The sequence below is a fragment of the Lepisma saccharinum genome, chromosome 16, assembly GCF_977018435.1.
Source record: "Lepisma saccharinum chromosome 16, izLepSacc3.1, whole genome shotgun sequence".
Classification (NCBI taxonomy): Eukaryota; Metazoa; Arthropoda; class Insecta; order Zygentoma; family Lepismatidae; genus Lepisma; species Lepisma saccharinum.
The window spans coordinates 44,188,601-44,260,689 of NC_139244.1; the positions used below are offsets into that span (position 1 = coordinate 44,188,601).

Here is a 72,089-nt window from a genome sequence, read left to right on the forward strand (position 1 = left end):
ATTGATTTTCTGCCATTCAAAAATACAGTTTATGTGCTTGATTTCCATCATTAGCTGATGTGAAATTGACGGTGTTTAAAAAGTATTTCAAATCATTTGTTCCAAACAAATGCTTTAGCACAGACTTCTATCCCCTCTTAGCGTAATTTACGAGGATAATAACGTCATTGATATTGTTAGTAGTAGTAGTAGTAGTAGTAATAATAATAATAATAATAATAATAATAAAGCCATTATTAATATTATTATTATTATTATTGGTACGTTTATCCTTGCCCCCCCTCCAGCGAGAAAGTTTTGGTTGCACCACTGGTATTATATTTTTCCCAAATTTTGTGTGGCAAAAAATAAATTGAGTAATTAATTCGGCATTAAAAGGGGGGATGTTTTACCTTTTGGGGGAGTGCGTCATGGGCCTTGGGGGGGCACCCCTGCTGCTGGTATGGGCTTATTGCAAATATCCATTGTCCCAAAATATTAGCACAGGCTAGAGGCAAGGTTTTAAATGTGGCTAGAAGTCAAGAATCGCACATCATCATAATATGAATATTGCGTATGTACTACGTACGTAATGCATTGTATGTACTACAATATTACTTTACATTTTACTGTACTGTATAGCGTATTTCGGCCTATGCCCTGTTAAACTTCCTTCTTTTGTTCTGTTGCATCATGGGAAGTCGTGAGTCACATTGTAGTCGTTCGTTTGAGAGGATCCTGTTTCTCGCATCCTTTTTTGTGCATTTTTATATTTTTGATTTTCATACTACTTTGAATGTCCAGTTCCCATTAGTTTATCTGAATACAAAATGGCCCTAAAACAGGCCCTTGCAATTGTCCTAATGTGAATGTTACATGACGTGCGCGCGCGCGGGCACACACACACACACACTAGTAGGGCTGTGGTAACATGGGTAAAAATCTAGACGTTATACGAGGGAGAGCCAAGAAAAAACCTTAAATGTGAGATATAAATTATACGACAGACTGTATGCAGGCCACATTTACATCAGATATTAACTGTTATTTACAAAACGACCTCATTTTTAAAGATGTCGCCTCCTTCACACACTTGCACGAATGAAGAGCTGTACTTTGTTGCCCTCTGGAAGCCTAAAACTTATACATTCTCTGTCAAATGAAAATTCAGTATCTCTATGCATGATTGCCACGTCAGCAAGTTTACGAATGTAGGGAGAAATACGATAATGGCTTCAGTTCACAAGTAGATGGGTGTAAAGCAGGGTTGTTAAAGGTCCAGGAATTTTAAGTAAATTCAATTCCGGTCCAGGAGAGAAAATCAGCAAGCGTAACGTGAATGGGCTCTGGACCGTGAAGAACCTTTTTAGCTGCAAAGTATTCGGTCCAGGAACCTTTTTCCCGATCAATTTAAATAAGGTCCAGGAACCTTTTTTCTGAATCTGTTTAAATAGGGTCCAAGTTCCGTATTGAAATGAAACAATACGCAACTTGGATCGAAGCGGACCTGACGATAAACAATTATCCACTTGTGAGCATGAAAGAATAATCCAGGTGCTGTATGTCCCCAGAATCTAAGGTACAAGGTAGAAATGGGCAAAACGCAAACGCTGCAGTCACGTTACCACTCTCCATGTAGCCCCATTCTCTCGCGGGCGTTCCTTCACTTGATAGTAGCAGCACTGACCGTCCCTGTTGTGATATCTGCTTGGGAGCACAGCCGCCTCACGTTACCATCGACGGCTTCTATTGGCTGCGGTTGCTGGATCGGATGCCAGAGCAACACGTGACGGGTTTGTTTGAACTCAATGGGAAGCCATACAGTCCATTGCGTTGTGTATAGTAACTCTTCGACAAGGGAGTTTTTGAACCTGGCCCACGAGAGAACAACAGCGTTTTGATTTATTCCCTGCGCTACGTTTTCTACAACCGCAGTGTGACATTCCAATGTAAAACGTACTCGCGGACATTTTTAGAATTCAACTTTTAATGGGTCACCCCTGGCCCAGGAATTGTAAATAAATTCTATCCCAGACTGGGAGAGAAAATCAGCAAACGTAAATGAGTTCTAGACAGTGTAGAACCTTTTCATATTTAAATCATTTCAGTTCGGTCCAGGAACCTTTTTTTCTCGATCAATTTAAATACGGTCCAGGAACCTTTTTTCAATGTAACAATACGCAACTTGGACCGAATTTAAATTGTGCGAGAAAAAAGGTTCCGGTCTGCAGCGGAACCCAATAGAACCCATTAAAATTTATGTGTTCCTGGACCTTTAACAACCGTGGTGGAAAGACCTCCGCAATGGGTCACAGTTGACTGTGCGTGGATCCCAAAGGTTCTTCTTCCTGAGACATACAGGCACTAACTCAAGACTTGTACTTGTGCATCAGCAATGGATACTCTACATAATAAAATGCAGCAAGCTTGTGCAACTGTACATACAGAAATCTACTGGATAAAAAACGAAAACAAATTAAGGCTTTCATTTGACGGTACCTCGTATCTCCAGTATTACGATGTGTTGCTATCATATGCTTACAGCACAACTAGTCCCCCTCCCAGCAAGAAATTCTGTATCGGCTTATGGTTGATATATACTGAATTCAATACAAAACGACATTAGTTTGGAAATGTACGTGATAGCATCCCCTGTTGTTATTCCCGCACTATTTTTTTTTTTCACGGAAAGATTGCCTGTTTCCTTTAGTTGAGTTCGTTTATATGAATTAAATTTTCTTCATCCTGAAAAATGACACATAGGGATCCTCATTTTTTCAAAATGCTGTAATGATCACCCAAAATGAAAGTTCAGTTTAGCAACGGTAGCTCAGTCGTTAGGACGTCTGACTACCATGAGAGGAACCCGGATTCGATCCCCGGTGGGGATTATTCCCCACCTGTTGAAGAGGATCCGGCGCCAACACATCGTCGAATAAAGTGGGTACCTTGAGGAAACTCTGGGAGTTAAAGTCAACCAGGGGCGTGGTGCTGATCACATCATCCCCACTTTCGGCCGTGAATAAAATGTGGTGCCCTAACTCCGCTTCCACTCAGGGGAGCACTTGTTACTTTTTACTGTGTGTAGCAAGATAGTGGACCGAAAAATATTTCTGTGAGAAAATGAATATGGTTTTATGCTATTTTCCCTGTAGTTATTGTAAATAATAATGCCTAATTATCTAAAATAAAAACAAATGCAAATACAAGGGGCATTCAATATATAACCAGAATTTTGCAATAAAATCTCCTGTAATAGATCCTTCTTCTTCTTCTTCTTCTTATGGTGCTACAGTCCACTGATGAACCTTGGCCTCCTCTGTGATTTGTCTCCATCTATCTCTACCTTTTGCCACAACTTTCCAATTTCTATTCTGGAGCTTCCGAACATCCTCATCCACTCCATCCACCCATCTTAATTTAGGCCTTCCCCGCTTCCTTTGTCCACCTGGGCTATCCAACATCACTCTCTTTGCAGGGTCACTGTCACTCATGCGCATCACATGACCTGCCCATCTTAATCTAGCCGCCTTTATTACACCAATAACTGTTGGTTCTTGATATAAGTGGTAGAGCTCCTTATTAAATCGCTTTCTCCATTTTCCATTCTCACATACTGGTCCCAATATTCTTCGTAATATCTTTCTTTCAAAGGTCTCTACCAGCTGTTCATCTTTCCTTGAACTGGTCCAAGTTTCCGCAGCATAGGTCAATACAGGTCTTATCAGTGTCTTGTAAAGTGTCAACTTAGTTGCTCTGGACAATATGGTGCTCTTAAAATGTCTCTGTAGTCCATAATAGGCCCTATTCGCTGCTATAAGTCGTGCCTTTACTTCCTCCTGTGAATCATTTTCATATGTCACAACAGAACCCAGGTAGATAAAGGCAACCACTCTATCAAAGGTATAATTAGCCATTGTTATGGTCGGTGATGGATTATATCCGTGTGCTTTGGCTGCTGCCATGTACTTAGTCTTCCCTTCATTCACCACCAATCCCATCTTCTTTCCTTCCCTTTCTATGGCCAGAAATGCTACGTCTACTGCATGTAGAGATCTTCCTACTATGTCCACATCATCTGCATATGCAAGTATCTGGATTGACTTATAATATATGGTACCCCTAATTTGCACCCGAGCTTCCCGTATAACCTTCTCTAAGGCAATGTTAAACAACAAACAGGACAGCACATCGCCTTGTCTTAGTCCATTTTCTATTTCAACAGGTTCTGAGAGTTGTCCTCCTACTCTTATCTTACTATTGGATCCCTCCATAGTTATCCTCACCATTCTTATTAATCCTATTGGAATTCCGAGATCTTTCATTGCCAGATATAGTTGGGTCCTGTTTATACTATCGTATGCAGATTTAAAATCAAGAAATAGATGGTGCGTTCCTATCCCAAACTCCAGAGTTTTCTCCAGTGTTTGCCTTAAGGTGAATATTTGGTTAATTGTAGATTTTCCTGGCCTGAACCCACATTGATATGGTCCAATGCACTTTTCTACATATGGTAGTAGTCTTTTATATATAATTCTTGCAAATACTTTATATGCAACGTTCAACAATGTAATTCCACGATAGTTTGCACACTCCATCATGTCCCCTTTCTTGTGGATAGGTACTATGATACCCGTCCTCCATTCACTTGGCATCTGTCCCTTTTTCCAGATTATGTTTATTATTTCCTTCAAGCCAATAGATCCACAATCATGAAACTTCATACGCTTATTTTAGGAAGTACCCTTGTAGCACGTGACGCAAAATCCCTGCGTTAACCGCGGAAGCCTCGTAGATTGGCATCATGGCGCCCGTCACAGAGCGGAGATGAGATGAGTGATACGTTTTGTGCATTTTGAGAATGTAAACTCAGTTGAAATTTATAGATGAATGACTATAATTTACGGTGATAAGTGTTTGGCTAAATGCCAAGTGTACGAGTGGGTGAATAAGTTCAAAAGCGGTGTGACAACTGTGGAAGACAAACCACGTGTTGGCCGATCGGTCACGGTTACGACTGAAGGCGCGCGGAACGTCGTCCACATACTGCTGCTACGACTGTTCAAACCATTGAGGACATACGTAAGGAAGTTATAGCACATCCCCCTTATTCACCGGACTTTGCACCCAGCGATTATTTTGCTCTTTGTACCTCTCAAGGAGGCTCTTTCCGGGAAAACACTTCGCATCTGTTCAAGAAGTTCAAAGGGCGACACAACCAAAAATTTTTTTTTTGCAGGTACATTAACTCGCTGATGGGTCGTTGGCAGAAGTGCATGGATACAGAAGAGTACTACTTCGAAAAATAGCATGAATATAGCAACTCTGCTATTCTCCACAAAAGCACAGTTTAAATTCGTATAATGATCATTTCTATAACTTTTTCCGTATGTTCAATTTTGTGACCAATAGCCCTTTCATTTTGACATAGTCAACACAGGACAACAAGCGCAGTGGTAGCGTCGTTGACCTTGTAATCAAGGGGTCTCGGGCTCGATACCCGGTGGAGGCGCACAGTGGTTCGGATCCCACTTTATCCGGGCAAGCTATTTTTTGTAACGTGTCCAGGCAAGTAGTGTCTGTTGGACACTGTATTGTTTTAAATGGATCTTGCCCTTCTAATGCGAGAGTTTTATGTTTTATCGCTGTGGAAACAAGCTAGTAGCATGATATTTAACCTAATCATCATTGTTATGACCAAAGTTCTTGTATTCATCATCATCATCATCATCATCATCGTAATTGCATTTTTTGCAGCATAGTATATGAAACATTTTAGGCCGGAAGGTAGTGTGACGAAATTGATTTTTTTTCCTCATATATTCTTCATTTTTTCTATTTTAGCGTTAATAATATATTTATGTGGTCTTATTAATTATTTATTTTTTATTAAACATTTGTTAATACTTATTCAAGTAATATTACAACTTTTGTTTGTACACTATGTCCAACAGACACTGCTTTCCCGTTTACGTAAGTGAAAAGGTAAATATTTTTTTACGCCTGGCCTTCTTTATGAAACATAGTCAAATATTGTGAAATGAGGAAAAAGAGATAAACAAACAAAGTCAAAAAATATCAAGTTCGCAGGAAGTATCGTTTGGAGTATGTGACAAAAAATAGAGGCAACAGTGTCATATAGACGCTGGTTACCCGGTTAAAGGTTAAACTGTAGGTTCAATTCCGATTAGCCTTACTGTGTATAAAGTGGACTTCAAACACCAAATCAATCAACAGGATAACAAGCATATAACATTACATTGTTGTAGCCTAATTGTGACATTTTTCATGTCACGAAATACAAATTTACTTACCTGTTTTCTTACACGCATCTTTGTTCTCTCCATTGTTTATATTTGAAACCATACTGATTCGAATTTAAAGGCATTGTTGCATTTTGATCAATCATTGCACATGCATTGTTACTTACAGTGCTGTACTCTCAAAAGTTTCACAGGGTGTAATTTTCGTGAAGCGTTAAGCAGACACCATGTTTTCATTAAGTATGGAGTATGTTTCTATTACATATGGATGAAATTGTTTGACTTCTACAAAAAAAAGTCATTGATGGTAGTTTATGGATAATGATGATATTGGCCTTAATAGTCCGCCGCCAATTATTGTAGGAAAGAAAAACCTTTCTCTCTCTTCTCTCTCTTAATCGTTCAGTCTCTCTCTTTTCTCTCTTTGTTGCTTTTTCTCTCTCTATCTTTCTTTCTGTCTCCCTTTATTCCCTATCCTCTCTCTCCCTCTTTCTCTCTATTCTCTCTCGAATATGATATCTCTCCCTTCCTTCCTTCCTTCCTTCCCTCCCTCTTCTCTCTCTTCTCTCTTTTTCTCACTCACTCTCACTCTCTCTCTCTCTCTCTCTCTCTCTCTAATATTTCTTTCTTCCTCTCTCTCTTTTCCCTCTCCTCTCTTTTTCTACTCTTTCCTTTCCTCTCTCTTTCTCACTCTCTCTCTCTCTCTCTCACTCTCCAGGGCGCCGCGAAATGTTCCAATATTTTCACTGAAATTATATGATTGTTTCATATATGTGCTTATTTAGTAGTATTTGCACATAAAATGTTTCTGAATTTGAAATACGTGTTTTATTTTTAACCTAACCACAATAACTGATCGTTGCAATCTTGAAACGCTAAGGGCGCCGTGAAACGAGAAAGCTTGAAAACCATTCTTTTATTCGATACTTTATTCTCTCTCTTCTCTCTCTTAATCGTTCAGTCTCTCTCTTTTCTCTCTTTGTTGCTTTTTCTCTCTCTATCTTTCTTTCTGTCTCCCTTTATTCCCTATCCTCTCTCTCCCTCTTTCTCTCTATTCTCTCTCGAATATGATATCTCTCCCTTCCTTCCTTCCTTCCTTCCCTCCCTCTTCTCTCTCTTCTCTCTTTTTCTCACTCACTCTCACTCTCTCTCTCTCTCTCTCTCTCTCTAATATTTCTTTCTTCCTCTCTCTCTTTTCCCTCTCCTCTCTTTTTCTACTCTTTCCTTTCCTCTCTCTTTCTCACTCTCTCTCTCTCTCTCTCACTCTCCAGGGCGCCGCGAAATGTTCCAATATTTTCACTGAAATTATATGATTGTTTCATATATGTGCTTATTTAGTAGTATTTGCACATAAAATGTTTCTGAATTTGAAATACGTGTTTTATTTTTAACCTAACCACAATAACTGATCGTTGCAATCTTGAAACGCTAAGGGCGCCGTGAAACGAGAAAGCTTGAAAACCATTCTTTTATTCGATACTTCGAAATCTTAAGTTACGTTAAGTCAAACGTCTGCATTGGTTCTGATAACAAGACAGATCACATATTACTCAAGACCTCCAAGAAGATTGATTGATTGATTTGGTGTTTTAAGTCCACTTTATGCACAGTAACGCTAATTGGGACTGGACCTACAGTTTAAAGTGGGATCCGAACCACTATGTGCCTCCACCGGGTATCGAACCCGGGACCCCTTGATTACAAGGCAACGACGCTACCACTGCGCCATCGGGAAGGCCCACCTCCAAAAAGAGACATACCTACCTAATAGAGATAAAGTTTGATAATAATATGTCAAAATTTGTTCGTCAAAGCCAAAATTTGTTTTCAGACCACTGTATGCTCAGATAGGCTAATCAGGGCTGAAACTACAGTTTAAAGTGCAATGCATACGACTATGCAATGTGTCTCAGTTGATAATTTAATACGAAGTGTCTAAATTACAAGGCAATAGTATTACTACTCTGGAATCAGGAGGTCCAGAATGAGCAAAAATTATTAAGAGATGCTTGTTTTCTTGTTTCTATTTCCTGTAACAGCTTATCAGCATCTTGCAGACACGCTTATAACAAAGGTAAAATTCCCCGTGCATATTGCACTGTTCCATGAAGACACCTTTAGGGGATGCTGGGTATCATACATTCTCGATCTCGGGTCACTTTGGAGGTGATATGGTCAGCACAACACTCCGGTCACCTTTACCCCTCAGGGTTGCCCCGGATATCTATTGGTTTGAGGATGGGCGAGCCCCAGAGACGCTTTGTGCAGTGACAAGGCCAAAAAATCCCGATCTTTGATCACCCATCCAGGAAATCGAACCCAGGTCTCCCACGTGATAGTTAGACGCCCTACCGACGAGACCACCGTGGCTCCTTACCCACTTATAATGCATTTTTTGTATATTCAATTTTTCTAGTAGCATTCCCTAAATTAACTTGTAAACTTGATGTACAGAGATTTCCTATTTCCATAAGGAACCTATTGCTATGAAATGAGGGTTGTGAATGAATGTATGGTTATTTATTACAAAAGTGCTCCACTTATGAGAGGTAAATATGGTTGAGCACCTTAAATGGGAGACTGCTCTTGGCTACTGTTCTTTTTCTGGTTTCCGGATTGAACTTTCTACTGAGTGGTCCTTCGCTTGGGCCCCTCAGTTTCTGGTGGCTCTGCAGTGGACATGGTTCCTCTGTGTTCTGACCACACGTGCACTCCCATGAACTCCTTTCTGGGATAGGGTTGCTTGTCCATAGTTGCTAAAGGTCCAGGTATTCATAAAGTCGAATGGCTTCCATAACAGGACCAGAACTTCGAACAATTTAAATTCGGTCCAAGTCACGTGTTGTTTCATTTCAATACCGAACTTGCACCGTATTTAAATTGGTCCAGAGAAAAAGTTCCGGGACCGAATTGATACACTTTAAAGATAAAAAGGTTATTTCCGGCCCAGAACCCATTTACACTTTCTGATTTTCTCTCCCAGACCAGAATTGAATGTATTTGTAATTCCTGGATCTTTAGCAATCCCATGCTTGGCAACTTGGCAATGACCAGGATTGGTTGTGGGTAAGGAATGGTAATAGTTAGAGCTCGGAAGTTGAGGAAAAATCCTTTTTTTCCCTAGTGTCCGAAGACGAGGCCCAACATAATATATGTTCATTTTAGGTCATTGTAGGCCAGAAAAAGGTGGGTTTTATTTCTTCTTTTTTGCCTTTTTCGACTTTTTTGTCTTATTGCTCCTTTTTTAGGTCTTAACGGCTATTTTTTGCAACTTCACCTTCTTTCGACTACGTTTTAACTGCCCATTCTCAATTCGAATCATCATCAGTTCATCACCTCGTAAACATCCTTTCTGTAGTAAAGAAATTTAAAAGAAAAGAAATAAATAAATATATTTGAACCAACCCTGAAACGAGAGAAAAAACATTTTTGACTAAAAGAAGATGTATTTCATTCATATAGTTTTTTCGAACTGTGTGTTCCATACCACCAGAATTTTGTATTTTTTTATTCATTAAATATGTAATTAAAACTGAAGTTATTAATTAATTTGGATCACATTTATACGTCCTTTTTCCGTTTTTAGGTTCTTTTTTATATATTTGTAGGTATTTTTATAGGTCTTTTTTTGGCAATTTATAGGTCTTCAACTTCCGAGCACTAGTAATAGTGTATTAATTTCAAAGACTCACTGCCTTCCAGGACCTACGAAATGAATAGAAGGGCTCAAGTGTAAAACATGGTAAGTGACATTTTCGTCATTTTTGAGTTACAAAGTAAAATGTGTGCCATCCTCCAATTTTCGAGTGAAATTGCCATGTTATAAAATTTGCATTGGACTCTGTGAAGCCTTCTGAAATTGGTAAACACAACACGAAAACAATTTATCTACAGAATAGCTTCTAATGACCTTCTTTCTTAATGAACTCAGAAATGACGAAAATGTCAGTTACCATGCTATACACCCGAGCCCTTCTATAGATTCTTTGAGAGTAGCACAGAAATTACTTCGACCTGATATTCCAACCATGTTTATAGCACTTCTTCAAAAAGTACATTGTTCAGATAAGAAAATTGGTGTACAAAGAGCAGGTACTAATTTGTTTCTATCATTCATTGCAGGTGGGCAGGCCATGTGGCATGAATGGGGGAGGAAAGAGGAGTTTGCAGGATTCTTGTTGGGAAACCTGATGGTAAGAGACCTGTAGGAAGGCCAAGACGAAGATGGACGGACAACGTTGAGATAGACCTAAAGGAAGGCCTGTGTTGCTGCAGCCATGAAACTTCGAGTTTAAGAAGGCTAGAGAGTTAGTTCATTCATTGCAGGAATTGGTGGCACGAGATTCATCTCATTTGAAGATCGCCACTGGCATAATGACTGCTTCATCTGTGCCATGTGCAAGACCTCTCTGGTGGGAAGAGGTTTCATCACCGATAGTGCTGACATCATTTGCCCAGAATGTGCCAAGCAGAAGTTGATGTGAACATGAAATGGTTAAAAGAAAAGAGAAATTTTCCATTTTTTTCTTGTAAATTCAATAACAAATTATAAAAGCATTATTGAAACTGTGGACACTATCATTGGGTTTTAGATAATACAACAAGCCTCGTGGAATACACTTCCACCTGTTGTAGCTAATAATGTTGCATACCGGTAGTTCTTGTAATTATAACTTATGACTAATTGCAAATTTGAAAAAAAAACAACGACGGGCAAATGCATCGAAGCAAAGCTTGAAGCAATGCCAGAGTGGAGTGGTGGTTTGGGTGAATGATTGGTATTCCAGAGGTCCAAGGATCGATCCCAGCAGGAAGTGGAAGGAATTTTCAAGTGCATGGTAGAATTCTTTTATTTTCATTTCCATGCTGACGGTTGGAAGCGTAAAAATAGACATCGTGGTGCAGTGGTTGAGCACTTGTTCCATGCACGAGAGGTCCAAATATCGATCCCGTCGGATTCCAACCCATTCTCAACTCCTTATTTCAATTTCTAGATTTCTGCCGTACTTGCTTCCTTATTATTTTTTCTTTCATTGGCTTTTCCAGGGACTTGACGATCACAGTAGTCTGATGATTAAAGCAGTCGAATCTCAAGGATGATGGCAGGTCACTGAAAAATTCTCGCCGCTTGGTGAATTCGATTCTTGGACCTCTCGAATATGGAGCACGTGCGCTAACCACTACGACACGCTGCATTTTACTTTGAAGTTGCTCTTCTTTTTCTTTGAGGAAGATAGGAGTCAGCAATGTAGCAATAATAGAGGTCGGCGGCATCATTTAGGCTACACGGAATGACAATTCAATGGTAATCGCTGCAATTCTTGTATTACTGCGCGTTAAAATAATAACGTAGGTTTCGTGTGCGTTGATATTTATTAACATCCACTTTCTCTCTGAACTCGTGCCATTTTGTTCTGGAAAATGTTAAATAGACAGAGCAAACGTCCCTCAGTCACGAGAATATTTCGTATATTGTTTGGTATTCAGAGAAAGATGTTCCAAATTCTCCATGAAGTGAAGCATAGGATAATTTTATTTCGCTTTTACGGAACTGGTTGTGAAGCCCAGGCTCGTCAGCATGTTGTTTACGTAGATTGTACGTGCATTGGGTACTAGCTTGCCATGTTTCTTCTTGCGTTATTTGCTAAACATAATAGTTCACCTTCTCGTCAAGAGATGGCGCTAGTGTACATGACACACACCTATTGTGTGCTTATGATCTCCTGATACTAAATTCACGTTGAAAATGAGCAGAAAATGGAGTTTGAGTCTAAAATGACATTTGCTAAACATAATAGTTCACCTTCTAGTCAAGAGATGGCGTTAGTGTACATGAAACATACCTCTTATGTGCTTATGATATCCGGATTCCGAATTCACCCAGATTTTATTTATGTCTTGCATTTCAGAGTCTCCAATTTAACCTGCCAAGAAATGAAGAAGAAGTATCTACACCCTATTTAATCTCCACCAAAGCAACTTTTATGGTTATTTTGGGGGTACATTTACCTGTAAACACCATGAAAGAATACTTCACACATGAAAAATTATGGATAGACTGGATCTCTATGCACAAATTAATACCCATCCAATGGTCATGGTTTGATCCATGGTGGGGCATATCGCACAGTGGTTTAAATTTCTCTTTGAACTGTAGGTTCGGTCTCAAACATAACGTCGACTTTAAAAATACACAAAAATCATGTCAAAGAATATAAATCAAGCTTTATTTTCTTTAATTTTATACAAAAATGCTTCTTGCACTTTTACTTATATAATAATATATATAAAGGTTTTCATCAAAATTTAAATTGCTGAGTCTTCCTTTGTGAAATATCATTGGTAGTTGCATGGAGTGTGTCAGTCTTTGCTAAAATGTACAATGGCGGTTGTCCCTCTGGCGGAGAGTTCGTTTCTAGGCGTCCTCATGCTTGATGACGATGTCCTTGAAGAACATGTTGGGAGTGAAGAAATCATCGTAGTGGTCGATCTGTCTGTCGAAGGGGTAGCCCATGGCCTGGGTGTCCGGATACTTGTGGTTGAGGGCGCCACAGTAGCTGACAGAACCTCCGTAATCGTAGTCGAACGGGACGTTGTTCACCTGAAATTTCGCAGAGAACCTTTAGTTGTCTTTACAAAGAAAACTGACAGAGCTGGCTTGTTTTAAGAGCATCTTTGCGTCATTTCATCATATCATAACTCATCCTCATCTTCGCAATTAGCTAAAAGTGGCAGAAAAGCGAAGTAATATAAACAAATTCAATCAGATCCGAAGATAAGAGCTGAAATGTATACTCTGTTAGTTCCAAAATATGATATGGAAACATGTCATATTGTTATGGACATGCTATTATTGCAAACTAAGGCATAGAAATCTCTCGTTTTTTTTGTTCCAAAATATATTTTACACCTGTTATATGTTCCAAACTAATTCAACTGCAAAGATAATAGTAAGGAAATTGAATGAAGTAAAATTGTTGGGTTCGTATGTCATTTTGCACCCTTCAGAAAATAGACTCTTATCTAAAATTATTTCCTAAGAGTTAAAAAGTGTAAAGTTATAAAGGGACGTGCACAGCATAAACAGAGTAGAAAGGTAAGAATATACTACAAACTTCGTCAGACCAGTTATTCTCAAAAAGTTAAGTCTCTTTGTAATCACTTTTTTCATTCTTCTTTTCTTCATTTTACATCCTGTGTTGTTTTAAGGAATGGATAGGAAACATTATGACATTGACCTTTTTATTGTAATTCTTTAACAGTCACGTCCGTACAGTAGACACACCTTTCAGTACTTTACATAATAGCACAGTTGTAAGCCAACCCTCCGCGCATGCGCATTGATCATGTGAGTTCAACTCTATTCTACACCATATTTTGGAACGGCAGAAGTTTTTAGTTCATTCTTCGATGTAAACAAAATTTTAATAAATATAATTCAAAGCAAGTTGCTTTAGCACAGTCATCAACAATCGAATAGAAAAAATCGAAAAAATATTTAAGTTACTTTTTTCGTAGTTCTATTGCATTTGTTACACGTTACCACGCTTTAACTATGCCTATAAACTGTTTCTATTGCATTTGTATCTAATGTTTATATACACACTCTATTTTGCCATTAATTGATTTTATATGTTCTGTATGTGTCAACAAGCAACTTTGAATAACTGTAAGTAAATATGATAAAATAACTGAGGACATCTATTGAGATAAAACATGCTTAACGATAAATAAGTGAAGTGTGAAACCTTACGTTGGGAGTAAGTCCAGCACACTCACAGTTCAGCCGCATGCGCAGAAGGCAACGATGCGTCTGTGCGCACCATTATGCGCAGTAAACGAAGGTGAGATTTCCATGGCCGCCATGTTGGTAACATACCTTAATAAGTTTTCCCATTTTCTATGTCCTGCAGAAAATCTTTCATTCATGTTAACCACGTTTGTTTTAAAAGGGTGTTTCCGAATTTACGGATCACGAAAACCATGCCTCCAGTAGCATGAGGATTGTTGAAATTATGCATGCCAACGCATTTCTCGTGAAATTGTGGCCCATTTTGATATATAACATGAGCACTTTCTTCATTTCAGAAGTTGATTTCAAGATGGCATATTTAAAGATGGCTACCGTATCTTACATCAAGACGAAAGTTTCCGCCAGTTATGGAGCATCATGTATATGATCCATCTATAAACAGTAAGGTACATAGATACGCTGAATATGCAGCATATGGTAGTGTTTTGAGTTATATTTTAGATACGGTAAGGGGCTGGACCCCGTATCATGTGACGGGTTCAAAATAGCCTAAGTGCTGACGCACCCAAAATTTAAAAATCCAATCCATCAATCAATCCATAAGGGAGAGCGTCTAAAATTAAGTTACCACCTTCAAAGACGTAACAACGTCGACTATCCCCACAAGAATATTTTATACAAGTTTATTTGCAGTACCTTCTCCTTGTCCCAGTCGGTGACCATGACGAAGAGCGTGAAGGGCATTCCCTCCTTCTTCCCCTTAGGCAACAGGAGTCGGTCAGGGAAGCCGCAGTGGCGCATATCCTGCAAAGAAATAGAAGACTTATACTAACGCAGTAACTTTTCTTTTCGAGTAATAGTAACTGCAGTGTAGCTACATTTCCAAAGTGGTAACTGTAAGTGAGTAACATTTCCAAGAGACTAACTGAGTAATTTTTCGAAGAGAGTAACTGTAGCTCAACTATGTTTCAAAAAGAATAACTCTAACTGAGTTACATTTCCAAAAGAGTAACTGTAACTGCGTAACATTTCCAAGAGACTAACTTTAACTGAGTAATATTTCGAAGAGAGTAACTGTAGCTCAAGTATGTTTCAAAAAGACTAACTCTAACTGAGTTACATTTCCAAGAGATTAACTTTAACTGAGTAACATTTCGAAGAGATTAACTGTAGCTCAAGTATATTTCAAAAAGACTAACTGAGTTACATTTGCAAAAGAGTAACTGTAATACTGAGTTACATTTCCAAGAGACTAACTTTAACTGAGTAACATTTCGAAGAGAGTAACTGTAGCTCAACTATATTTCAAAAAGACTAACTCTGAGTTTCTTTTACAAGAGAGTAACTGTAAGTTGTACAATTCCAAAAGAGTAGCATTAACTGAGTTGCATTTCCAAGACAGTAATTGTAACTGGGTTACCTTTTCAGAAGACAAACTAACTGAGTTACATTTCCAAAAGAGTAAATGTAAATGAAAAAGTATCTGTAACTGAGTTTTATTTCCAAGAGATTAACTGTAGCAGTAACTTTCTAAAGACTGGCTTTACAATTATGATTCTGCACGTCGATGAATCCCATTTTGCCATTTCTTTCTCTTTAACTAATACGAATGGAAGATACAGTTTCAACGCTTTCATTGATTGTGTTGTTCTAAGTCCACTTTACGCGCAGAAATGCAAATCGGGACTGGACCTGCTGTTTAAAGTGGGATCCGAACCACTATGCCAAACGCCTTTACCGGGTATCGAACCCGGGACCCCTTGATTACAAGGCAACGACGTATCATTACGCCATCCGGGAGGCCCTCAACGGTTTCAATGGTTATGAAACTAAAGTTATCAAGTATTACAGATTTCTGAAGCCTGCCTCTGCACACAAACGATCCAATCATTTATACAGGACAAAATCGGAATTCTTGCTAAATCTGAAAAATTGTTGTTATTTTTTGTAAGTTTGTATAGGTTCACATTAAATATTTAATAGTTCTTCTAGTGGAGGGTAATAGCTCCCATGCCCCCCGCTTGGGTACGGGCCTGCCCCACTCTATTTAGAACTCTTGGTTATAGTAAGTTTTTGTCCAGTTTTCCTGGTAAATATTAGCAGTGACTACGGAAGAGAGAAGGGAGAAGATCATAATCCGTTGGTGAGGATATGACGTCACTCACTGAGCCCTTCACAGTATTCTGGTTGTTATAAATTATAAATTATAAATCCTATTATGTAGAGTCGGCAATATAAGGCCATGGATGTTCCCAAGGTAAAATATTCCGGAGGTAAAATAGTCCCGGGTGGGGACTACTTTGGGAGGTCCCTGGACTAAGGATGAGATCTACGTTAGGAATAAGGATATTAAATTAGGCACCTGGAATGTTCTGAGCCTTTACCGGCCTGGGGCATTTCAGTGTACAGTTAGTGAGATAGTTAAGTATAAATTAGATGTAGTAGCTGTCCAGGAAGTTAGGTGGCCAGGAGAAGGGAATTGTAAAACTAAAAATTATACTTTTTTCTGTGGTGGTACTGAAAATCATAATTTTGGAACAGGCTTTTTCATAAATAATAGAATTATCTCGGCTCTTAAAACAGTAGAATTTATTAATGATATGATATCATATGCAGTTTTACAGGGTAGGTGGTGTAAAATTATTTTAATAAACATACATGCACCAACGGAAGATAAAGATGATAATACTAAAGATGATTTTTATCCAGAGTTAGAACAGGTCTTTGATAAATTTTCTCAGTATGATATGAAAATTCTGTTAGGTGACTGTAATGCACAGATTGGCAAAGAAGAGACATTTAAACCCACGACTGGTAAATAAAGTCTTCATGAATTAAGTAATGATAATGGTATAAGATTGATTACTTTTGCAACCTCAAAGAATTTAATTGTGAAAAGTACCACTTTTAAACATAAAGATATCCATAAATGTACCTGGTCTTCTCCAGATGGTAAAACTCATAATCAGATAGATCAAATTCTCATTGATAAGAGAAGGCATACTAGTATAATTGACGTTCGTACACATAGAAGTGCTGACTGTGCCAGTGACCATTATTTAGTAATTGCTAAATTAAGAGAAAGACTCGCAGTGATAAATCATAAGCAACAAAATCTAAAAGTTCTAAAATTTGATACAGGAAAGTTTCCTAATGAAAGAATTAAGAAAGATTACCAAATTAAACTGTCAAATAGATTTGATGTTTTGCAAGATTTAAATTATTATGAAAATATAAATGAAACAGACGTAAATAAGAATTGGGAGCACATACGTAATGCAATAGAATCAGCAGCTAAAGAAAGTATAGGATACCATAAACCGAGAAAAAGTAAGCCATGGTTTGGTAATGAATGTCATAATCTAATAGAAATAAGAAATCAGGCTAGACTTAGGTGGCTAAATAACTCTGACGATACAAATCTAAACAATTATAATAGAATAAAGAGAGAAGTTAACCGCACGTTTAGAAGTAAAAAAAGAGATTACTTGAAAAGCAAAATTAACGAAATTGAAACAAACAGCAAAAATAAAAATATCAGAGATTTATATAAAGGTGTAAATGAGTTTAGAAAGGGGTGGCAACCTAAAGTAAACTTGATAAAAGATAAAGACGGTGATTTTCTAGCTGACCCAAGCGATATTCTAAATAGATGGAAGAACTACTTTAATGACCTTTTAAATGTCCATGTAGGAGATAAATCAGAAGTAAATGAAGTCCACACTTTAGTTCCAGAACCTAACTTGACTGAAGTTAAAGATGCTATTAAAAGGCTAAAGATTAACAAAATACCTGGCATTGATTTAATACCAGCTTAGTTAATTAAATATGGTGGAAATTCATTAATATGTCAAATTCATAAATTAATTTGTTTAATATGGAATAAAGAAGAAATCCATCAACAGTGGAAGGAATCCATAATTGTCCCTGTGTTTAAAAAAGGTGATAAAATGAACTGCAATAATTACCGTGGAATTTCTCTACTCTCAACAACATATAAAATATTATCTAACATTCTTTTAACAAGACTAACCCCATATGCTAATGAAATTATAGGTGATTATCAATGTGGATTTAAACGTAACAGATCAACTACAGATCAAATTTTTCACATCAGACAGACACTTGAAAAAAAGTGGGAATATAATCAAAACGTCCATCAGCTATTCATTGATTTCAAAAAAGCATATAATTCGGTCAAAACAGATAAATTATATAATATATTAGTAGAGTTTGGAATACCTAAGAAACTTGTTAGTATGATAAAAATATGCACCAGTGAAACAGAAAGTAAAATTCGTGTGGGTATTAATATGTCTGACAAATTTACAATTCATGATAGGTTAAAACAAGGAGATGCATTATCTCCATTGCTCTTTAATTTGGCCTTAGAATATGCTGTTAGGAAGGTAAAAGAAACTAAAGAAGGACTAAAATTAAATGGTGTGACTCAGTTGTTAGCATATGCAGATGATGTAGACTTACTGGGGGATGATGTGAATACAATTAAGAATAATGCTAAAATATTTTTCAAAACTGCTAAAGAGATAGGTTTGGAAGTTAACAAAGGGACAACTAAATATATGCTTACAGTCCGAAACCAAGTGTTAGGTAATAATCAAAATCTAATTATTGATAACAACTCGTTTGAAGCAGTTTCCAAATTCAAATACTTAGGAGTAATTTTAACAAATGAAAATTATATTAAAGAGGAAATAAAAAACAGGCTTAATTCAGGAAATGCATGTTACTTCTCTCTTCATAAACTTTTGTCTTCTCGTTTAATATCTAAGAAACTAAAAGTTAAAATATACAAAACCGTAATTTTGCCTGTAGCATTATATGGATGTGAAACTTGGTCCCTTGCATTGAAAGAGGAACATAAATTGAGAGTATTTGAAAATAAGATCCTTAGGAAAATATTTGGACCTAAAAGGGATGAGGAGACAGGTGAGTGGAGAAGGTTACATAATTTAGAACTACATAATTTGTATTCATGTCCAGATATTATTAGAATAATTAAGTCAAGAAGACTTAGGTGGGCAGGCCATGCGGCACGAATGGGAGAGGAAAGAGGAGTTTACAGGATTCTTGTTGGGAAACCTGATGGTAAGAGACCTGTAGGAAGGCCAAGACGAAGATGGAGGGATAATGTTGAGATGGACCTAAAGGAAATCGGTTGGGATGGAAAAGAGTGCATAGATCTTGCTCAAGATAGGGACGGATGGAAGGCCTGTGTTGCTGCAGCCATGAACCTTCAGGTTTAAGAAGGATAGAGAGTTAGTTAGTTGGTTATTATGTAAAGTCGAATTACTTTCGGAACATCTCCAGCGGACTGCGCGAGTCTGTCTAGCGAGCCTAGTGGGCGTGTAGAACCTGAGCAAGGGGCTTAGCGATAGGTTGTGGGTTGAAATGACGTCAGCGGCTCGTTTGGTTAATTGGCTGCTTCGAGAGTTGTGACTCGTTCCGAAGCTTCAAATGCATAACTGCTAAAGATGTTACGGAAATAACCTCCCTCTATCTCACGTTGCCAATAGATGACGCTATGATAGTAACATCTAAAAATCTTACCTTATTCACGTTCAAGGTAGCCTTGTCCTCAAGAGCGTCATTCACTTTCTGGACCAAAACTTTGGTGGTTTCTCTGTCGGGGATGGTAACACTGGATTCGCTTGATTTCCTCTGAATTGGTGTGCTGCCCGAGTTCACTATTGGGGAAGTAGAATGCGAACGTTACTATAGCGATGATACTAACCACTTATCCAATATAATATCATAGCATTGTTGGTTAAATTTAACGAAACATTTTTTTTTAAATAAAAAAACCCAGCATATAGACACTGCTGTTCAGCCCATTGCTGCTGCAGGAAAAAAATCAATCTAATTTTCTTTCTTCCTGATAAGGAAAAACACAACGATAAGACTTTCTCAGTATAAACATGAATGATGGTAGTTAAAAATATCGGAAAATGAAGAAGAATTGATTGGGGTGTTTTGAGCTATTCAAACTTCAGATTTGAACATTTGAACAGATTTTTTAAAAAAAAATTAATAAGGTCCAATGTACGTATGATCACCTCATAGTATGCTGTGATCTTTCCTCTTTACGGCTAGCTCAAGTATGCTTCTCTATCTTCATTCATTCCCAAGAAAATTGCATATTTGTGAGAAATTAGTTTTTGAACAACCCTCATATAATATTTCAGCAAAATCCTTTCACAAGTGTCTGTTTTTGAAAATCGGTGACTTTGAAAGTAAACACCTTCCTGTTGGAATGACCCATAGACACTTGTCCCCCCACCCCAAATTTTCAGGTTCATTGCTTTTAACTTCCTTGTACCTGAGGAACAAAGTACTAAAAAGTAATATTTGTGATTTTGCAAATTTTGCTTAGCAAATATTCCTGGACGCTATTTCTATGAAATGGAAAACTTTTCGAATCCCCCCTCCCTCCAGAGTTAAGCCCCAAGTTCGATTCTGCCACCACAAAATTAGGCCCCCAAGTTACGCCAATGGAATGACCAATGTATCTATCTATATCTGTGTGTCTGTGTGAGGATTCTTTCTAATTCGAACTTCGATAATTCGATTTATTCGGTAATTCGAACATATGTTTATTCCCCTTAAAATCATCTTTAACGAAACATGTTTTTGTTATTTCGAATTTTGGATAATTCGATTTATTTTTTCGTGTCTCCTTTGGAGTTCGAATTAAAAAGAGTCCCTGTATATATGTAATTTATTAAACCATCTTCGTCTGAAGAAGACTCTGTTAGAGGGTGGAAACGTTACGTCTTTAGTGTATATTTTTATACAATAAGTTTTGCCTTGATCAGCATTGTAATGTTTTATTTACATGGAAACATGGCTTGAAGCATCAAAAGAATTTACTAGACATTTTTTTATATACAACACTACCTCCTTCGACTACGCCATACATTCGGACTTGAACGGGTCAGTGGCAGCTGCGGATTCGGACAGTACCGTGACAATGAAGATTTTGACACAGCTTTAGTTCAAGATTTGGATCCACAGATTTAAACTTCAGTTAGAAGGTCTTGTAGTAGGAAATCTAGTTTGAGAAAACGGTCTTACCTTTCGTCACGAACTTGTCCAGCTCGATCATGTACAGCCTCTTCTTGTCCAACGGAATCTCCTGCCCGAACCAGTCGTACTTGGGTCCCAGGAAGACTCTGACGATGACTGTTGCCTCTTTGTTGCTGTTCACGTTCACCTTGTATGTGAAGGGTCTGTGGTTGAGGCGGCGCACGCGAGCCATGATGTTTACGTCTGCCAGCTCCACCGTGTCGTCTAGCGCGTTGAGTAGGTCTATGTCGAAGTCCTCGAAGTACGTCACTAAGTCATCGATCTCAACACCCTCTATCTGCACCCCGTGGAAGTCCAGCTGCGATAGAGGTAAACATGGTTTAAGCACACACACACACATATAATCATACTGTCCCTATTACATGGCTGTGCAAAAGTGTGGAATTACCCCCCCCCCCCATAGAACACAAACGAGCCCAGACACTCCCATCGAATGTCCCGAATTATGATGTGGGTGAGGTGGAAAACCATCTAGGCCGCCATTTTGAAAGCAGCCATCTTGAAGTAAACTTGATTTTCTTAAATGAAAAGATTGCTTTTCTATCTCTTGTGATAATCGCGACAATGGTGATGAAATGAGAGAAGATCCTTCCTTTTAAGTCCTAATTATAATATTTTGTTGTCTTAACTGCAAAATTGCAGTTGCATAATTGAACAACGTACCATGTCAGAGAACTTGCAGAAAGCAACCAATTACGTGGGAATGATTAAAGTTAAGTTAAAACTGAACACAGAATAGTGTTTGATGGTATCTATTTTTGCAATCAGTTATTTTGTTTTCCTTTTCCAGTAAATTGACTGTAAAAGCAAAACTTGTATGTGATAAGTAAATCATTAAGCAGTCATTAATTTGAAAACTTCCGTTTCTGTTTTGGCTGCTACTTAAGAAGTTCGTTGGAATATTTTTATGTTGAAACGATATGCTTGACATAGAAGACATCTTTTATAAGAGAGCTTACCTCTTCTTTAGTGTACTCAGGAAGATGGTCCTTGTGCTCCTTGAAAAGATTGTCAATGTATTTGTGAAGACGGAAGAAGGCGGGATCTCTGGTGGCGGTCTCGAAATGCTCCATGACTCCTGGTGGCATCTGTTGGCAAAAAATGGAAATCTTTTGTAAATACTCATCCCGTTAATTTTCGATTTTCTTGCTTGTGCTGAATTCGTTATGGAAATTACGTTTTTTTTTTTTTCGTTTCAACCGCAGGAACTCTAGAGAAACGGTATTTTGTATTGTGTAGAGTGCAACCATGCGACACACATTCAAGGTTACCACTGACATTCATTTTTTTCTGTCGCGAAACCACAATTTTTTTTGCACGATGCAGACAGACTGTGGGAGTTACCAAGGCAATGGACAACCTGTGGAGTGTGAAAATCTCTAGACGAAACGCATGGAACCCTTATTTAATGCAAGATAGGTCATAGTGATACATGCATGATTTAAATGAGTGAGGGTTCAACCCATCGAATTTACCCCACTGGTGTGTGTGTGTTGGCATGATGTTTCCGTAGTATATGATTGCTTTCAATATCTTAACCCATAGGCGTAACTGGGAGAGGCCACGAGGGGCACTCCCCACAATTTTCATGTTTATTAAAATTTACAATTTAAAAATACTTTTGTTAACCTCCTTGAACCTGAGAAGCAAAGTGATGAGCAATTTTTATGATTTCGCAAATGTAGCAGTTATTTAGCAATATAAGCCTTGGACGTTATTTTTATGGGATAGAAAACTTTTATATTTTGCCCCCAAGTTACGCTCCAAGTTTGATTCCGCCCCTACTCTAAAAAGAAATCAAGTTTCGTCCACGTGTTATCCGACGCATAGTGTAGGTGCCAACATGGATGGTTGCATACATAAAGGATAGAAATGCTGTCTTTCGAGTTCTTGCATCGTCGAAACGTGACATCTCCTTCCCCCCCTTTTTGCCAATTTTGCTCCAGAACTATGCTAAACCTTAACTATTAAATGACAATAAACTTTTCTTGCCCCCCCCCCCCATTTTTGGAACCCAATCGCCGCCACTGCTTACACCAGTTCGTCTTATGTAATTACAGGCCGTGAGATTTAAAACTTGATTCGCGGCTTGGAAAATATAAGGGAGCGTCAAACGAAAACCTTCGTTTGTAGAGGAAAGTCACCAAAATTGACACAGGGCCCCTAAACCGACACACCACTATTTCACAGCCATGAAGTCCTGCCACACTGCGGTAACAGGGTAAATCTATTCTTTAGGCTTCTAAGATAATGTGCGACCAGTGAAACGAGCGCTGCTGGCGGTTTTCCTTTTCTAGAGAGAGATTTTTGTTTTTGGGTGATTTCAATTCTTTTCTTTGTCTGTGCATAACACTATATTATTCATACTGGGAGGATGAGTAAAGTTTTACAGTTTTATCAGGTCATTGTAGATAGAATAACGATTCCGAACATGTATTTCCTTCAGTTGTAAAGATGTTGTGTTTGCAATTTTTTTAGGTTATTGTTATTGATGGCGTCGTTCCCTAAACCGACAAACGTCAATAATTGGTTTCCCTAAACAGTTTCGCGAGATGAAGATACTCTAGATGCTGAATGTATTTTGGTGAAGGACTTTATTCTGAAGATGCCAGTGCTGAAAATGGATAATGTGTATCATGTGCAATCTTTGGGCTCATGTTTAATGTGCAGGTGTAGAACATGACCTATACGTCTGCGTTTTCTGTAAATGACATGCCATTGAGAGCTAAATGGTCCCAAAAAAATTGCATTTTGTTCATGATGATTAAAGGAATTGCTTTAATCTCAAATAGAAACAATTTACATATATTTGTTTGTGTTCCTTTGTAATTGAATTCCTTACTTAAACAGGTATGTTGGTTTAGGAACCCATTTTCTCAGATGGTATAATTGTACCTTTTTGAGAACTATTTTGTGGAACAAAATGTTGTTGTAATCTCCATTGTTACACAGCTTATAATTGGGCATGCAATTGATGTACACATTGATGTATTCCACGTCGGAAAATTCCTTCCCTACTCCGAGTTAACAGTAAAAATGAAATTGGTATGTCGGTTTTGGTGACATTCCTCTATTTGCTTCTTAGCAAGAATATTTCTGTGTGTAGGGTTGCATACGTTTGCTGCATTTTTAGCACAAACCTATTGCTGGTCTACATATATTTTCAAGTTTGAGTTAGTGCCTGTATACTTTAAGAAGAATAAGTCTTTGGGGTCCACGTGCAGTCACTTATGAGCCACTGCGAAGGCCTTTCCACCCATCTGCCTGCGAACTGAGGCTATTGTTGAACTTTATCTTCCATTAGTAAACTTGCTGGCGTGGTAAGCATGCACAAACATATTAAATTTTTATTTGCCGGTAAATTTCTGTAAGTTTTAGTGTGACAGAGGGCAAGAAACCACTCCTCTTCACTTGTGCAAGTGTGTACATGAGGCGCCATCTTTAAAATTACAAAAAATGGCGCTTTGATGCTCACTTGTTGCAGCCTTGAGGCAGTTCTGTAAATAACAGTTGATACCTCATGTATACAGTCTGTCCTACAATTGGTTTTGGACTTTTAATGTTTACTTTCATTTGACTCTTGTGGATAATATTGAAGACCACTTACGTTGAATTTTCCCTTGGGGTCTGTAATGCTTCCCAAGAGAATGTGGCCATAGTTGTGCATGGCGCCGTAATATTCCCTGTGCTTGGAGAAGACCGACGGTTCGACGAGCTCCCCAAGGGTGTTGATGCCCCGGGTATCGTTGATGGAATACTCCTCTCCGGTTTTCTGTAAAGAAGAAACAACAATAAACAGATTTTATGACTTCCATAAAAACTCAAACGCTAACAATTTACTACCTCAAGTTATCAACCAGACATTTAGTACAACCCAAGTGGCAGGCGTACAGCTATTTCAATAATTAAATCCATTTTTGCTGTTATTATTTTTTACATATTTTGCATCGTTTAGTTCAGTCGGTTGGGCTTTTGACTGTAAGGCGGGAGACCCAGGTTCGATTCCCGGGATGGGCGATCTCGGGTGGGTAATTTTTCTAGCAATGTTCCTGAATGTAGTGACTCTGGGGTTCACCCAGATGCCTATAAGAGGCAACCCTTTGGGGTTAAGGAGGTCAGAGCGTGATGCTGTTCACATCACCTGTGTTGTGTGCAATGCAACGTGCCACCTCTCGTAACTCCAGGGTATGGAGATCTGAATTGGCAACACACCGCTCCTTGCTCCGGCTGGTCAGTTGGGAGCACCAGTTCTCACCCAGGGATCGGGATTAAGACGATCCACCCTTCCTCCAGGAAGGAAACCACCGAATTGCGACACGTGACAGTAAATAAAATTCCAAATACTTTATAATTAAAATGAACAAAATCTTTAATCACGAATCGCGCGCGTACATACTGATTCGCACAAGTTAAAAGTTATAATTTGTTGGGTCATGCACGCTCGCAGGCAGTGACAAGCAACTTATTTAGCACCGCCTTCACAGTTAATAGCAAGACCTCAACTGCCTACCTCAAGCGGGAGGCGCAGCATAACAGATTGTTCTAACTTACAATACAAACTCATAACATAAAATAACACAAGATAAACTGATAATTTATATAACACATCAATGTTAATTAGCGATAGTAAGCTAAAGTTAGGGTTGGCATCAATTAAAAATGCCAACGTGGAAGTTTTTACATCGCCAAGAACACGAAGCGTGCTTCCCCCACTCCTAACATAAACAGCCAATAGGAATACGATATTTTATTGAAAACGAGGGAAAATACTTTGCTATAATATTACAATATTAAACTATATAAAAATAACTAAACTGATTTTATCAAATAAATCATATTTGCCCTTGCACATAAAAAAATGATTAAATAACGATTTAGTTTATAACGAAGACAAATTACTTCAATCTTGTACATTGTTGAACAAAAATCGATATTAAGAAGAGATGTATTTAACTTGAGCTTAAACAATGAAAACGTTGCATATAATATTTGGGATAATTATTAGCCTATGAATTCTGAATAAATGTTGCAAAAATACGCGAATAATATTATAACATAAGATAAAACGTAAATATATACATGAATTATAAAAACAATTAAGTATAAATAATTTAATCCAAGTTCTTAACTTGAAAGTATACGAATAAGATAAATGCCAATATACGACTGAAATCTGCCCAACATGGCGGTCGTTACATGTGTTCCTTCATCAATTTAATTTTATCACAATTCAAACTCATCTTGATTAGTCAACAGTGTTATGGAGACTCTAACTCTCTAGCATTCTTAAACCCGCAGGTTTATGGCTGCAGCAATATTTGCGTTCCATCCTGGGCAAGATCAATCCAATCTTTCCATCCTTACCGATTTCCTTTAGGTCCATCTCAACGTTATCCCTCCATCTTCGTCTTGGCCTTCCTACAGGTCTCTTACCATCAGGTTTCCCAACAAGAATCCTGTAAACCCTTCTTTCCTCTCCCATTCGTGCCACATGGCCTGCCCACCTAAGTCTTCTTGATTTAATTATTCTAATAATATCTGGACATTATACAAATTATTCCGTTCTAAATTATGTAACCTTCTCCATAGTGGTAGAAAGACGAAGTAAAATAAATCAAATTAATCAATAAAACGTGCTTGATTTCTTAAAAATGTCGGTCTTGTTTCGTATATTATTTTATTGGGTGAGGTCTCTATAGAACACGAAATGCATATGAGAAACAATCTAGGCTTGTGACAACCGAAGAGTTGAGTGCTTCAGGTGATGGTGGTGCCACTAGGAAAGTGAATTTCCTAGAGTGCGATCTCTACTGATGTTACCATTGGTTATTTCACTTATGAATATGTTATCTTCCAGTTTGTGTCTCCGTGGAGAACGTTGATATTTAACATTCTCAGGATGGGTTTTTGCCCGTATCTTGTAGATGGAACTAGGTGACGACCACTGGATAAGAAGATTTCTAGAACGTAGATTGAAGGGACGAGGAACATAAATTAAGAGTATTTGAAAATAAAGTCCTTAGGAAATTATTTGGACATGGATGAGGAGACAGGTGAGTGGAGAAGGTTACCTAATGTAGAAGTGTATAGTTTGTATTCCTGTCCAGATATTATTAGAATATCACGAATGGGAGAGGAAAGAAGGGTTTACAGGATTCTTGTTGGGAAACCTGATGGTAAGAGAACTGTAGAAAGACCAAGACGAAGATGGAGGGATAACGTTGAGATGGACTTAACGCAAATCGCTAAGGATGGAAAAGATTGGATTGATCTTGCCCAGGATAGGGACTAGAGTACTGTATTGGACCACTTTCGCTCGAGAATACTCGATCGAATTTCCCACGCTCGAGCATGATTCCCTCTAATATACAGAATATTAAATATCATTTGAATGGGACAATAATCGTACAAATACATGTGTAAAAATTCGTCCTGGTAGTTTCAGCCCATAATCATCTAATCATTTTCATATATTGCCATGTATTGGTAAGATAGGCTAAATTACATTTTAGCACGGAGATGACTATGTTCATTTTAGTTTCAATATCACTGCATCTTTCACTTCACGATGCATATTTGAAGGCCCACTACTACAGAAAAATTACGGTTACATGTGAACTACTGGGTTTCGAGCGTATACCGATCATTTGCCTGTTCGAGTGTTATTCGCTCGAGCGAAGAAGCTGTCCATTCCGTAAGCCATCTAGCGTCATCCGTGCGAACTAATAGACGATCAAGCGAAAACGCATCGATGCAGCACTCTAATAGGGACAGATGGAAGACTTGTGTTGCTGTAGCCATAAACCTGGTTTAAGAAGGCTAGAGAGTTAGTTAGTTAGATTTGAGGAACACGGCAGAGACCACATCGGAGAACATCTTTCGTAGAATAATCTACATAAAATAATTAAGCATCTCCATAATCTGGTATTTTCTTCACAAGAACCTTCCTGGAGTCTACAGGAACCAATCAGAACATGGAGGAGCTATCGAACAACCTGAGTTAATTCATCCAACAGAAAAAAGAAACACATCTCATATGTACTTTAATGGAAAAAAAAATTCTTCTAAAACTAATAAACAAACAAGCTCATTCCAGAGTCACGTGTGTAAATATACTTAATTAAATGATGAATATAGGTCACAAATATTTATTCAGTGATATTCAGAAAATGGGTTGCAGGCATGGTTACCCGGTCAATATAATGAGAAGTAGGACACACTGTTCTCGAATATAGGACAAGAAGCCGAGATGTGGAGGGGAATCACATTCAAGGTAAATAAAAGGCACGAGCAGGAAATGTTAGCAAATATAGACATATTGATATATTTATAGTTTTAAAAATTATGACGTTTCATCGCAGTACTTTGCACCATCAATTGCAATGTCTTTTTCTGATGAAAATGAACACACTCGTCAGGTTGTAGTAATAAATTTCCCTCAGGAAATAATTATTTTTCTTGTGATCTTACACTTTTTTATAAAATTTCTTCCGAACGCCCTACATAGAACTACAATTTAAGACATCCAGAAAAAGAGAATGTCTGGCAACCCTGCGTCTCAAAATTTCAGTTCCTAGATACGTATTTATACTAACTGATGGCGCAGTAATGTAATATTCTAAAAAGTATATTCTCAGTAGCAATTATGCACAGAACTTGCATAATGAGTGAAGAATATATGTTATCTTAAACGTTTTCACGTACCAATCTAATAAATTTTTAATAACTGTATTTAATAAACTAAATTCATGTTTATTTTTCGAAAACTTATTGTTCATTTAACGGATTAAACTAATAAATAACCTCTCTTCTCCGCTCAGTTTGATTATTTACTTTCTTTATCTGTCTTTGCTGCAGTATTTTACACTTAAACATTATGTATTTATTTTCACTACGAATGACATTGTTCCGCGCTAGAACTGGGACAAATACAGAGCAAGTGTTATGATCTAAAAACTAAACATTTGTTTCATGTGCCTGGACTCGACCAATACCTTCCAAGAACAAAGCCTATTCAGAAGTTCGTTGTATCCGTGCAACGTCATCACTAGCAGGCCATGAATCACAATACTTGCTAGTGCCACAGTCAGATATAACCACACCAGAAAAACTATGCTCAAATCTTGTTCAATATCCACCTTTTCAACACACATTTGCGACTGTGTCCCCGATATCGTGCTGCGATCCATGGCCTACTAGTGATGACGTAACATTGAAGCGAAGAGAGTCTGCACAGGCCTTGTTATTAACAGAAGGCCTCGACTACACTCACCGTAAGAACAAATCCTCTTGCAATGGCCTCCCTAATCCTCTGGGAGTAAGCAATCATGTGCTTAACTTTGATCTTCTCCAAGTCCTGGAAGTAGAAGTTGTCGGGGCGAGCAGGGAATTCTCCACCCTTCCTGTAAGTTGTCTGGGGGTAGAATCCATTCACAATAGGCTTCTCCCAGTCCAAGGGTTCAACCACTGGCAGATTGTTGGATAGTCGCTCCAGGTCGAATCTAAATTATGAAGAAGCAGTGTAGCCATATGCAGATCCAGATTTTACTCTCACATGGGCACAAGCTACAGAAACATGACTGGAAATCTAAGTGTAGATTAAACGTAAAACTCCATAGCGGTTCGTTTTATGCAGAGATAGGCTAATCGGGACTGTTTGATTAAACGCATCGAATGTCTAGTAAAATCACAGACTCACTGAGGTGCCCTTCCAAAACTTAATGATAGAATGTATAACTAAATAACTACATAACAATGACAAATTCAGCGAAATGTTTTTCCCGAATAGCAATCTACATGTAAAATTAATGTTGTAATTAACATTGAATTTTTGTATGCAATTGAGACAGTTTTAAATTAGCTTGTCTCGCATTTGAGTTTCATTTTGACTGCATTATATCTGTTCTTATTATTTTACTCGTATATTCTTGTCATTAGTGTAAATTACATCATTCATCTTTCATGTTAATTATCTTAATTATGTTTACTTGTTTATGTAGTTTTGTAATTACAATATTAAGTAATGTAATTGTTCTGTACTTTTTACAAATAAATACATATGGTAAAGTGTGAAATATAGCGATAACAAGCATCATAGTAAAACTTAGGAAAATTACATCATGAAAAATATATGTTCGTGTACACACACAGACACACAGACACACACACACATTTCTATTTTAGAACTAACCATATTTTTTATTAATTTGTTGAGCCAAGAACCAGTGATATGTACAATGGGATGCATAAGTATTAGGAAGCAAATTGTCCACCACAATGTTTATTCTCCTTGTTTCACGTAATGAGAGTTTCAATAACTGAAACAAAAGTCACAACAAAGTGCTGAGAATATCTGCACCATCATATAAAAATCAATTCCATTAAAACACGTAGGATGCAAAACTATTAACGAAAATAGTCATGGACAATTTATGAAGCAATACTTGCACATTCCACTGTACATGGTAATTGATGTGTCCTCTGTCTCTTTTAAAATTGAGCTCATGCAGTGTCAGTTATATTCTGTGGGCCTAGGTACTCTAAAATTTCAAATTGAAATATTCCCGAGGCAATTTTAATCAAAATAAGGACAACATTTTTGGCGCGGATAGGGATGGAGGAGAGGAAAGTTGGAGAAACAAATTGTTTAAGAGTTAATGACACTTCAGAAGTTTTCGTTGGCATAATTATTTTCGGATTTCCGGCCGGAAAAAAAAGTACAATTTGTGGAATGATTCTCATATTTCTCTTGCAGAACTCACAGAGTTCTCCCAAGTTATGATTTCACAGCCATTGGATTTCCATAGCTCAAAGTAAAGTGTTATAATCGCAATGCGAATATGTTCAATATTATTTTATGTGGAACGAGAGGGCTTGAGACGTTAGTATAACCGTTACTTCCGGAATATCCTCCGATATTTCTCTCCTCTCTTTGCTTTGCCAAACTCTTTATCCGTCCTGTTACCACGTTATTTCAGAGGGAGAACTAAAAATAGACCACCCTTCGTACTTTCGTTCGCTCTACCTAACTCGATTTCCTTCGAAAGAGAAGGGATTGAATTCAATATACCTAGTTTCCCTCGCGATGGGAATTCCTGAAGAGAAAAATCACCTTTTCTCCCTTTGAGGGAAATTCTGAAGGGAAAATCCCCTTATTCTCTCTCCGAGGGAAATCTCGAAGGGAAAAATCCTCTTTCTCTACCTCTGAGGGAAATTCTGAAGGGGAAAATCCCCTTTTCTCCCGCAGAGAGAACTTTTGAAGGGAAAAATCATATTTTTCTCCCTCTGAGGGAAATTCTCGTAACCTCTCAAACATACATTTTTCCTCATGAAGAATAATGTTAGTTATGTGTCAGCAAGAGAAAAATAAAAATAATTTCTGTGGAGAGGAATGAATCAAAACTACATATTTGACTCCATTTCTTTTACGAGGATAAGAATGTATCACTTCAGTGAGACATATTTTATGTGGCATTTCCTTTAACAGGGTGACCACAAATCGTGCACGTCCCTTTGGAATTTGAAGCATTTTGTGTTATACACAGGACATATCCTGTAAGTTCGTAGAACGCGGTGTTATTATACCGGAAAAACAAAGTGCACAAAATGTCAACGCAAGTATAAGAGAAGAGGTATCAGGGTATCCACTCTAGAACCATAGTAAAATTCAAGTATAATTCCCGGTATTCAATGCGAACGTTTAAAAAATTCAAGGGTACCAGAAGATGTTTTCTCAATTTCAACCTTACGCATTACCACCTCTCACCACACATGAGTGTTTTCATTAATTTTTCTCTTCCCTTTTACGTGTTTTTAAGGAATAGATTTTTATCTATTATGGTGAGGAGGTTGTCGGAAGCTTGTTTGTCGTTTTGCTTCAATTCTTGAAGCTCTCATTGCGTAGAACAAAGTAAATAAACATGGTGAAACTTGGTCACTGATCAGGACTGTACACAATTCTTCAGATCAAAACTTACCAAAATTCCCTCAAGGGAGAAAACATGCTTTAAAAAATCCCTTCCCTTCAGACACTCACCTGGCGATGAGCTGGTGGTGCATGTAGTAGAAGAGCTCTCCCTTGCGGTCCTTCTCCACGCCATACTCCTCCTTCCACCAGAAGGGGAAGTCCATGTGCCAATGGCTGTGGTGGGAGTTCATCCCGATGTCCTCCCCGAAGTACGCCACCCTCTGTTCGGGGTTCCTGATGGTTCCCGTGAAGTTCATCCTCACAACTGCTTCCTCCTGTCTCATCTTGGCCTTGTACGCCTGGTGGATCACCTCGCTGTTCACGAACAGGTGCGGGTAGATCTCGTACGCCGGGGGAAGGATAATGCCCTGCGAAAAGCAAGAAGTACGTAAAGAAAAAAGGAACCAAGCTGAAACTGCTTTTTGAAGGAAACTAACTCGAAGTTTTGACACGTCCTTTCCCCTAGAACCAATATTTATTGTTGTCAATTTCATGTCTCATTCTACAAATGTTTATTGTTATTAATCTTAATCTCTGTTATTTAGTATGTGATTCTTGTGTTATTTAATATTTAGACCTATCAGTGATAATATCAGGATAATGATTGACCTGTATGTACATATCTTGCAAGAGCTGTTGCTATCGGAATTATGACTGTGTTTTGTCTTTACTTTTTTGTTTTGGCTTGGAGTTTTAAAGAGTGGTCAAGTTGAATTGTAAGAAGCTGTTATTTCTTTGACTGAAATGGATTTATGCACATAAGTATTTATTTTGCTAAACTTGTGAAAACTTGATCTTGATTTTATTTGACCAACAAACGAACATACCCTGACAGGGATCGAGTGAATGTGATCATTTTATTTTGGGTTTGATTTAAATAATGTTATTTGGATAAAAGAACGTGTCAAGCTACTCATTTAAAAAAAGCAAGTTCGTTGCAGTTAATCATTTTGAAAAGAAACTTAACTGTAGTTTCTTATTTTGAAAAGTAACTTAAGTCCGAATCACACTGAACTGGAATTCCAGTAGGAATGTCCTAGTTGGAACTGGCTACCTGAGTGGAAATCATGGCAGCCCGACTGGTTGCTTGACTGGTTTTGAGGAATAGGCCATGTTCTAATTGTAACTGGCTTTCTTCCACTTGATTCTGTGGAACAGCCAATCAGAGCGAAGTATCATCACGTGAAGATAATCTGTGAGTTTGCCGAAGGAAACTTTATTGTCTTTGGTTTCCGAGGGTTGGTTATTTTTGTTCGCTTCTCGATAAAAGAAAGAGTAACAAGTGTATTAAAGGTTTATATTTAGTCGAGCATTTTCTTTTTAATGAATGAATCCTGCGAATCTCATGTATGAATATGCATACTCGAGTTCATTGAAAAGTTTGTTCAGAATGCTTTCATTACCTTATTTTCTCACGAGACAATTTCTAATCCATACTTTTCTGTTTAAATTTTTAATAACAGCAGTAATTCTCCTAGAACGTTCTTCAAATTGCTCGTCCATCTTTTTAGCTTGTCTGCTCTGCGCAATGCCTTATGGGAACAAAAATATACAGACAAGTACGGTAGCAAGTATCGTGTGAGGGAAAACTAGCAGATGGGTAGCCAGTCCAGCGACAACTAGGGCATTCCTACTGGAAATCTAGTTCAGTGTGATTCAGCATTTAGTTCCTGTTACTGACTTTGAAAATTAAATTAATTGTAGTTAATTATTTTGAAAAATGACATAGTTGTAACTCAATTTGAAAAGTAACTTGGTTACAGTTACTCATTTTGAAATGAAACTCAGTTACAGTTACTCATTTTGAAAAGTAATTATTTTAGTTACTTATTTTGAAAATCAGCTTGGTTACAGTTGTTCATTTTCAAAATTAACTTAATTATGGTTACTGATTTTGTAAAGCAACTTAATTGTAGTTACTCATTTCCATATTAGTTACTTGTTTTGAAAAAGTAACATAGATGCAGGGTTGAAGATAACATTAATAATTGCCAAGGTAAAAATGCTGTTAAATTTCAGCTGTATGAAAGTATTTAGTCAATGATTGACATACTTTCATTTCCCAGACAATCCCCGAAGTTCTTCATAGAGGCAAAACTTCTGGTAATTTCGACTATAAATTTACTCATGTACTCTATAAAGACTTAAAATTATTGATAAATGTTTTAACGCCCTCCCCTCGCAGTTTTTTTTAGCGAGGTATATTTGAGTACACTAAATATGTGTCATATGACCTCAGTGATCTAATAAAACAATGCACGGGCCGCGACTGCTATGTACTAATTTTCTGACAATTATGCATTCTTCAAATCATCCGCTTGGCGGCGCTAGTAACTTCCGTTTTAACTTTTTCGACGTAAGTGACCTATCCTGTTGTTCGCACATTTAACATTCAGTTACAGCGACTCTTCAAGGCGCTGTACTTCACTGTACGGGAGTTAGAAGGAGACTTACCTTAGTATCTTCCCTGTGAAGAACAGCCACGCTGAGCGCATACACAAACTGCCCCTCGTTGATTCTGTCTCTGGCCCAGCAAGCGGTTTTGTAGAAGGTGTCCCAGTCGTTTGCGTAGAAGAGGGCTTCGAAGAGATATATCATTTCTTCCAGATCCCTCTCCCTGAACAAGGTGAAGATATCCCCACGAGGCAGCAGGGCCCCGGTGTTGAACAGTTTCACCAAGTGACGGACTGGGGCGGCTTTCTGCAAGAAAAGAAACACGCATTTGGTCTATTGGCCAGCCAAGAATTGGGTATAATTTGGGGATACTAATTTTCCTTTATGCCACAGTTATATGGGTGTGTAAGAATAGCAGAAAACTATGCTTGCCATTTCAAAGTGGTAGCTAATAGAAATGGTGGCCAATCCAAGATGGCGGATGTTGACATTTGAAAAAACTAGTATATCTCTGAAACTAATAATTCGCTTTCAACGTTCTTTTTTTTTTTCAAGTGAAAGCTTAAGATGTTGTCTATATTTAAGGATATCTTAGGTTTTTCGATATGTGCAACCGTTAAGTAGTAAATCATGGATTAGTAAAAAAGTGTCATATTCTTTACTAATAATTTTGTTTATCATTAATTTATTAATAACCTAGACACCCGAGAGGAAAATGTTCCAAAAAATATTGTAGGGTAAATGCTAACTTTACTTTGAGATATTAAATGCATTGGTTTTGACCTCAGGATTCATATAACACAAATTAATTATATAGAGGGTACAGCGAATTCTTTTAGTATGATGTGTCCTTAGTCCTATCTAATTACAACTATTGACTGTTGAACAATATTGGGTTCGATACCCAGTGGCGGCACATGTCACAGTGGTTCGGATCCCACTTTAATACTGTAGGTCCAGTCCTGATTAGCCTTCTGTGCATATATTAAACTTGAAACAACAATCAGTGTTGAACAATATATTATTATTAGATGCAGTACATGTAATAATATTTAATATTATTATAATAATTATTATTAGTTGTAGTACTAACCAGGGTGGATGAAAATCATGATTTTTATTAGAAAAGTAATTTTTGATTATTTATTTTATTTAAAATGGATTTTTTTATTTTTTCAAAAACACGCTTAAAATTGCTTGTTTGGTTTTGACACCATACACATAGATATGTGTTTTTTATGGAATGGATTTTTCTGGTAAATGGCCCTGTAAAATATTTGAAATATTGAAATAATCAAACAGTTTGATTAAAGCTAAAAAAAATTACATATAAATATACATTTTTCTCTTTCTGATACTGTATATATGAATTTATTATGGAAATGTTTGTTGAGTGTGTTAATGAAACTATAATAATTTCAGTAACTTTGCTTCTCGTGAAAATATAACATTCTGGATGTACTACATAATTGTAACTTAAAATATTTTTTATAGTTTTTGTAAACTATAAAGACTCTATAACAACGAGACTAGCAAGAGAGAAAGAAATGACGATAATTTGAGAGATATCAAAATAGAGAAAATTGAAGATGCATGAAATCTAATGAAACAGATATGTATAGAAGTTTAAAGACAATGATTAATTCGGATATACAATGTTATATCAGTTAAGAGGCTGATAGAGGATATATAGAAAGAAAATGAAATTGCAATAATATATCAAACGCATGAAATATGAGCATGATACACTTTTTCCTCTGTAGAGAGAAGTATGGAAATCAAATTGGAAAAATGGAAATTAATTGAGAGGTTGATGGTTATATCCAAATCCGACATTGAACTATAAACGACTCAGAGAGAAAGAAGTAAATGCCAGAAAAGAGAGGGATGGTAGTGAAAGTATACCAGAAAAATTATTCAAGCAGAGAAAGTCAAAAGAAATAAAATGTCAGAAGGGAAACGCTGAAGAGAGGGTGATTTAGTCAGTTCACGGAAAGCAGACTTTAGGGAAAACATAAATGAAAATGAAACAGCTAAAGTTTGATAAGGAGATTGGTAGATAATATTCATGTGAGAATACACGTATTCAGAAAAAACAATACAGAATAAATGAAAGTGTTGCAATTATTTTGGGAACGTGACAACAGGACGTAAATATTAATGAAGACGGAGATGCTCGGGAACACGGACAGATAGACAGTAGACGAAAGAAGGGTAGTAAATTCTGTGACAAAATGAGACACAAGGAACCAAACATATACTGGTATTAATGAGTAATAGATATTGATAGAGAGAGGGAATATGGTATGATCTTTAATGTGGGAATGAAATAAGACAGGAAGAAATAATGGAAGAATGGACAGAGAATAATGGAAGGAAAAACTTAAATAAAGGGAAGGAAGGATTTAAAGGGAAGAAATTTTAAAAGTAATATATTAATAGGGAAAAATAGAGAATCAGATAGTGCGTAATCAACAGCGGGCAAGAAGAACAATTTTGAGGAGGACGGGAGGAAACAGAGTACGAAAGGAACAGATTGCTAGAAGGTGACGGAATCAGGAGAAAAAATGTAAAAATAAAGAGAGAAAGATGAAAATAGCAAAATTAACCAAGAGTTGGAGAATATGAAACAAGTATTTCTCGCAGAACATGTGGATCTGATGTCAAAAGTAGTTCAATGACGGAGATTTGAAGAGAAACAAAACGACGAATGATGTGAAGATGGTGAGTTTGTAAATGAAAGAAAACCGATAAGAAATATTCAACAATTGAGAGAGAGGAACTGAGATTGAATAATTTCGAAACAATAATGTTTATATAATGAAATGAGAATGATTGATGAAGAGAGTAAAAACGAGAGAAGCATTTGAAATATGTTAATTGGAAAAGATTATGAAGAAATCTCGATTAGACAGAGAAAGAGTTTAATGAAAGAGGAAAAATATGGAGCTGGGGAGAAAGCGAGAGGAGGTGGGAGGGTTAGAGTCTAATATCAGAAATAAGACTCTATAACAACGAGACAAGCAAGAGAGAAAAAAATGACGATAATTTGAGAGATATCAAAATAGAGAAAATTGAAGGTGCATGAAATATAATGAAACAGATATGTATAGAAATTTACAGAAAATGATTAATTCGGACATACAATGTTATATCAGTTAAGAGGCTGATAAGGGATATATAGAAAGAAAATGAAATTGCAATAATATATCAAACGACATGAAATATGAGCATGTTACACTTTTTCCTCAGTAGAAAGAAATATGGATATCAAATTGGAAAGATGGAAAGGAATTGAGAGGTAGTGTGATGGTTATATCCAAATCCGACATTGAACTATAAACGACTCAGAGAGAAAGAAGTAATATATATTATAATCTATATATTAAAATTAGAAAAATATTCGCTAACACTAACACGAAAAAATTTATCAACAGTGTAGCTTCTCGAAGAGTTTGCCGTACACCGAATACCAGCGGGTTATGTCAGAGTAGGAGGGTAAAAAATGACAGTAAAATTAGAAAGTTAATTATACACATGATTATTTACTTATGAAAAAGATGATTACTTCCATCCATTCATAATCTTGTGTAGTAGTAGTTGTGTGTTTGTTTTTTTCTTGTGTAGTGGTTGTTATGTGTTTGTGTGTCTTGTGCAGTAGTTGTGCTGTGTAGTGTTTGTGTTTGTCTTGTGTAGTAGTTGTGGTGTGCTTGTATGTGGGTTTGTCTTATGTAGTAGGTGTGCTGTCTAGTGTGGTTGGGATTGTCTTGTGTAGTAGTTATTCTGTCGAATGTATTTCTGTTTGTCTTGTGTAATATCGGTGATATGTATGTATGTGTCTTGTGTTGTAGTTGTGCTGTCTAGTATGTTTGTGTAGTAATTGTGCTGTCTAGTATGTTTGTTTTGTCTTGCGTAGTAGTTGTGCTGTCTAATTTGTTTGTGTTTGTCTTGTGTAGTAGTTGTGGTGTGTAGTTTGTTTATGTTTATATTGTGTAGTAGTTGTGGTGTGTTTGTGTTTATATTGTGTTATAGTTGTGATGTGTTTGTGTGTGTCTTGTGTAGTAGTTGTGCTGTCAAATGTGTTTGTGTTCGTCTTGTGTAGTAATTGTGCTGTCTAATGTGTTTGTCTTGTGTAGTAGTTCCTCCATTCATATTGGGGGTTAGGCGTAGAGCTGACAACTCTGCACTGTAAAAAAAATGTCAAGAAACAGAAATATAAGGCCATGGATGTTCCCAAGGTAAAATATTCCGGAGGTAAAATAGTCCCCCGTTCGGATCTCCGGGTGGGGACTACTTTGGGAGGTCCCTGGACTAAGGATAAGATCTACGTTAGGAATAAGGATATTAAATTAGGCACCTGGAATGTTCTGAGCCTTTACCGGCCTGGGGCATTTCAGTGTACAGTTAACGAGATAGTTAAGTATAAATTAGATGTAGTAGCTGTCCAGGAAGTTAGGTGGCCAGGAGAAGGGAATTGTAAAACTAAAAATTATACTTTTTTCTATGGTGGTACTGAAAATCATAATTTTGGAACAGGATTTTTCATAAATAATAGAATTATCTCGGCTCTTAAAACAGTAGAATTTATTAATGATAGGATAGGTGGTGTAAAATTATTTTAATAAACATACATGCACCAACGGAAGATAAAGATGATGATACTAAAGATGATTTTTATACAGAGTTAGAACAGGTCTTTGATACATTTTCTCAGTATGATATGAAAATTCTGTTAGGTGACTGTAATGCACAGATTGGCAAAGAAGAGACATTTAAACCCACGATTGGTAAAGAAAGTCTTCATGAATTAAATAATGATAATGGTATAAGATTGATTACTTTTGCAACCTCAAAGAATTTAATTGTGAAAAGTACCACTTTTAAACATAAAGATATCCATAAATATACCTGGTCTTCTCCAGATGGTAAAACTCATAATCAGATAGATCATATTCTCATTGATAAGAGAATGCATACTAGTATAATTGACGTTCGTACACATAGAGGTGCTGACTGTGCCAGTGACCATTATTTAGTAATTGCTAAATTAAGAGAAAGACTCTCAGTGATAAATCATAAGCAACAAAATCTAAGAGTTCTAAAATTTGATACAGGAAAGTTTACTGATGAAAGAATTAAGAAAGATTACCAAATTAAACTGTCAAATAGATTTGATGTTTTGCAGGATTTAAATGATGATGAAAATATAAATGAAACAGACGTAAATGAGAATTGGGAGCACATACGTAATGCAATAGAATCAGCAGCTAAAGAAAGTATAGGATACCATAAACCAAGAAAAAGTAAGCCATGGTTTGATAATGAATGTCATAATCTAATAGAAATAAGAAATCAGGCTAGACTTAGGTGGTTAAATAACTCTAATGACACAAATCTAAACAATTATAATAGAATAAAGCGAGAAGTTAACCGCACGTTTAGAAGTAAAAAAAGAGATTACTTAAAAAGCAAAGTTAACGAAATTGAAACAAACAGCAAAAATAAAAACATCTGAGATCTATATAAAGGTGTAAATGAGTTTAGAAAGGGGTGGCAACCTAAAGTAAACTTGATAAAAGATAAAGACGGTGATTTTCTAGCTGACCCAAGCGATATTCTAAATAGATGGAAGAACTACTTTAATGACCTTTTAAATGTCCATGTAGGAGATAAATCAGAAGTAAATGAAGTACACACAGCAGAACCTTTAGTTCCAGAACCTAACTTGACTGAAGTTAAAGATGCTATTAAAAGGCTAAAGAATAACAAAGCACCTGGCATTGATTTAATACCAGCTGAGTTAATTAAATATGGTGGAAATTCATTAATATGTCAAATTCATAAATTAATTTGTTTAATATGGAATAAAGAAGAAATCCCTCAACAGTGGAAAGAATCCATAATTGTTCCTGTGTTTAAAAAAGGTGATAAAATGAACTGCAATAATTACCGTGGAATTTCTCTACTCTCAACAACATACAAAATATTGTCTAACATTATTTTAACAATACTAACACCATATGCTAATGAAATTATAGGTGATTATCAATGTGGATTTAAACGTAACAGATCAACTACAGATCAAATTTTTCACATCAGACAGACACTTGAAAAAAGTGGGAATATAATAAAAATGTCCATCAGCTATTCATTGATTTCAAAAAAGCATATGATTCGGTCAAAGAGATAAATTATATAATATATTAGTCGAGTTTGGAATACCTAAGAAGCTTGTTAGTATGATAAAAGTATGCGCCAGTGAAAGAGAAAGTAAAATTCGTGTGGGTATTAATATGTCTGACAAATTTACAATTCATGATGGGTTAAAACAAGGAGATGCATTATCTCCATTGCTCTTTAATTTTGCTTTAGAATATGCTGTTATGAAAGTAAAAGAAACTAAAGAAGGACTAACATTAAATGGTGTGACTCAGTTGTTAGCATATGCAGATGATGTAGACTTATTAGGGGATGATGCGAATACAATTAAGAATAATGCTAAAATATTTTTCAAAACTGCTAAAGAGATAGGTTTGGAAGTTAACAAAGAGAAAACTAAATATATGCTTACAGGGCGAAACCAAGTGTTAGGTAATAATCAAAATCTAATTATTGATAACAACTCGTTTGAACCAGTTTCCAAATTCAAATACTTAGGAGTAATATTAACAAATGAAAATTATATTAAAGAGGAAATAAAAAGTAGGCTTAATTCAGGAAATGCATGTTACTTCTCTCTTCATAAACTTTTGTCTTCTCGTTTAATATCTAAGAAACTAAAAGTTAAAATATACAAAACAGTAATTTTGCCTGTAGTATTATATGGATGTGAAACTTGGTCCCTTACATTGAAAGAGGAACATAAATTGAGAGTATTTGAAAATAAGATCCTTAGGAAAATCTTTGGACCTAAAAGGGATGAGGAGACAGGTGAGTGGAGAAGTTTACATAATTTAGAACTACATAATTTGTATTCATGTCCAGATATTATTAGAATAATTAAATCAAGAAGACTTAGGTGGGCAGGCTATGTGGCACGAATGGGAGAGGAAACAGGAGTTTACAGGATTCTTGTTGGGAAACCTGATGGTTAGAGACCCATAGGAAGGCCAAGACGAAGATGGAGGGATAACGTTGAGATGGACCTAAAGGAAATCGGTAGAGATGGAAAAGAGTATATAGATCTTGCTCAAGATAGGGACAGATGGAAGGCCTGGGTTGCTGCAGCCATGAACCTTCGGGTTTAAGAAGGCTAGGGAGTTAGTTAGTTAGTTAGTTTTTGTAAACAAATTTTGTCAATTTATGCTATCTCTATTTACAGTTTAATGATAATGACACTATTTATGGTTTAACATGGTTAGCAGTGGTGGCGATTAGGGGAGCAGTGGCGGCGATTAGGCGGCAGTTGCCCCCCACTTTTCGTCACTTTGCCCCCCCCCCCCGCTCGGTTTTGGAACCAAATCGCCGCCACTGATGATCAGTATTTTGCATATTATTCTACACAAAATGTTTTGCCTATAAAAGTTATCGAATTTTAAATCAAGCGAAATTTAAATGTGTTTTTTTAGATTAATGTAATTTCACCAAAAGTGATTCTGATATCTACAAAATCCTTATGTACATTATTCTAATTTAAATCAGTGATATTTTCTTAAATCACCTGATTTTAATCAATCAACCTTGGTCATTGAACTAATGAATTCTTGATTTTGGCCACTTGGCCCATAGCTTAATCCGTTTTACAAGACACATTTATACCATACGGCCTCAATACAATATTTAGCATTTGTGCCACAGTGGAACTATTAAAAAATCCAAACTGTAATTCTAGGCTGTTCGGGAAAATACACGTAAGTTAAATAATACAATTTTATAATTTGTTTACTTTTTTAATAGTAAACATTACAGAGTGATATCCATATTGGATCATCGCTGCTTAAAATCATTAAATATGTCCAATATAAAAACATACTCATAATATTTTCTTGAATTGATTCAGTGAGACTTAAATAAAACCAACAGGACACTGCAGTTTGTGACTTATGTGTCTTTTCCTGAACACTCTAGAATTAAGAGTTTAAAAGTAGACAAGAAATCTTGACGTAAATAACCAACGAAATGTTAAAAATTATGATATCACCAAAAGAGAGAAATTAATTAACGGCTACACTTTCATATGGCCATAACGTCCTTATCATTACAGTTTTCATAAATCTGACTCCACCACTCAATTCCTGGTGAAATTCTAGCCCAAAACCATACCCAACATGCCACCCTTCCCATTTAAATAAATGAAGTTCGATCCAAGATGGCGGATGTTTTACATAACATGCACGAAAAAGTTTCCCCCTAGGCCTAACATATTACTACCATGACCAATTGCTGCAAACTACAATCCCTTTCATTTTATAAGGGGTGGTCGGGGACTTTTGACTCACCCTGTACAATAACAGCATAATCTTTTGTAATATCAATTGCTGTAGTTATGATAGCTACGTGTTATTATTCTAACAATTCTCGAGTCCCTAGATCACAGGGATTCGCAGTACCTGCAGCGCTAACTTCTCTAATCGTATATATGTAAACTAATAGGACTTTACACATTTGCCCTGTGCCTACATCTGAGAGGGTGGTCAACGTTCGGAGATCTGTGTGCACAGGAAAACTTTGGGAAGTTGTTTTGATAGGGTAATTATTGTCATAAATAGTATAACACACTCACGAAACTATTTTTCATGCATCAGTAGCATATTTATTTAGAACAAACTTTACGAGGTTGAAATACAAAACAGTTTCCCCACCCGGTCATCAAGTACAATTACGATTTGCCACTTCGCCAGTTGATTTTCCCTTGAGAGTTATTATAGAAAAGTGCATTACGTTTGTTATTGAGAAACTTAATTAATTTTCAAATGTTATTACAGCGGTATCTTAAATAATATTCACAAGCAGTGTTTTATATTTGTTATGTTTTCCATATCTTTTTTCTTTATATTTGTGATACATTTTTAGATCTACTGCTATTTAAATCAATATTTATATATCATATATCGTGCTGCCATCTAATGGTATCTAATTGAACTACATGGACGCCATTATTGCGACTAATTTTCATCTTCATCTACGTAAGTAGATGCAGTGTTCGCTGTTATAATTATGTGTGTCAAAAGTGTCTATACCAATAGTGCGACATTGATGTACAATAGCTCCCCATATCATACGAAAGTAACAACACCTACAGTTGTAGCCAACAGTGTGGTGTCTACAAATTTAATCCGTGTAGAATCCTGCAATAACGTCATGGTCGGATTAGGATGGGGGGCGATTCTCCCTCTCGAGGTCTTCAACTTGCAATATATTCAATGGACAGAAGTGGTAACTCCATCAATAGATAGCCTTTTAGAGTCCTGAGTTCTACAATTTTAGGGGAGAGCATATTCCACTGAGTGGATATTGACATTTTCGTAAGAAATTATGGATTAGAAAATAAATAAAACAAAGAGTTGTACTTTGTTGCTATTTAACGTCACTTTTATACTTCTTTGAGGAAATCGCAACGATGATCATGGATTAGTATTATTCAATGAAACTAATGAATGTACTCTCGGAACGGAAAGTTCTTGTCCAGGATTACCATCTGCTAACCTTACACGGTACATATTTCCGTCCTGAATTCAAGATAAAAACTTCAGCATCCTTACTTCAGGATCATGTGAGACCTTCCTGTCCTCATTTCAGGAAGGCCGAGTCCTGAATCCCGTCTTCAATGGGACGACGTAGAAACTCCCATCTAAACTTTATGCACATTAGATGGCTCTGCAGAAAGGCGTAACTAGTTTGTTTCAGGAGGAGAGTCTAAGTTTATTATTACTATGTACCAGTTGAGAAATTTTCAAAATTTTTGCTACATAGGAAATGGACTGCTCCAAGGGTGTCCGTTGGTATAGTGTGTTTCACCTTTGCGTGATATTTCTTAAAGTAGGCTAGTAAAAATGAATACAGGGATATTTAATATGAATGTCACCCATATTAAATTTAACCTATGAAGATATGCAAACTTGTTACGTAAAGGTCTTACCTTATAGTTCCCAATGTTGGCGATTGGATCATAGCTGTTACCTATATCCACCTGTTCCTTGAATCTATTTGGTTCGTGTACCTTGTTCAGCAGTTGGAGAATTTCCTTCTGTTTAATGAGGAATTCCTTGTCGGCTGAAAGAACGGAAACAGAAATGAGTTGCATTGATCTTTTAAAAACCTGGTTAACGATACACAGTATACGTCCAAGGCAAGCAACACAATTAAACACACGGCCATGGAAATAGGCGGCTGGGCAGAATTCCGCTGGTGCCACATATGGGAAAAGCAAAACGAAAGTTGGACAAAAATCGCTGGTTCCCGCGCACTGTGTGGCAACGTCAAAAGGGCTGCGTTGCCTTCGAGCGTCAGACCGACTCTCTCCGGACACTTTTGTGTCATCCCTCACCTTTCGAGCAAATACTGCCATTTGTATCACATGGATTACAATACCAACTCTACAACGAGAGTTCATTATCTTCTTAAACCTCCGAACAGACGTGGTTGTACAGTGGTGGAAAAAAGTTCTTCCCCATAAGACTTTAATGGCAGTAAATAATGCCGGAAGTATAGGCAACACACATTGCACCATTAGGTGATCGGGTGATTCTGTCTGTCTCAAGAGCAACTCGGTTTCATGCCAAAGCCAACAGGCACAGGAAATGTAGGAAAGTCACGTGACTTGTCAGGTGGAATGTTGTTCGTCAGAAAATAGCCTTTTCTCAAGCCAGGTCGCAGAACCGACAAGAGCTAAACGTTAAATGTCCGAAAACGATTCGCCTAAAAACGTTGAACGAAACGCTAATATAATTCTTGCCTTAATTATATAGGCTACTATACTGTATGTGCCGCGGTAGCTCAGGCGATAGGGCGTTTTATTACTATGCGAGAGATCTGTGTTCGATCACCGACAGGGGAGAATCGGGATATTGTCCACCTGTTCAAGCTGCTCCAGTGCCCACCCTGCGTCGTATAAAGTGGGTACCTGGAGGAAACTATGTGGAAGGGGGGAGGGGGTAAGGCGGCCAGGGTCGTGGTGCTGATCACATCATCCTCACTTTCTGCCTGATCAAGAAAGCTTGGGGCATTATCTCCACACCCTCATGGCTTGCTGCAAAGCACAAGTTAGCACTTTGCTTTTTAATTTACTATATAGATACATCCCGATTTTGTCGTAACAGAACTTCCCAATCGCTACATGGGCTTTCTTCGAAGTTCCGTAGGGATGTGAATAGGCTCCAATTTTTCTTGACACAATTCATACATGTTATATTTCCTTATAAGAACAACAGTCGATATCTTTTGTGTGCGTGTGGGGGGGGGGGGGGTATAATCCAAACATGTGAGGTGATCCTTTTCCCACTACTCCATTCTCAGAAATAAATCTCAATTCCACACACTGGAAAATGTAGCACTTTCTACATCTTAGCATGCGAATATCTAGTAGCAAAGTAATGTGTGGAAAGAGAAAAATTAACGATTTGTAACGGCACTGTGGAAATTTCGTAGTTTATTTTTTTGTAATTTCAACTGACATTCATAATATTCATTAACAATCCCAATATTGACTAAAGAATAGCTTAGTGGTTCTGCTACTTTCAATTCTTTATTACTGTAGTCACCGTAACTCTCTCTCTCTCTCTCTCTCTTAGCTTTCCCGATGGCGCAGTAGTAGCGGAGTCGCCTTGTAATCAAGGAGTCCCGGGTTCGATACCCGGTGGAGACACATAGTAGTTCAGATCCCAATTTAAACTGTAGATGCAGTACCGATTAGCCTTACTGTGCATAAAGTGGATTTAAAATACGAAATTAAAATAAAAATCAAAATCACCGTAACTCTCTACAAAGCCAGAGGATCCAGGTTCGAAACATGTTGAGGCTTAGATGTAGCATTGCATTCGTATCATTACCCATCTACTTCATCGTCGCGATTATTGCAAGAGGTAAAAGTGCGACTCAAAATAACCCAAACAGAAGCTTGGAATCAATCTGAATATTGGTTACGTTGGATACGTGGAAGAATCGTCTTAAAAATCAATTCCTGTGATGTAATAGGTTTTTTGATTAGAGACCATTTGTATAATACATATCGTTGTTGCGAACAATAAGTAGTTTCACGTTCACCACCCTCTTCGTTGTTTAGAAATCGTAAGGAAGAAGGATCTCTAAATTTCCGCTTTCACATGTCAATGAAACTTTAACATAAGTTCAGTGTAGGTCACAAAAGAGATTTACATATTGTTATGATATCTAATCTAATCTACGAAATCTAATTCCAATAGAATACGATACTACTCCTTACGTTCCTGTAAATGTTCACCATTAGTCTGGCCAAAAAAGTAACAAAGATTTCCATGTTTCCTTGAGCAAAGATAAGGCGCTTGCTTGTAGCAAGCAAGCACCAACTGCTTCGATCAGTGAACTTCACAGCCAGAGTGACTCAGGTCAGGCCTGCACTAGTTCCAGTGTGCGTTTAAAACAGGTATTTTATTTCGTTCGTTCCAATCCACAGTTATATCAAGCTAACATTCTAATATTTTCGTAAAATATGTAGTAAACAAGTTTTATAAATTATGGTCTTCCAGAGTGTTGTTGCCTGCTATTTCCACGCGGGAGATGGGGGTGTTGTAAACATTTCTGAACCCAAAGGTCGAGCACGAAGAAAAAGTCGTGTAAGCATTGGATGTAATAACAAGGTTATAGAAGTTGAAGGAAATGCTGGAATAAATTATATCAGAAATTGAGTAAAAACAGTTTTCATCACACATAGGGCTATCAGATCACTCTTCAGCGGAAAGTAGGACAAATTGTCTCAAAATGTTGGACACGAACGCATTTCCACTAAATATAATACGTTACTAGGACTTCTTAGCATATAACGAGAATATGACACATCTTCAGCTCAAAAATTAATGTTGAAGTGAACGGTTGAGTTCAAAATTCCTCAACTGCTAATTAATAGCAGGCCGTATGTGATTTCAACTTGTGTATGCAAGACAGAACGTTTTTCGTCAAGACGGGGCCAGGAAGAGAAAACAATCCATGAATTCGGGAAGGAAAAGTTCACAATTTGGTAAACAAAGTCTGAAAGTTCTTGTTTATTGAAATGTAAAAAACTACTATACACTGGGAAGAAACAGAATTGTGTGCCTTATTTCTCCAATATGGACTGTTTATGTAATTTCTTGAATGAAACTTGTTACTTCGACAAATTACCGACACTTATAGTATCGATAAAACTTCACAAAGTAAGCATTTTTATTTTTATACATATATCCGAACTTTTCCGAATCTAGAAAATAGGAAAGTAATTTCTGAGCTGGGATTGTAATTGTTATTCCGACCATCCAGTAGCAACCATGCACACTCTTTGATTTAAGCATACTTCTCCAAGGAACCATGTTATCTCAGACACTCCTCAGGTTTTCTGTTTCTCCATTTAATTTGAAGTTACGTGATGCCCAAAATACGTATAAGACATTTGTGATTTCTTTCAAAATCCTTCCGGATGCCAGACACAACTATAAAATCTAGGACATGTCCGGAAATAAGAATGATTCTTATAACCTCTTTTTATTTTCTTATTGCAACGACGAGGATGAGTGAGTGATATGATGAAATTGATGAAGGGGCACTCACAAATAACACCCATACGCACGAGGGGATTCGAACCCAGGACATCAGACATCGTAACGCACTGTGATAACCACTCCGTCACGGACGGAATTCTTATACCCCTAATTTTCCACAAGCATTTTTTTCTATCTTTAACTACACACGGAACATAAAGAACAATCTAAATAAACAGGTGCCAGTTCACACTCTAACCGTAAAAAAAAAAACATATGCATGTGAAAATGCAGAATAATATTTATTTTTAGGTAGTTGTGATTGATTATTGTATATTCAAGAAATATATTAGTGATAAAATGACGGAAGTAGAGGAACATCTCCAATGAAACACACATGCCTTATCGAGAATTTGCATTTCTTGCCGAACAAGGTTCGGAGTTCCGACCAAAATGGGTTCATTGTGTATGTTCATTCATGTCTTTAATGTAATCATAAATCGTCGTCATGAATAATTTAACTTCAGAGGAAGAAAACTGAGGTAATTACTAGTAATAAAAACAACAACAAAACAAATTTGATCTTAACACCTGCAACGATACTTTACACTGAATATATATTGTACGCGAAGGATGAGCAGACTAACACAATTTTAGAATTAAAGTGCAAGTCCTCAGCGCTCAACTGGTTTTCATAATGTTATTATACTTACATTGCAAGAATGAAGCAACACAACTCAACTTCCAAAATATTATTTCATTTTATAACATTTGATATAAACTCATTTTCGATTTTTAACAAGAGATTTTAAGTCATCTTCTTACATATAACAAAACGAATCGAAATCAACAACTTAAAACAAATATCGACATTGATACAGCGTTCATAATCTCAATAGTTCCCTGTTAATTTTATAAACTTGTACGCAATAGAAATAAAGTAAATATTAGTTTTTGTGAATGTAGAAGACAGTCACACACCCTGGCTTTACGCTACATATTCCATCACGGGGATTGGCACTTTACGTAGGTGTAGACAAGCTTCGTACAATTTGATGATATAGCGATTACGTAATGGATGTGCAGCCACTTAACTGAACCCACAAAATTCCCATTTATTACTAAATTCTAAATTAGCATATCACATAGTTTACTTATTCATAATATGCGCCGCTTTGGTGCACTTTGTGGATTGTTTCCTTGATAGGTTGTTTTAATTAATGTTGCATTAATCAACATCAGGTTAATCGCGGCAGGCAAAGTGGAGGGAAAATAACAATGAATCAGAACGAGGGGGGCCCTTGGTTCCCGATTAATGAAACTTTGTCTACATGCAACTGAGTCGCTGCGTGAAATCGCTGAAAATGTCATTTATTAATTTCTTAATTTTGCGTATTTTATATTGCTTTTCTAGCACTTGGGTCAACTAAGACGATGAGGATAATTAATGAAGCTATGAAATGGATGATAGGAAATGATGATCAATGCCTTACACAAAATTCTAAGTTTGGACTAATGAATATCGATTCGTCTTATCGTTTGTCAAGTAGTTGTTTTTAACTCCAATCTTTTTCAAAGACTTCTGGGTTGACAGACTGTGTGTTGCGCGATGATGATTCGATGAAAACTACCATTTCAGTGAACTTTCTTGACAATGACTCTAATATCAGTAAAGAGAACATTACCTTACGAGTAGCTGTTGTTAAGAAACCAATTCCTGAAACTTTTTCTGGTGGTCTCACGGCACCCAGCTGTTGTTTTTTATGGCTGGGCCTGGAGGTATGACTCAAGCTGCTGTCAATACTCAAACGTTCCCGAGAATCCAGGTCTGCCAGGCAAACCTAAGCGACAATTTTGTTATTTGGGTTGCATAGACAACAGGCTTTAAGATGTTACGATATCGTAGGTCTCGTGGCCCAAGAACTACTTTCGCTGACTGTACTTCGACGTGGCAACAGCGCGAACTTCTGCCACCCGTCTAATTTCATGGTCGTGCGTTTAGTGGCGAAAGTCAGTGACATCTTTTTCTTCTTTCTGACCCTATCGACTGACAGTTGATTTTGGTCATCTAAGCTGAACTGTTATGTAGTTCTTAAAGTATAACTTCACTATGCACCCCCCCCCCCCACACACACACACACACAAAGAAAACCTTACTGTTCACTGTAACACTAATTTGCATCTTCTGGCATATCCTTAATGGAGCCATAAAGTAGAAGTGGTGGGATCTATGAAGAGGGAAGTTAGGAATATATAGGGATAGTAATGTTTTGCCTGCGTAAACCATTGTATAATTTGTCTTTCTCATACTCAATTCTAGACATTCTAAACAAAAAAAAGAGATGTGTAGTTTTTATATTTTCTTTCTCCGCATGAATACTCTTGTGTTGAGGTTGTGTAATCTTGCTGGATGATCATTAGTTCTAACGTGACCCGTTCATGGACTTATAATAAATATGATAATTGATCTTGCTAAATTATGTGAGTAGAACCAAGGTTTTGGTGACATCTGAAATATATTGAAGCTTATAAAATATGAGATCTGCCAACGCTGCCATCTATCAGTAATCTTCCATTTTATTAGTTTGTGATTTGTTATTTGTTCAAGGTGGGTGAAAGCAGGTGAGTCAATCAGAGGTAGTGAATGGATATTGGTCGAGGAAATGCACCCTCAATAAAATAAAATGAACACATGAAATGCTCGTTTCTCCCTCCACCCCATGGCGCATATTTATTTCGAATGTGTCTTTCTGACTAACAGTGTTGTATGAAATTAATATTATTAATTTAACATTTTATGACTCAACTAATTCACTTTCACGTTAGTCATACTCAATGCAAGCACATGCAGGTACAGTTCGATTAGAACAATAATTAAGAATACAATTAGTGGTTCAGCTAAATAGCAATATTTAATTATACGAATTTTACAGATGTCAACGTCACTATATTTGGGGGTGAAATTTGGATTTATTAGTAACTGTAATGAAGCAGACTGACTGGTTGAAGGGTATGGCTAACAACTTTATGCTTTTATGGATCACGCCCAAAATTAATTGTTCTGTATCAATGAAACGAACAGAGTATCGAGATATTTACAAGGAATTTACATCCCCCCCGCCCCCCGGCGTAAAAGAAAATCAGATACTTGGCAACAAGGTGACATAGCTTCGCTCAACCTTGGTGAGGCGTGTGCCACCAGGGCTACAGTCCCTGAGTTTTCACAAGATATTCGCTTAAATGCAGCCCCGTGGCTACACTCTATCCAAGGCAAGGAATATGTGGAGGACGGCCGTGGATAGCGACAGAGAGGAGGAGACAGAGCGAAGCAGTACACGCTGCTACAAAGGTTGGTAACGGGAGTCGCTTTCCCTCCTCCACGCAATCCCTTTCCCTCGCACGTGTACATTGGTGGAGCCGCCACACGTCACTACTTGCGCAGAGACTTGTTTTCGTTCGTTTGCTCCGGAGATAACCGAGACAGAGTATAGACATTTTGGCACCGTAGGCAGGATTGTAGTTTGCCGCACTAGCAAGAACCATCATTTTAAGAGCATCCTTCGATATTTTCTCCTTAATATGTGATATTTACATCCAGTGGCGGCGATTTGATTCCAAAACTGTGGGGAGAGAGGGAGCAAGGAAAGTTTAATTTTCATTGCTAGATAAGGTTTAGCATCAGGGTACCAAATCATTGAAGACTGGTAGGGGAAGAAGATGTTAATCACAGACACACACATGCGTATATGTATATGATAACATACAATTTTAATGTTATTAAATATAAAGTTTGATTTGCTTTTAAGTCCACTTTGTGCACAGGAAGGCTAATCGAGACTGGACCTACAGTTTAAAGTGGGATCCGAACCACTATGTGCCTCCACCGGGTATCGAACCCGGGACCCATTGATTGCAAGGCAACGACGCTATTTAAATATAAAGTAAATTACTAAATATAAAAAAATACATTATTATTGAATACATATAAAGAATCAATTTGTTACTTTATATACATGAGATATTTATATAGTAGCAAAATAACTTGTTTACTAACTTCTTAAAGATGTCAAATTACGAAATAGTTCAAATTGTTTCATTATGTATAGAGGGCTAAGTTGTTGTTTAGTTTTGCTTTCTATTAATATAAATAAATTAGATTTCATTGTTATATTTGTCTTGCATTCTCTTGTTTTACTTTTATTGTGTGTATATTGTGCCCACGCGACGTATTATAATCGCCGCCACTGTTTACATCCTACAAACTTTGAAATGAGGAAACAAAGAAACATTAATTAAATAATATAGGTTACATTTAAAGAATCGTAGTTCGCACCGTGGGCGTGAGATACTGTACAAGGCGGAAGCTTTGGGATCGGTCTACGGGACGCGCGCTGGTTCGAGTCTCCTTGGGCATCATAACAACTTTTCTCCAGTGTATAGGATAGGTGGCAACCCACCATCGTGAGGAAATTGGAGAGCTACGAGTGAGTAGCGTAACCCGATATGGGAAATCTACTATAAGGGCTGACGTGCTGACCCCACGTCATCCCATTACCGGGCTGAGATCTCCACAGATCTAGGTAGGATTGTGGGAGGGAGACTGGCAGTGGGGAGATAGACCAAGGTCCTTCAAGGGTTGTCGAGCCATGGGGGGAAAGGGTTATATTGAAACATAAATGCTACAGCACAGCATGTTATTGATTGACTGATTTGTTGTTTTAAGTCCATGGTATGCATGGAATGGCTAATCGGGACTGGACGTAACGTTTAAAGTGGGTTTCGAACCACTGTGCCATGTGCCTGCACCGGGTATCGCACCCTGGACCGCTTGGTTACAAGGCGACAACGCTACGCATGTTATTGCATATTATTTGTTGTTGATGTTGCTTTTGTGAATTATCGATTTATGTACTGTTTTGTGATGTTTAATAGTCGTGTTAAGTTAAACTTCTACTTTGATTGATTAAAGCAGGTCTCATTACTCAGGAGACACAAAGGGACCATGCAAGCTAGCAAACGTTCTCCTAAAATTACTGTACATATTGTGCCCATTTCTAAAAATATATTATATAGTAGTCAAAATATATCGATCAAATGTTGACTCGCATCATGTATTCATACTCTCTTCCCTTATCAACATTATGATCCCGATTACGTTAGCCGGCGGAGTGGTTAGCACATAGCGCTACCACGGCAGGGGTCTTGGGTTTGAATCCCGGCCTGGGCATGGATGTTTGTGAGTGTCCATTCATCAATTTCATGATGTCATCCCCATCTTCGCAAATTTGCCAAAAGTGGCACGAAAAGCGAAGTAAAATAAAACAAATCAATCAACAGATTACGTAAAACCAGAGGAATTTGATCGAAAGATGTCGGGAATGTGTGAATGCAGTTGGCCACCACTTCGAACAACTCATACAGGTTAGTAGTTACTCGTTATGCAATATAAATATAATTGTATGTATGCTAAAGATATGTGTTTCAAAATAAGCGCGACGTTACAGATCGAAAATGCCGGCATCTGCGTCATGCCTCGCTGTCTACAGTCACGCGCTATCTCGGCCCCGAGCCAAAATGAATGCAATAGGAGGTAGACGTAAATTCCACAATGTTCGAAAGTTAATACAGAATATTTATTGTATGTGAAAAGATTTTCTAAAAATTAAAGGCGAACCAACATTTCCCCGTTTTAACGTCTATTTGTCTGTAGGCCTGCCATATTTTAGATTTTATGCTGTTTCACGGGTTATAAGCAAAAGTGTCTTAACGAATAGCTTTATTTATTATAGTTTGCCTTAAAGCATAAGGCATTAAAAATTTCAACAATACATTGTCGAAGGGAGAGTTAATAAAATTTATCATAATGACAAGGGATAAGTTACATAAGTAAAATTCCTCTTATAAGATTTGAAATTCCGGGGACAACAATTTCAAGCAATTAAACTTTATGCTTCTTAATATTAGTATTGTACTAGAAAGTAATACGACTAATCCTACAAAGAACTAATTTTTATTCTAAACGTAAAATATTTTAAATAATGTTTCTATATGCATTATCACTATCTCTCCCCCATCTAGCGACAGAAAGTGAACATTGTTCACTAAGACTTGGTGTTATCACTAATGATGATCGCTTACATATATCAGGTTCGTGCCTTATGGGGTCGGGCTTAGCCCCCGAATTAGAAAATGGCTACAAACGCACGCGGAGGGTGACAGAGGGGCTGTAACTCCCGGAAAATAAATATCAGCCTCATAGCCTCCAGAAAATAGCACAATAAGTAAATCGGTACTGGATCTATTTGAAACTGAAATGTTCCGCCACTTAAAATCGAATCTTGATTACATGTCGACAATGTCAATATGCGAAAAGCGTTAATACACAGCAGAAGGAACAGTAGAGTCCAAACTGATTTAGGGTTGCTGTACAGAACAGATTAACACTAAAATGACCCCTACTTTCACTGTTTCTTTAATAGAAAACTATTTTTTAAATTTTTTCCTCGACATTTTGTGACTTTTCATAATTCGTTGTCCTTTTTAAGATAGTATATTCAAATCTACAAAATATAATTTATTTATGTGAAATTTCATGTTATACCACTAGAACAGCGGGAGGGGTCAATTTGACCCCTGTAAAGTTTCATTTATGCGTGCTGGAATATCAGCTTTAGGTTTCGGTTCCTGTGTCATCCTGTCTTTAGCATGTTCCCACTTGTCACAGTTTACATGTTGTCATGTAGGTCGTGTTCTTGGACCGGGAAGGACGTCTCCGAACATGTCGCATCAAGTAGCAGCTTCTCGTGGTGAAATGTTGTGTATTCTGGAGCGTTCAGTTGTTGATTATTAATAAATAAATAGCTCGTGGCTCAACAGCCCTTTAAGGGCCCAGGCCGATCTCCCGCCTGCCAGTCTCCTCCGACAATCCTACCTAGAGGTATGGAGATCTTCAACCGGTAATGCGGTGACTTGGGGTCAGCACGTCTTACCCTCATCCGTTATAGGAGAGTTCCGAGACCGGGTTACGCTACTCACTCGAAGCTCCCCAATTTCCTCACGATGGTGGGTTGCCACCGGTCCTATACGCAGGCCAAGAACCCAGAGACTGAACCCAGGAGAACTCGAAGCCATGCCGTCCCGCAGTCGGAGTCCAAAGCACAACAGTGATTTCGCAACTGATTGTTTCAAACTATCTGCTTTCAGACATACGTGACGTGTCCAATTTTAGAATCGAACTATCGAAATTCTACATAAACAATGTGTGACCACCCAGTGGTCCGGTGTAAATAGGGATTTGTATGTACGAGCATATATATATATATGCATATATGCATATATCATATTCTGTGGTTATACAAACCGTGAAATATTTTGTGAGTGTGAATTTTTCAGAAACATAGGATAGGGTCGAGTACATATTATCTGTTCAAACAAATTCCCATAAAATATGGTTTACAAATGGTTCTAATTGCTAGGTTGTTTGTCAAGTGGCTAACTACAAAACTAGGGAAGAGTCCTTTGCTCTAAATCTGCCCCTTTATCTATTTCGGTCATGAGCCGAACACTCAACGTGCTGCCAATCAAGATGGCGCAACTATACATGTGGAATTTACGAAAGGTTGTCGGTCTAATTTCCGATACAAGGATACATCTTCAGCGTTTCGAATAGCACTTACAATCGTGTACCAAATCTCCGTACAGAAAATAAATATAAGAAACAAACAATATCAAAAATTATCCTATAATTTGTTTACTCAGAAACCTTTGATCTTCAGATCTGAAATTTATTGTACTTCTCATCTGTCCAAGCCCCGTCAAATGCAGCGTCATTAGGAGGCAAAAGTTCAATTCCCACCGGACTTACCGCGCCAGAGAAGGAGAACCTTTAAAAAGTACACGTATTTTCCTTGGGTGTGAAAACACGGAGTTTTTAAAGACACGTAGAAAACAATTAAGAAAATATTCGTAAGGCGAGCTTAAATCAATTTTGAAAGCTTTAAATATCACACTTCAATAATATCAGACTACTACGAATTGAGTTCTTCAAAAGTTGGTAACATAAAACACGCATATAAAAGTCAGACTATTTTGTATTCTTAACCTTCGAGTCACGTTACGATCAAAGTGGTATCATGTTCTGTGCTTTCTATATGGTAAATCTCTAACTTACGTTCATTTACAAAATCCCGGAATTTAGTAGTGTATGTATCTAACTGTACAACAGGGCAACATATGTATAAACTTCTAATAACTGAAATTGTATGGCTTTATAAAGGGAAACAAAGTTGTACTTATAAATTTCAACTCGCAGGACCCGTTTGATCCTATTATTCTCGATGTGAATCTGAAATTAACTAATCTCCAGAATTCTAAATTCAACTAAATTAGAATTTCTGCCTAACCAACTTTCAAAGTTAAAGTGTCCCTAGAAACATAATTTCTGCAATCTATTACAAATGAAATAACATCTGGAACGACAAAACATTTCATACAATTCAAACATTCAGCAAAAATTACTCATTCAGCGAGCAAGTTGAATAGCCTGCAGAGAGCTAGGCCGAAATGTTAATTAAGATCCGTTTCTTGCCACATACCTGGAACAGCTCTTCTAGTTACTCGCCCCGCCGCTAGATGGGCGGCGAAGCCTATAACAACCAACAAGAAAACTGCTTTCATCTTGCGAACCCACTGTTTCTCCGAGTTCACGTCGCTTTTATAGAAATAATCCTAGATAATAGACAAGGACTCTATTTTTGTATCGTGTGCAGAAACCACGGGGGAGTATCGTAGGGGAAGTGGCAACGCCCCTTGGCGCACGGTGCGATTTTGTTTTGTCAATCGTGCTGTGTGCAACGGAAGAAGAAGAGGAAAGGTTGAGAGGTCGGGAAGTTAAGGTTTTTGCCCGGGCGCCTGGAACAGACATCATTTGCTACCCTTTGCTAGAGTTTCACGACACACACAAAGAAATAAAACTTTTTCTTGCTTTCTAAAACTTTCATTAATCTGTGAATTTTGTAAGGAGAAAGTTTTAGGAATTTGTCAAAAAGGTCTGATTCTCCACGGTGAATTTAATCGCCTGTAAACGAGAGGTATTTTATTACTTTTTCTTGAGAGTAGGAACGTTTTCTGGCTATTCACGATTCAATCTACCACAGCAGCACTAGTGTCGCTACCAACATTACAGCTGAAAGTAAGACACAAAATGTTTGCAATTATATGCAGGGTGTTAACAATGTACAAAATGGAAGACTCTTTGATGACATATTAGAACGTTCCCGAGAATTCTCAATGTAATGTTTAAAAAATAAGAATCAAAAATTGGTAAAAAGGTTTAAAATATGATTCTAGCAAACAATATGCTTTTCATTTACATGAAAAATGCAGTCAGAAAAAATGGTTCTGCTTTCAGTGGCGTGCGTATAAATTTCGTAGGACCGTTTTTATTTTGTTTGTTGGTGCCACTGTTAGTGTTTTACAGACAGCAGCAAATGTTATAGTACCAACATTGTCCACACTTATTCATTCGCTTTATGAATGGGAATCGAGAATTAAATTTAAGTGCCAAAGAAGAAGAGGACAATGTTTGTTCTACGATCAGTAAAATTGATTGTTTTAGAAACCACAGGATATAGAAGAAAAGGGAGTTTGACGCCGCCTGTAAGTAATTGGGATTGATGAAAACAGTTCTTTTTAATAAAAATAACTATTTTGTTGTTTTGAACATGTCATGTTGACCGCAAACAGTGTTTTAGTTACGAATAGAAAATTAATAAAATTTAAAATAATTAATGGCTGCATTAAATTAACCATTATTATTATTTCTTATCGTTGTGTACTCATACTCCCAAACATTTTCGTTTGAAATAATTTTTAAAAGGCATGTTTAAAACAGGATGCCAAAATTTTCGTGTCATTTGTTTAAAATGATGTTCTAGACATGATAGAAGTTTTCTTTGTAACAGCCCCTCCTCCCTTCAAGCTGACAAACTAACCGCTACAACATACACTAAAACTCAATAATCTAATAAGTTTACTTTAAAAGGTAATAAAAGATGGCGGCATAGTTTAAATATATTAATGCAAGTAAATATTGCAACATTTCTAGTTGAGATATATTCAAAACTAGCATTTTTTTTCAAGAATGGTCCTAAGAATATATTTTGTGAAACAAAAGTAACCAATGAATACAAATGAGAAAATATGTTATTTGATTAAAATCTCTCTTAAGCAGATTTTGTCATAATAATTGTATGTTGAATATATACGCTAAATATGTTGAAATTGAATTAATTACGCATCTTTCTCGTCCATGGTGAATGTTCCACATCGTAAATGAAACATAGTAACCATTCATGTATGCAATTAACAAGAAGCCAGATCCTCCCTGACTTATAAATGGACTCAGGATTTTTATGTAATATCAAAGTACAAAATATGTACATAAATATGCAACAATAATATGTAATATCAAAGTACAAAATATGTACATAAATATGTAACAATAATTAATAAAATATGTACCTAAATATGTACTATTATCAAAAGGATACCTAGCAAAATATGTAGTATCAAAGAATATGTATTAATAATAAACAAGTATCCAAACAATTTCAATAATTCTGCTAGATATTATTTGAACATATTCAACATAATTTTAATACCCTACTTAGAATTTTCATCCCAATATTATACTTACTGTTGAGATTCAAAAACATAATATTGCTCGCCCCATTTCTCCCCGAAGTTAGTGCTCAACCCATCCACCAGAATTCCTGTGACTAAGACTTAACATTGATATACCCAAAATGAGATTAGATCTCAATCCGCACATCAGAATTCTTTCTGACTGTCTCAAGAGTTGGATATCCCCTCCCCCAAATCTTCAATACCCTACTAGAATTCCGGTCCTATGATATTCTATAGTTGCATATTTCCTCCCCGGAATTCACGTGATAGTTTAAGGCTTATTGGGGTTCCAGGTTTGAATTCTGACCTGGGCATTGGTGGTTTTGTGAGTATCCTATCATCATTATCATCACTCATCCTCATCTTCGCGATTATCCAAAAGTGGCAGAAAAGCAAAATAAAATAAAACAAATCAAATCAAATTTAAGGCTTATTGTGTAAGAGCTGGATATTATCACCCCCCCATAAATAACACGTTTTATTTCGCTTGGCAATATATATATATATATATATATATATATATATATATATATATATATATATATATATATATATATATATATATATATGTATGTATGTATGTATGTATGTATGTATGTATACAGGGTGTCATTTTAATGGCGCCCACGGACCACAGATTCGTATAGAGGACATCAAAACAAACAACTTTTCCCAGTAACATTTTTCTCGTTGGTGCGTCGATTCGACGCTACATCTTCTTCTTCTTATAAGGCGCTACAGCTCTTTATGGGCTTTGGCCTGCTCAATTACATCCTTCCATTCTTCTCTACTCAACACACATTTCTTCCAGTTCTGTGTCTTCAGTTTTCTTATGTCATTTCTGACATCGTCTATCCATCTGGTTTTGGGCCTTCCTTGTGATCTTGTAGCAATAGGTCTCCAATTGTAAATTTGTTTCACAATTCTTTCTTCGGGCATTCTTTCAATATGACCCAACCAGCTCAATCTTTGTGTTTTGATAAATCTTCTTATATTCTTACTCTTTATTAATGTTTCAAGCTCTTCGTTTGTTTTTATTCGCCATATATTATTAGATTGTCTCGTTGGGCCATATATTTTCCTTAATATCTTTCTTTCAAATATCATTAGTTTTCGAATTATATCTTCTTTCAGCACCCAGGTTTCACAGCCATATGTAACCACAGGTCTTATTATGGATTTATACAGCTTTAATTTTATTGTTCTGGAAACTAGTTTTGATTGGAATATCCTCTTATTCGCATAAAATGTTCTATTTCCAGCTGCAATCCTTTCTTTAATTTCTTCTTCGATTTCATTGTTTCCATTTACTATTGACCCGAGATATTTAAATGACTGTACCTGCTCTATGTGCATTGTATCTATATCCTCTTTTTGTTGTTGGCTTTTTCTTCTTGTACATCTCATATACTTTGTCTTTTTTTCGTTCAATATTAGTCCATATTTCATTGCCTGTTGCTTTAGTTTCACTAGTGAGTCCACCATTGATTGCTTAGTTCTTGTAGTAATTACTATATCGTCTGCATATGCACAGATCTGTCTTAATCTTGTTGAAATGTTTCCTCTGATTTCCAACTTCTGAATTATTTCATCCATGACTATGCTAAATAAAGTTGCTGATAATGGGTCTCCTTGTTTTACTCCTCTATTTATTGCAAATTTCTGACTAAAATCATTGTTTCCTTTTACTACTGCTGTAGTGTTTTGTAATGTCAACTTTATTAATCTTATTAGTTTGTTTGGGACATTAATTTTCTTTAGACATGTAGGAATTATATTTCTATTTACTGAGTCAAATGCTTGCATAAAATCTATAAATATGTTATGCAATTCAATATTATATTCATAACATTTTTCATATATTTGTCGCAGTATGAATATATTATCAACTGTAGATCTATTTGGTCTAAATCCCATTTGATATTCACCCAATTTGTTTTCTGTAATTTCAGAGATTCTATTTTGTAGAAGAATTGCAAAGATTTTGTATGCGACATTCAGAAGCGTAATTGGTCTGTAGTTATTACACTGCAACCTGTCTCCTTTTTTAAAGATTGGGCAAATGATACCATGTAGCCATTCTTGTGGCATTTCCTCTTTATTCCATATGTTGAGTATCAAATTATAAATTTTATTCCTTATCATATATCCTCCGTGTCTTATCAGTTCTGCTGTGATATTATCTGAACCAGGTGACTTATTCATTTTTAAGGATTTTATGATTTTATTTACCTCCTCATATGTTGGTATTGGAATTTCAGTATCATTTTCCAATTTTTCGGGTATTTCATCTTCAGACGGTAAGTGTTCCCAATTTAATAATTCCTGAAAGTACTCTTTCCAACGGAGTAATACTTTTTCTTTCTCAGATATTACTTCTCCAGATGCATCTTTACATAATGAAGTTGCGTGAGTGTAGTTCCTTACATGAGATGTCACAGCCTTAAAAAAATTTCTTGAATCCTTTCTTCTATGGTATTCCTCAATCTCTTTGATTCTATCATTTATCCATTCTTTTTTCTTCTTTCTGCATACATTGTTGGCAATTCTCCTTTTATTCTCATATTCTTCACAATTTGCCCTTGTGTGTCTCTGTAAACATCTTTGTCGTGCAGCATTTTTCTGATTTATTACCATTTTACATTCATTATCCCACCATTCATTCCTTGGTTTACCATCTTGCTTTTGTATTACTTCAGTTGCTGTTTTCAGAATAGCTTCTTTGAGTTGTTTCCAATCTTCATTTATATCTTGGGTATCAATAATGTTTTCCAAATTTTGACTCATTTTTTTCCTATATTGTTTCAGAATTTCTTTACTATGCATATTGCTTTTATTCCATTTTATCTGTTGTCTTGGAATACTTTTTCGTACAGGTATTAATTTCTGTTTGATTACTGCCTTGACCAAAAAATGATCCGAATCACAATTCAGACCCCTCATTGTTTTTACATCCTGCACCATTTCTTTTTTATGTTCGTTTACTAAAACATGGTCAATTTGGTTGGTAGTTTTCCCATCTGGGGACACCCAGGTACCTTTATGTATCTTTTTATGTTCATACTGTGTACTCATTACAGTCATATTATTTGCAATAGCATAGTTACATACTAATTCTCCATTATTATTGGTTATCTCATGCAATGTATGTTTACCTGTTACTTCTTTAAATGCATCCTCTCTTCCTATTTTTGCATTTAAATCTCCCAACAGGACTATCAGGTCATGTCTCGGGGTTTTATCTTGCACTACTTGCAGTTCTTCATAAAACTTATCTTTAATGTCATCATCTTTCTCTTCTGTTGGAGCATACACGTTTATAAATGTCACATTACAGAACCTTCCCTTCACTCTAAGTTTAGATATTCTTTCACTACACGGTTCAAATCCTAGTACATGTTTTACCATTTCTCTCTTTACTAGGAATCCAGTTCCATGCTGACCCATAGTTTCTTTACAACTATAATACACAGAGTATTTATCTTTCTTGATTTCTCCTTGCCCTTTCCATCTTACTTCCTGTAATGCGACTATCTGCAACTTTGTTGCTAAGACTTGATCAGCTATTTCAAAACAAACAACTTTTCCCAGTAACATTTTTCTCGTTGGTGCGTCGATTCGACGCTACAGCCGTTCAAAAAAGACCGTTTTGCCGCCTGGATGCTGGCAACCCAACACAACATTTGATCGTACCTGTGACGTCATATCCTCCGGCGAAACAGCGCACGGCAGGGTTGCAAGGAACACACAAATGTTGTGAAAAATGACAAACTACCAACCACATTATTAGCTATAAAACGAAGCGAGAAACGCGTCCAGCAGACCGAACATCATAGCCTACCAGCCAGAAGATCAGCAGTCATCTCAGGGGAAGAGGGAAGTGAACCAACGATACGAGAAATGGTAAAAAAAAACTTATTCAAAATGAAATGTCAATGTCGGATTTTGTCTCAGCCTACATCTAAAATATCAAGAACTATAAATTTTATTGGACTTACAGTTTACACGTGGCTGTTTACGCCCAACTACATGTCAAATATTTGCAAATCTCGTTGCAAGGTTGATATCTACAGGTTTGTGTCCAGATGCCATGCGGTACTTTTGTGCTGATAACGGAAGTATCCGAGGTTCACGTTGTTACATTACAACTAAAACACGTACAACCACAGTAACAATCTAATGATGAATCAGTACCGAATATACTACCCTGTTCACAGATGCAAACTATTACATGTGTATCCGGTGCGGTCTTAGAGCTTGTATTACTACTACTTATATCCCTGTATTTTCAATCATTTTTGCCACTTGGCTCATAATGCTCTGAATATACATTATATTATCTGTTGCTTACGTTTGGAATTTTGAGTTCTTTCATTTCTATTTTGTCATCTGTTCAGTGTGTCACAGACAACTAGTATCAGAACAACGAAGTGGATAGACTAAATTGTAGATGCCAACTTGGTAACTAGATTTGCAAATATTTGACATGTAAGCTGAGACAAAATACGATATGACCACTTCCACTTGAATTCTATTTTTTTCTACTATTTTTCGTATCGTTTGTTTATTTCCTGTTAGGTTACAGAACGTGTTTTCTCGTTTTGTGTTACGGTACATAATGTGGCTGATTGTAGCTATGTCATTTTTCACAGAGTATGTGTGTTCCTGGCAACCCTGGAACGCATCGCTTCACGACGGGATATGACGTCAGAAATGCAATCAAATGTTCTGTGTGGTTGCCAGCATTCAGGCGGCAAAACGGGCTTTTTTGAACGACTGTAGCGCCGAAATGACGCTCCAACGAGAAAATGTTACTGAGAAAAGTTTTTTGTTTTGATGTCCTCTATACGTTTCCGTGGTCCGTGGGCGCCATTAAAATGACACCCTGTATATACATATATATATAATATGGGTCTCCCCAATGGCGCAGTGGCAGCGTCATTGCCTTGTAATCAAGGGATCCCGGGTTCGATATCCGGTGGAGGCACACAGTGGTTCGGATCCCACTTAAAACTGTAGGTCCAGTCCCGATTAGCCTTTCTGTGCATAAAGTGGACTTAAAACACAAACTCAATCGATCAATCAAATGCATAGTGGTTACGGTCACCTACAATTGATTGCCAAGGCGAAAGACAGACTGAACAAAAATTAAAATACAGGAACTGTTATTTATCGAAAGATGCTGGAGTTATCCGCCCTTTCTGCTTACATATTTTCGTTTAGGTTTAAGCAAAGCACCCAGAAACTTGGCATCGTTGGACAAAAAAGCTACTTTCCTGTACGTAGCGAGTTACATAATATGTTCCCGTGTACGTAAAGTACCAAAGTAGGTATGTATTTTCATTTGATTGTTCTTTCTGTATATGCTTTTTATTGTTTCGAAAGTTGCAAATAGCTCTCTTACATATTTACATATTCTACAATAATTTGCGATGTGAAAAATAATTAATAATTGACAAAATTTGTTTCTTAAATATGTGCACGTTGCTGTGCTTTTTTGAGTTTATAAATTTGATACAAATTTTAATTTGAACAACTTATGTCCTTAAATTTATGTTGAATACATTCAAATAAAATCAATATCTAGCAGAATTATTGAAATTGTTTGGATACTTGTTTATTATTAATACATATTCTTTGATATTACATATGCAGCTCTTCATTTGAGTTTTGTCTTTAAGTCCACTTTTGTGCACAGAGAGCCTAATTGGAACTGGACCTACAGTTTAAAGTGGAATCCGAACCACTATGAGCCTCCACCGAGTATCGAGCCCAAAATCCCGTAGTTAAAACGCGACAACGTTACAACTCCGCCAACGGGGAGACCCTACATGCAGCTCTTGAATAGCGGTGTTAAATTTTTTATTGTAACGGGATTTTTTTATAGGGGGAGATCGAACATTAAATTTGTGGGGGCTATCTTATACTCGTATTTTGATCATTATTTACTGATCATTTTTCCAATTTTGGATGTCTTGTGCTATCAAGGGAATTTTACTCTGGATTTTTCTCAACGGGATAAGGGTTGGTGTTAAGGCATCCTCCCTTGTTCCTTCCCTTATAAAGCATTGGATACATGGAAAAGTAGCAAAGGAAAATGTGAAATTGACTGAATAAGAAGACCATTACTATTTGTATTTTTGTTATTTTACGTCGCTTTTCTGCCCCCATTGGCTATTTGCGACTATGAGCATGAGTGATGAGATGTACGAGGGCGGGTTGCAAAGTAATGCCTCCTATTTTTTTGTGAGTGTGAAAAGACATTTTGGATTTTGAGCAACCATGCATTGTACTCTTCATACTTTCCCATTTCCCCATTCCAAGTTTCAAACTTCTATCACCAGGGGTTGCTGAAGTAGAGCGACGAAAATGGCAGCATGTAATCATACTATGTCGGTGCACCTGAAACTGCGTGTGGTGATCGAGTTTCTAACTGCAGAAAATTTGTCCCTCAATTGACATTCATCAGAGAATGAAGGCTGCTTATGGTAATGAATGTGTAATGTTAGTACTGTATGATGTTGGGCTGTACATGCTCACAATGAAACCCCCTGCTGAGGAACTCTCAACGTGTGGGACAAGGAAATTCTTGAGAGTTAAGCGTTCCTCGGCAGGTGTTTTCATTGTGAGCAAGAAGGAACAGCCCATTATCATACAGTACTGACATTACACATTCATTGCCATAAGAAGCGTGCATTCTCTGATGAATGTCAATTGAGGGACACATTTTCTGCAGTTAGAAACTCGATCACCACACGCAGTTTCAGGTGCACCGACATAGTATGATTACATGCTGCCATTTCCTCGCTCTACTTCAGCAACCCATGGTGATAGAAGTTTGAAACTTGGAATGGAGAAATGCGAAAGTCTGAGGAGTACAATGCATGGTTGCTCAAAATCCAAAATGTCCTTACACAGTCACAAAAAAATAGCAGGCATTACTTTGCAGCCCGCCTCGTAACTGATAAAGATATACTCGCGAAGAACTCCCATGTTCAGCCAGGGACTCGAATCCCGAAACTTCGGTGACGAAATCGAAAGTCAACCGCTTTGTAATTTGGTTATAAATTAATGTTAAGTTGCTCGGCTAGAGTTAAGGATGGAGGGGGAACAGTGGAGGGAACATGAATTCTCCTGAAAATGGGAAATTTTGTTACTTCAACAGTTTAGATCATGTAAATACACTTCGTAAAGGAAGAAATAGCAAAATTCTTATTACAAAATTTCGAAATGTTTTGTATTCATCTCTCTCTCTCTCCATCTTCCATGCACAACTTGAATTGAAATCGATTGTTTGAAGCATTCGTCTGGTACTGTACCAGAGTGCCGTGTGGTGCTTTTCTTTTGTTTGTTTAGTTTTGGGAACTTCTGATAGAGGGCATTTCAATCGTCTCTCAGTGTTATTGGCGGGAGTCCGTAATACGATTTTTACAAGTGAGCCTCGTGATATGTTCTACGTTGCAAACGTTGTTTATTATTGAAAATTTAGTTACGCAATCATTATTTTGAAATGTTTTGGAAGTTTTCTTAAAAAAACATGGGTAGTTTTTCTCGTACGAAGAACTCCCCACCCCTGGCCTTGTCGATCCCTGGTGGAGGCACATTGGGCAGTGGTTCAGACACTACTTTAAGATATACATTCAGTACCGATTAGCGTATTTGAGCAATGTTTTAACAAACATTATTCTCCTAAAGCTTAAATGGAGGGGAAAATATTCACCATTATAAAATCATCTTACAATTTGCCTGAAATTTGACCAACTTTTCACGCCATTTCGGGATCGTGCATACGGTCCAATTTTCGGCACCGAACGATCAAAAAGGCAAACAGTTGGGAAAGAGTCAATATCGCGTCATCCTGTGAAAACATTGACACCCTATTAAATTAACAATATTGTAAAGTACCAAATATGATCTACTATAAATACCATTATGTTATCGCTTCCTTGTAAGCTAAGGTTCTGTATATAAACATGAAACAATAATTGAATGGGTCACACGAACAATTAATGAAAATAAAACAGAGAAAATATTTTTTACATTAGGAAATGGCCGTGAATGGACTTCTGTAAAACTTCTTGGTTTAGACTTAGACTCAAAATTATCTTGGGAGTACCAAACAAATCATCTATGCTCCAAACTTGAAAGGGTGGTATTTCTACTTAAAGAGCTTAGAACATGCATTAGCAAGGATTTGTTGCTGCAATCATATTATGCATTTTTCATAGCCTTCTGACTTATGGAATTCTCTTGTGCGGAAACTCATCTGGTGCTGGGGATGTATTTATCTGGCAGAAAAAAGCTTTACGAAGCATTGCAGGAGTCTTTGATCAGTCTGTTTCCTGTAAAAATCTCTTTAAAGAACTAAAAATAATGACTGCACCAAGCTTATATATATATATATATATATATATATATATATATATATATATATATATATATATATATATATATATATATATTTACATTTACCTGTCTAGTGTATACAAAATAAAATGTACATAATTATAACGCAAGACACTGTGCACAGACACAATACAAGATTCCGTTACAAGCTCAACATGTCATCAATCAGATTAAGTAAAACACATAATAGTTATAAGTATTTAGGAATTAAGTTATACTTACAACATGTTACCGGAAGCTGCTCACAGTGTATCTCTTAAAAAATGTAAAAGTGTACTTCAACGTTGGTTAAAAGAAAAGGTATTCTACAAACTAGAAGAATTCGAAATCCATCCCAAAAATGATTTAATATTCTAGAATATATTGTATTGTTAATTTCCTGTTTTATGTATTATTGTTATGTATATTGCCTCTGCTATATTTATATTATTTTATCATCACTAATATCATGCTAAATTGTCCAATGTCTACATACTTTTACTTTATATACGCATATACTCTCATATTATCTATAACTTATTGTAGTTCCATGTAATCCCTCTCTATATATGTAATTATATATTTACATATAGGTATACAGTAACAAATATGTAACCAATAACTGACGACATCTATTACATTGTACAATGTCTAACGATGAATAAATGTATTGTATTGTATTGTTCACAAACATGAACATTTTGACATAATTTGATTTGATTTTTGTTATTTAGCGTCGCCTTTCTGTCACTTTTGGCTAATCGCAACGATGAGGATGAGCGAGAGCTGGATGAAATTGATGACCTGACACTCACAAAGAACACCCATTTCAGGCCGGGATTCGAATCCGCGACCCCGGGCTAACAACTCCGCTGCTAGATATTCGAATTGTGGGTTGTTAGATTTATTTCTTCATCCAGAAACATTGTGTTAACCAGTGGCGTGCCGTGAAATTTTTCCTTGGATTTACATATCCTCAAAAATTAAGTAAGAAATAAGAATTCATTGTTCCTACATGTTACGTTATAGAGACACTGTTTCCTTCAAGAGGGTCTTCAATATCTGACTATTTGAAGGGTGGTTAACAATATTTGATGCTCTATTAGGGGAAGGAAGGGCAAAGTGGCCACTCTAAGGTTTGATGAATTCCTATCATACCTTTTTAATCAGCAAAGTTATAGAAACATAGGCCAATAGTAAGTACAATAACTTTACTTCCAATTTCTATTTTTTTTTAATTTTTGTTGTTTAGAAATGTACACGTTACTTTTTTTAAAAAAAAAAAGTACGAAGTGGCCACTTTGCCCGCCTAGGTTGGGTAAAGTGGCCAGCCCCTTCCCATTTTACCTGCATAGGTAAATGAACATTCACATTGATTCAGAGCGTGTATTTAATCAACACAAGCTGAAGTAATACACATCAAGAATAAGTATTATGTTTTTTTTAAGTATTATCTTAAGTATGAAATCTTTACAAGATAAAGGAAATAGTAATTCGTAATCAATAGTCTATCAATAAAGGATTAGGCGTAGGCCTATTTACAAAATTCGCATTCAAACTCATCATCTTCTTCGTCACAACCGGCGCACTCTTCATGTGCCCACTTCTTACATTTTAAACATCTAATCAATCCTTCATTGCCTTTCGTTTCGAGTCTGTCTGTTTCGTGGCCACTTTGCTCGGAATGACGCGATTTCAAAAACAGTGGTCTAACGTGTAACCTACATGACTTAGCGTTTTCAAACACACATCATTTAAAAGGTTATTTCACGCTGATCAAACAGCACAAGAGCTTATAATTATAACACTTACTATTATTTAGCTATAATCAACAATTTGTACCACTTAGCTAAAATCAGACTTGCGAAAAACAATAAATTGAGTTCACATCCAGAAAAGTGCAGCCTCCCGCTTCAAAGTCACAGACAACACTGACAGCATACGTGGCGACTGTTTCGCCCTGCTCCCGCGTGGCGGAAGCACTATACAGCGAAGAAAACTCACATGGCCACTTTGCCCGCACTGGCCACTTTACCCTTCCTTCCCCTATATTTCTATATTTCATGTTTACAAATATATAACATAGTAAATATACGTAAGTCAGCAATCATCGTTCTGTATACGGGTATCAACGCGCTTTGAATATTTATAGTTTATTTAAGAATATAACAATTATAATCTGTTTGGTCGATCTGCTACAACAGTGACAACTCAACAGTACACTTGGGCCCTTGATCGTGTAGTTCGCAACACAGAACATTAACAGATATTCCTGTTGGCACCCGACTGTTTCCCTACATATAAAGCACTCTCTCATTGGATGGTTCAAGGTCGCCAGTTTCCATTTTCGAATCCTTCTTCCCGTGGCTATACCCTGGCCAGGGTGATGGTTCACATGTTTTGTCGACACGCCACAAGAGGGTGCGGATTGTCCCGTATCGGAAAAGAATGAATATTGGAGGCTTGCAAGTTGAATGTGTTGGTAACAGGCAAGATATAAGGTAAAAATAAAAGCTAAGACAAGTTTTTTGCAATTGTAGTGTAGGGACAGTAATGCTGGTCTTCCTGCACTAGAGCGCACGCGCATGGTGTTAATGCAATGTTTCTTTATTTTCTGCTATTTAAAATTAATTCAGGAATCTATTAATTTTTCAGCTACCTCAATTTCGAAAGTTTTAAATGTTTTTAGATATAAATATCACATTCAAATAAAAATAGTTAGGCATTTATCAAAATAATTTCGGAGGCGGAGAGGGCCACGGTCTTTGGACTTTGAGGAATACATTTTCAGCTTACAACGAGTTTGGGAATTTATAGATTGACATGTATTCAAAATAGTTTGTATACAAAAAAAAAAAAACTTGATCCGCCTTTTCGGTAGTTTCCGTGCATATTAAGGATGAAAAGGAAAACAGGCTACTACAAGTAATGACAAGTCACGTGACAGTAAGGAGGGAAAATCTCTTGTTCTTCCTTTCTCCCATTTACTTTGGTCCATTTATATATTTCTTTGTTTTCCTTTGTCTTAGTTCTAAATTTGCAACGTCTCTTTCCTACATGAGTGTTTTTCCCTTCAGTTTCTTGTCTCTCTTTCCCTTCGTTCATTTAATCCTTTCTTTTTGTCTATTTTTTCTATCTCTCACATTTGTTTATTTTATTTTCCCTCTCTTCCATCTCGGTTTTACGGCCTGATCATGAGTGTTCTTTCGTGTTGCGTCCTTTCATTATTAATTTCATATTTTGCTCATAGCCGCGATTAGCGTAAAGAGACGTAAAAGTGAGGTAAAGTAATAAAATACCTTTTCTCCCATTTTCAGTGCTCCTGCCCTAGAACTTTAAATACAGGGTGCGATAATAGTAGCTTTCCCCAAAAATGTAGTTAATTTCCTTACTCAAAATCTTACATTATTAATTTTTTTACAAAGTTTTTCAAAGTTGGAAACCCTGTTTCCTGATACACAATTCACACTGTTTAGGCATTGATTTACAGATTCTGAAACATAAATGACGATATTTATCGATCTTTTCAAACGCCAGTTGGATCAACTGTTGCAACGCCGGTTGAACACTAGGAAATCTCTGCTCAAAATCTGCTATCACCAGATGTGTTTTTATTCTTTCGACCAACATTGTAGCACACAAACACTTTGACCTTTGGTTAATTTGTGATGCATTGCAAGAAACATGGAGCAGTTATTACAGACACGACAGTGACAAACCAACATCGGAAAACAAATGAAACACGAACAACAGGGTTGCCAAGTCCCACCACTTAAACACTGTTTATTCATGAACAAGTATGAAAACTAAGAACTAATTTTTTTTTAGAAAGAGACTTTTATTCCACCCTATATAGGGGATAATATTGTTCCTTGTGCTTGCCCTATATCCTGAATATCACGAAAACTTAAAAAGCATTCCCAAGGAATTGCATGTAAGCTAACTCAGCGGTTGAGACTTACTATTTCACCTGAAAAGATGCAAGGTTCAAGTACCGGCCTGGACACAGTCGATCCTTTGTGATTATCTCTTCACGAGTTTAATATCGTTGAAATAATCTGAGAAAAAAATAGAAATATTTTATTCAAATAAAAGTACCGTATTTTACTGGTGCTTGCTTAATTGTGTACGCAAAATATGAACGAACACTGAGAGTAACAAAAAGTAACACCAGATGGCTCTGCTCATCGTGGTCGCTCTGGGGAGAAGTGCCGGAGACAGCGAGAAAGTTTATGAAACGAAATGATAACAATTATTACATGAGATTGCCCAGAATCAGTTCAGATGCGACTGAAACTAATCTAGATAGACATGTATTTCGGATTCTTTACACGCATCATACTCTCGTATTCGGACGTTTTCCAATTTGTAATATTGTTGTGAAAGATAATGTGAAAACAGCTGACAAGAACATGAACAGCTCTTATTCACGATTAATCCCTGCTTTTCTTTGCTCGCTGCTGCGTGTTGATGTTTTTAAATGCTAGTGGGAGGGACTTGACGATCAACACCTCAACTTCACTTCAGCCACAGGCTTTTCTTGGATGAAATACAGAGGGGCAGAGACAGAGTTCCAGGAACAGAGGGAAAAGGAAAGGGAGAGAATAGAAAGGCAGAAAAATAGAGAGAATGATTGAGAAACAGGAAAAGAAAGTTAAAGAAACGAAGGAACAAAAAGAGAGATATAGATAAACAGAAGGAGAAGGAGAGAAGGAGCAAGAGAACAGGAAAAGAGAGACAGAGAAGCAGGGAAGAGGAAAAGAAAGAGAAAGATAGGAAAAATAATGTGAGAGAGAGTGAAATAAATATTTTCAGGCAGCTGCTTAGATTATACCTTTCTCTTTCTTCCTCTCTTTGTCTTATTCACACTGTCTTGCTCTTTATTGTTCTCTTTCCCTCTGCCTATTTTT

At 36.9% G+C, this 72,089-nt stretch overlaps 1 protein-coding gene across 2 annotated transcripts; it reads right to left on the minus strand.

Annotated features, from left to right (window-relative positions):
• Window positions 1-12,540: 12,540 nt before the first annotated feature.
• LOC146000047 (hemocyanin A chain-like) lies at window positions 12,541-56,800 on the minus strand. Of its 2 annotated transcripts, none has more exons than XM_083137370.1 (11): window positions 56,703-56,800; window positions 44,541-44,674; window positions 34,523-34,768; window positions 32,138-32,436; window positions 29,375-29,603; window positions 24,710-24,874; window positions 22,062-22,190; window positions 21,091-21,400; window positions 19,567-19,703; window positions 14,692-14,799; window positions 12,541-12,843 (listed from the first exon to the last, which is right to left on the minus strand). In XM_083137370.1, the coding sequence occupies exons 1-11, from the start codon at window positions 56,782-56,784 to the stop codon at window positions 12,658-12,660; spliced, it is 2,025 nt and encodes a 674-aa protein (XP_082993496.1). In that variant the 5' UTR covers window positions 56,785-56,800; the 3' UTR covers window positions 12,541-12,657. The 2 variants fall into 2 exon arrangements, with proteins under 2 accessions (XP_082993496.1, XP_082993497.1); XM_083137371.1 differs by lacking the exon at window positions 56,703-56,800 and adding an exon at window positions 48,822-48,918.
• Window positions 56,801-72,089: the final 15,289 nt, after the last annotated feature.

What these genes read in the sequence shown, in the direction of transcription:
- LOC146000047 (XM_083137370.1), bottom strand. Translation starts at nt 56,784, where the DNA reads ATGAAAGCAGTTTTCTTGTTGGTTGTTATAGGCTTCGCCGCCCATCTA. An exon ending in GGACAAGTTCGTGACGAAAG is followed by an intron (nt 19,704 to 21,090) that starts GTAAGACCGTTT and finishes CTTCCCCAATAG; the next exon opens with TGAACTCGGGCAGCACACCA. An exon ending in CCGACTGGGACAAGGAGAAG is followed by an intron (nt 12,844 to 14,691) that starts GTACTGCAAATA and finishes GCGAAATTTCAG; the next exon opens with GTGAACAACGTCCCGTTCGA.